Source organism: Arachis hypogaea, chromosome 6 (genome assembly GCF_003086295.3).
Source record: "Arachis hypogaea cultivar Tifrunner chromosome 6, arahy.Tifrunner.gnm2.J5K5, whole genome shotgun sequence".
NCBI lineage: Eukaryota > Viridiplantae > Streptophyta > Magnoliopsida > Fabales > Fabaceae > Arachis > Arachis hypogaea.
The window spans coordinates 107,752,866-107,824,954 of record NC_092041.1 but is presented as its reverse complement, the minus strand read 5'-3'; the positions used below and the strand labels follow the sequence as shown (position 1 = coordinate 107,824,954).

General features: G+C 30.9%; 4 protein-coding genes and 1 pseudogene across 4 annotated transcripts; 3 read left to right on the top strand and 2 right to left on the bottom strand.

Annotated features, from left to right (window-relative positions):
- The first annotated feature begins 32,211 nt into the window (after positions 1-32,211).
- LOC112697446 (bidirectional sugar transporter SWEET3-like) lies at positions 32,212-35,563 on the top strand (annotated as a pseudogene).
- Positions 35,564-39,179: 3,616 nt separating this feature from the next.
- On the bottom strand, positions 39,180-46,039 carry LOC112697443 (endoplasmic reticulum oxidoreductin-2). Its single transcript, XM_025750623.3, has 10 exons — positions 44,591-46,039; positions 44,244-44,375; positions 42,952-43,204; positions 42,275-42,385; positions 41,298-41,416; positions 40,882-40,986; positions 40,571-40,773; positions 39,885-40,008; positions 39,482-39,652; positions 39,180-39,395 (listed from the first exon to the last, which is right to left on the bottom strand). Exons 1-9 carry the CDS (start codon positions 44,744-44,746, stop codon positions 39,482-39,484), a joined length of 1,374 nt encoding a protein of 457 aa, XP_025606408.1. The 5' UTR covers positions 44,747-46,039; the 3' UTR covers positions 39,180-39,395.
- A 74-nt stretch (positions 46,040-46,113) lies between these two features.
- On the top strand, positions 46,114-56,214 carry LOC112697442 (ATP-dependent zinc metalloprotease FTSH 11, chloroplastic/mitochondrial). The gene is made up of 17 exons (XM_025750622.3): positions 46,114-46,920; positions 47,359-47,512; positions 49,224-49,316; positions 49,748-49,833; positions 49,935-50,058; positions 50,715-50,834; positions 51,404-51,454; positions 51,657-51,718; positions 52,332-52,389; positions 52,495-52,620; positions 52,696-52,776; positions 53,107-53,236; positions 53,350-53,498; positions 54,480-54,761; positions 55,059-55,148; positions 55,261-55,314; positions 55,609-56,214. Exons 1-17 carry the CDS (start codon positions 46,292-46,294, stop codon positions 55,762-55,764), a joined length of 2,445 nt encoding a protein of 814 aa, XP_025606407.1. The 5' UTR covers positions 46,114-46,291; the 3' UTR covers positions 55,765-56,214.
- Positions 56,215-58,024: 1,810 nt separating this feature from the next.
- On the top strand, positions 58,025-61,519 carry LOC112697441 (abscisic acid receptor PYL8). Its single transcript, XM_025750621.3, has 3 exons — positions 58,025-58,545; positions 60,004-60,219; positions 60,887-61,519. The coding sequence occupies exons 1-3, from the start codon at positions 58,420-58,422 to the stop codon at positions 61,106-61,108; spliced, it is 564 nt and encodes a 187-aa protein (XP_025606406.1). The 5' UTR covers positions 58,025-58,419; the 3' UTR covers positions 61,109-61,519.
- Positions 61,520-63,876: 2,357 nt separating this feature from the next.
- Positions 63,877-69,326, bottom strand: LOC112697440 (serine carboxypeptidase-like 42). The gene is made up of 10 exons (XM_025750620.3): positions 68,670-69,326; positions 67,906-68,013; positions 67,717-67,809; positions 67,283-67,375; positions 66,752-66,837; positions 66,376-66,654; positions 66,038-66,171; positions 65,572-65,664; positions 65,078-65,195; positions 63,877-64,200 (listed from the first exon to the last, which is right to left on the bottom strand). The coding sequence occupies exons 1-10, from the start codon at positions 68,971-68,973 to the stop codon at positions 64,033-64,035; spliced, it is 1,476 nt and encodes a 491-aa protein (XP_025606405.1). The 5' UTR covers positions 68,974-69,326; the 3' UTR covers positions 63,877-64,032.
- Between the last annotated feature and the right edge of the window lie 2,763 nt (positions 69,327-72,089).

Sequence of the window (72,089 nt, the reverse complement as noted above, 5' to 3'; positions counted from 1 at the left end):
CTCTAAGTTGACCATCCGTTTCTAGTAGCCCATATTCAAGTGGGAAGGTAAGGATTAAGGGTAGGAATTTTACCCACTTGAATGTTGTATTGGATGGTAATGGCTTTGGGAGAGGTCTTGCAAGTTTTACTTCCTTGTGTTCTTCCTTGAATTCTTCTACCTCTTTGCAAGCTTCCTCAATTTCAACCTCTTCCTCTTGGTGGCTTTCTTTTTTAACTAACTCTTCATTGACCTTGGTCTCAGAGTCAGCTACTTTACCACTGCTCAACTGAATAACCGTGCAGTCTTCTTTTGGGTTCACCACTATATCACTTGAAAATGTACTTGCAGACCTCTCAAGTAATTGCTTGCTCATTTTGCCCATTTGTACTTCCAAGTTTCTAATAGAGGCTCTGGTTTCCCGCATAAAACTCATCATCATCTCCCAATTAGGATCTTCTTGGGATTTAGAGTTTGCCTCTTGAAGAAGATTTTGGGTGTTGATAGCTGGGACTTGCATGCCACTCATCTGTTGAGTAAGTAGATTTAATTGTTGAGTCATAAGCTTGTTTTGGGTAAGAATAGCATTCAGAGTTTCTACTTCCATAACACCCTCCTTCTGAGAAGGCTCAATATCTGATGGTGGCTCTTGATATGGGTAGAAAGATGATGGTTCTTGGTAGTTAGAACATGGAGCATTGAAGTTTCTTTGGTTCTGGCTTTGCCAACCAAAATTTTGATAGTTCCTCCATCCACCATAATATGAATCACTACTTGGGTGTGAGTAGTAACCCACGTGATTTTTCTCTATTATTTTTCCTCAGCACAAAATACCAAACAGGATTAAATGCACCATGTGGTTAACAAGCAAGTAAAGAAGAAAGAGCATAAAAAAGATTTAAACTCAATAGCCAAGGGAACACCAAACTTAATTTCAGCAATAAAAAAAATATTAGTCTTATTTATTTAATTTTTTTTTTAAAATTTAAAATTTAATTATTTTTTTTTTCAAAAATCAAGTAATAAATTTTTTTTAAACAAAATAAAAAAGGAAACGAGAAAGAAAGAACAGGGGAGGGGGGTAAACGAAAAGGAAAAGAAAAAGATTACGTAAAGGGAAAAAAATACCGTAAATATATTTTTTTTTTGAAAATTCAAAGCAATTTTTTTTAATAAAATTAAAACTAAAACGCTTAATTTAAGCAATCAAACAATTAACAGTTGTTAATCACAATCAATCGCCGGCAACGGCGTCAAAAAATTGATGTGGTAATTTACAACCATAATACTAACCGGCAAGTGCACCGGGTCGTACCAAGTAATACCTTACGTGAGTAAGGGTCGATCCCACGAGGATTGATGGATTAAGCAATAATGATTGATTGATTGACTTAGTTAGGCAAGCAGAAATTGGTTTTGAGATGTTTAAAAGGTTTAAGTTTGAATTCAAAATATCAAAAGTATAGACAATTAAATAAATTGGGAATAAAATATGGATAAACAGTTAAGGCTTTAGAGTTATCTATTTTTCCGAATTAACTTTTCTTACTAACTATTTTAATTATGTAGGATTTAATTTATGGCAAACTATATGTGACTAGACCCTAATTCCTTAGACCTTTCTAGTCTCCTCTAAAATTCATTAACTGCCAATTCATTGGTCAATTAATTCCAATTAAAGGGTACATGATCAAATTCCAGTTTGCATGCCACAAAAACTCTAATTACCCAAAGAATAAAAGGATTATATGTCACGTATCCCGTTAAATCTAGATAATTAGAATTTAGGAGAATATATTTTCAAGCTGTTGTTCAAGTATAGAGCTTTTCCAAGTTATACAAGAACTCAAATAGAAAGAGGGTCATACTTCCGTTCCACCCAAATTCGTAAGATAAAGAACGAAAACAATTCTTAAATATAAATCCAAAACATAAATTAAAATAGAAAAAGTAATAAAATCAATCCATACAAATAGACAGAGCTCCTACCTTAACAATGGAAAATTAGTTGCCCATGGAATGTGAGATGTAAATTTTTATAGAATTCCCTAATGGAATCCCCCTAATGTAATCTATTCCCTAAAAGAAGAGAAGTCTCCCCTTTTTATAACTAATCCTAATTAATTTAAAATCTAATTATCTAAAAATAAAAATGATATCTTTTCCTAAAAGATAAGATTTAAATTTAAATTTGAATTAATTAATAGATTTTCAGTTGATGGGTGGGGACCACTTGATTTGTCCATTCTGCAGCTTTTAATCTATGTTTTCTGGGCTGGAAAGTGGGTTAAAATAGCCCAGAATTTGCCTCCAGCGTCATTTGTATTTTTGCAGATCGCGCATGTGACGTGTCCGCGTCGTCCACGCGTTCACGTCATTTGTGCATATTCCAGTCCACGCGTTCGCGTCAGGCACGCGATCGCGTCAGGCACGCGATCGCGTCATTGCGATTTCTCCATTCCGCGCGGTCGTGTGAGTCATGAGTCCGCGTCGGTCTTCGCTGGTCATCTCTTTGGTTTCTTCTTTTTCTCTGCAGAAACTTCATCAAATCCCTCCGAATACTACCTAAAATAAATAAAATTGCACAAAACTCAAAATAGCATCCATAGTGGCTAAAATATAATTAATTCTTAATTAAACTCAATAAATTAGATGCAAATTCACTAGGAAAAGATATATAAGATGCTCACGCATCAGTAATCTTATATATTTCGAATGTTAAGGGGTAAGATAAAAAAGTGTATATTTTGATGTCTAAGACACTATTTTGTGATCGGACGATACCATGACATATTCTAAGTGCATTCAATATATGTTTTATATAGAAGATTGGACACTGAGCACCCAAGATGCGCTTAAATTTTGAAGAGGGTCTTAGTATCCGAAATACATGCAACATGTCTAATTTGGGTCTCAACATTTGATATAGGTAATGTAAATACTGGAAATAGACCGCAGTCGCATGTACACGCGTTATGACGAACCTGGTATGAAATCTGGGACCATCCATCCACCGGCAACGGATGCCCTACAATCATAGTGGGTGACTCGCATCATCGGCAGGTTCTCTCTGTTCTTCTCTATAGCTGCCAATAGCCGCTGAGTATATCTATCCACCCTGTAATTGAGCATGTGCATCATGACCTTTGCGCATAAATAGTTGTTGTAACCTCTCATACGTGGCCCTAACAATCGCAGCTGCTAGAAGGTTCCTTGTTCCCTTCAACACCACATTTATATATTCCGAAAGGTTCGTCGTCATGTGACCATACCAACGACCTTAATCACAATGTTGAAGTCATAAATCTTTCCTAAAACGAAGAGCCCAATCCAAAATCTCACAGGATAATGTACCCAAAACATTCAAGTACTAATCACAACCCTCCTTACTTAGACTATATGCTGCATTTATAAGATACCTCTTATCCTGAGCCGATTTGAAACGTGAATTGAAGTTTGAATCCATGTGCCGGATGTAGTATGCATAATATGCCGAAGGAAGATGCCATCCACGGTAAGGTGTATTTAAGGCAGTGCGAATGACTTGCAATCTATCTGATATGATAAGAATTTCAAGCTGCATAGTAACATGTTGTCTCAGATTCAAAAAGAAAAAAAATCATGACTCGGTTGTCTCAGACTCAACTAATGTAAAAGCAATGGGCATAATGTTATGATTACCATCTAGAGTCATAGCAATTAACAGCACGCTCCCATATTTTCTGTACAAGTGTCCCGTCTGCAGATACAAAAGGCTTGCAATGCTTAAACACCTCAATGCATGAAGGGAATGCCCAAAAGATCTTATCAAACTAGCTCCACTCTCCATCAACCATGTCCTTGTTGTAATAAGGATCGAACAACAACGTAATCGTGAATCATAGCTGGGAGGCATTCCTACAAAGCTTGTTAGAGGATGGGTATCTTGTTGTACGACTCTTCCCAATCACTGTAAATTTGAGCAATCGCTTTCTGCTTCGCCATCCACACCTTTCGATACGATGGCTTGAAATGATAATTCTGATGCACCGCACTTTGCAACACTAGGATAGATATCGATGAGTTAGTCTTTATTATGGGTAACACGACCTTGTAAATCAAACTACTATCCATCTAAGCATGATCCTGAGACATGGTTGGTGCCAAACAGCTGTGTGCTCTCCACCAAATATACGCACCTCCCAACAAATTACTCGTGGATGTTAACGTTCAGTATAATACATAATTAACATAATAGACTTTAATTCATCCAAAATAAACCGTAAAATATACCAGTAATTCAAGGTCTGGCGTAGTACCACACAAAGACTCCAAGGGCAACTGTTGGAGAATTTCTTGCAACGACAGTGGTATTTAAACTTATCCGAATCCAAAATCTATACTCCCCATTCCTTCGAATACTGTAGTTCTTCGTCACCATCAGAACTGCATCATGGTTCCTGAACCTATGGCCAACTCAGAATTGACCCCACCATCCGTATTATAATCATCCCCTTCACCGACATTGAAAAGATCGTCCGGCTGCACTGCTCCAAATTCAAAGTGTGATAATGACTAGAAACTTCTGATAATCGAGAAATGGACAAAAGGGAGAGGCAGAAGAAGATGTTTCTTTTTTACCATTAGATGATGAATTGTAAGGTCTGATTTTGATATATATAAAAATATTTTATTTTTTTTAAAATGTGGTTAAATAAACAAAATACACTTTTTGCACAAAAATCTTCATAAGAAGATGTTTTAGCATCTTCATTTGAGTAGGTGCCATAAAATATTCTACTCGCATGTTCATATTAACCAACACAAACACATAAATACAAGCGATGGATCGGAAGAGTGAAAAAAAAAAAAATCATGCATTGATGATGTGAATTAGGTATCAAGGCATCTCTATGAACCCTTTTTGAATCCTTGAGCTAGCGCAATTTTTTACCCTTCCATGTTCAACATTTCAACGTTCATAAAATTAAAACGTAATGGAACAAGCATAATAATGGACATTCCAAACTTCCATTGGGTGTCTTTCTGATTCGTCCTTCGGTTGACTACAATAGAAAGCATCAACAAAAAGATTTCATTTTAGTCAATTTACATTGCCGATTTCAATTTATGCACGCTCCATTACAACCTTTTGTTGCTCTCCATCTCAAAATGCTTGTTACTATTTCTGTGTGCGAGTTGGTGAAGACCCGGCGATTCAAAATTAGCAATTTTGGACTTACGTGCAAGATTTTTTTTTTTTTTAGAAAATAAAAACATACATGATGATTTGCTTAGCTTTACCTAAATATAAAAAATAATATAATATATGCAATAATGAGAAGGTGAATGAAAATGACATAACACATTATTGGATTACTAGTATCTTGCTGGCCACGTAGTATCCCATATCATTTTAATATATTTTAAAATAATTTTATATTGACTAATTAATTATAATTTTTTTTATTAATTATTTATTACTCTAGCTATTTTTCAGATATATAATATACTATTATATTGGAACAATGTTAGAGGATCAGCGTTTTTATTGTCTTTAATTTAGTCAGTAATTAACTAATAATATTTAGAAATATTGAATAAAAATATTATACTTTGAATTTTTTTCTTTTACGAAGTTCTATATTATGATCAAAGTTTACAATTTAAGGATAATAATTTTGACTTTTGAGGCTTATATATCACTGTTTATTATTAATCCGTTGTTATTAGTCCACTATTCAGTATCTTAATTATTACATGTTTACTATATTACACACTACATAATTCATAAAATATGGAAATTTATGCATGAGAATTAAGGGGAGGGGGGAAATTAATTTTTATTATTACTGCTTTTGTCATTACTTTAGGGAACAAGAAAAGAACTACGTAGTAGCAGCCAATGATACGTTCAAAGTATAGAGCTAGATATATAGGTTAATGTAGAAATTAAACTTTAAAACGTGTATCATGACATATCTAGAAACTATATGGCACGACACTTAAATATCTTGAAAAAAAAAAAAAAGACTTGGTCCAATATATATTGAAATAGGAAACCTGATAGCGACTAAACTAAAATCATAAAGTTGACCACCCAAAGAAACGAAGATATTTAAAATCTAAGAAAAATACTTGTATATTTCAAAAAAAATATTTAATATATATTTTTAAAAAATAATTGCCATCACTCCACATTTTAATTTATAAGAATATAAATATATATATATATTAAAATTAATTATTAATATATATTAGAATATAAAATATATATTAAAAATAAATTAAATAATATATATATATATATATATATATATATATATTGGTTTTAGCGTATAAATAATAATTTTGATATTTTTTAATCTAAAAATGAAGCTTGTTGGGTTGCATGTTTGACAAATGGGTTGTTATGAATATGATTATATGAGAGGATTATATTCCTGTAGATGCTCCAAAGGTGGATGCATGTAGGTATAGGTTTGGTGTGTAGGCACTTTGGTTGGAGTTACTAGCATCCTAGTCACCATTTGCTTGGCACTGACACAGATCCAACTTTGTTATTACTTATTAATTACCATACAAATTTATTATTTTAGACCCAAATGCATCCACCACCCGGTTTATGACAACTGTTACTGAAACCGTACATGCATGATGTATGTGCCCTTAATAAAAGATTTAGATGGTTAAAGTTTGAATTTATTTTAAAGAATAAAATATAATTTTTTATTATTAATTTTATAAGTAAAATAAAAAATAAATATAAAAAAATTATTTAAAAGTAAAAGATTATATTTTATTTTTTAAAATAAAATTCAAATTTTAAAAAATTCAAATTTTTTAATAAAAATGTATGTCTAGTAGATAAGTAGCTTAATAGGAGTGCTAAGTCTAAAACAAGTGTGTATAATTTTTGAAAAATTTTTTAAATATATCTGTTCCTAATTTTAACCGTTAATTTTAATTAATATTATTATATATTTTTTATAATTAAAATTAATAATTAAAATTATTAAAATATTAGTATGTCTGATATGCTTAAAATTTTTCAATTTTTATATATTTATATATATGCTAAATTTAAAAGATATAAAATAGAAGTATAAAATGTATATGATGATAATAAAATAAAAGTTTTTTATAATGATGATAAAAGTGAATATTATTTTTTTAATGATGAAGTTGATATATAATTTTTAAATTTCACAATATTGTGTATAAATCTTCTGTTCTATATATGTATTATGCAAAAAAATAATTTAACAAAAAGAAAAAATTATATTTTAATAGATATAGTTTATTTTATCTTAAACAAAAATATTTTAATAATTTATAGAATAAAATTTCATAGGCCATTGAAAAATAAAATAATTACAAAAACTTTTATTTTATTATCATCATATACATTTTATACTTCTATTTTATATCTTTTAAATATTTCAAAAACTTTATCTTTATTTTTAAATAAATATAGATAAATAAATACAGAACAATCATCATCAATAAATATTATAAAATATTTTTTTTCTCTATTAATATTATCATTTACTTCACACACACACATATATATATATATAGAGAGAGAGAGAGGGAGAGAGAGAGAGAGTATTGGTATCACTCTAGTCTCTAGTTAGCTAATTTGGGTTTTTTGGGATAATTTATAGTGTGAACTGAAGGTCTTTTGAGATTTTTAATAAGAGAGTTAAGAAGATAGAGTTAAAAGCATTTTATTGTCTTTTTTTTTTTTGAAATATTATGTTGATTAAACAGTCTCAACTAAATGATGATCATCTATGTAGAATAAGTATAGGTTATATATGTTATATAACTAATGTTATACGTAAGTATTTTTTATTATTCTTGGATGTAAAAATTTACAGAAGGATCTAATAGAAAAAAATAATAGAGAACAAATTATCACTTTTCTATCATTAGGAAACAAATTGTAAAATAAAAAAGGACAAGAGTAAAAAAAAAGTGTAGTGTGTTCTCAATATAAAATTATTGGGGAAACTAATTTAAAACATGGCTAAAAATTTGATTCTGTGAAACTTGAAGTACTATTGTATGGTACTTAGTCGAGTGAGGGCATGTGAAATCTGATGAAAAGGCAGTGAACACAAACTCTTCATATCCTCTTTAATCTCATTCCATGCCTATTTTACAATCCAATATTCTTAATAAGTTATAACTCGCTCGATTTGACGCCAAATGAGTGCTGAAACCAGCTTGTTCCCAAAATGGATAAGATTTTATATTAGCCGCTCTTCCTCTTATTGTACCCTATCTTGACAGCTATTTGGGATTTCCTTCCGAATGTTGGGTCAACCAAAAAATGAAAACATGATTCAAGAGGCATATGGCACATATTTCGTTCACTGTTAGTGGCGGACTCGGGGAATATATGTAACAGGAGAAAAAATAATATATAAATATAATAAACTATTATTATTATTAAACCAAATTCAATAAGAGTATGTTTAGATGTGATATTTTTAGATTTTAGTGTATTTTAAGCATAAGAAACTTCATCACAAGAAACACTATTAAGATAATCCACAGTACAGCAGTCGATAATATTAAAAATTGTTGGCAAAATCGACGACTATTGCTATCACTTTTAAGTGTATCGATTTTTTAAAAATCTAATAAAATCGATAACTTATCACACTGTTGATAAATTTTCAATAATAAAATTGACAATAATTATATCGATAATATAAATTTAAGAATTTTTATAATTTAATAAAAATGACAGTTTGACGGTAGATAATATTATCTAGCTAAAATTGATACATTAGCTGTCGATTTAATTATTAAAATACTGACAACAATGTCTATTTTTATTTTTTTGTGCATTTTAAATAAAAAAGCGACAACAATGTTGTTGATTTTAATAGTCATATTTTTTATTAGTTTTTTCATTTAAAAATAATAGACAATTAATATAAATAAACTTTTAAATATAGAAATAAATTTTATATTAAATAACTAAACTTAGTTTTATATTCGTCTAAATCGCAGTCTACTAATAATACAAAATATCTAAACCAAAATAAATAACCCTATTAATGAAACGGGAAGAGAGAGAGAGAGGTGCTAATATAACAAAGCGACGACAAAACGATAACATCAAAGAGGGAAGGGTTAGTGAAATAGCAATGTTGAAATGGAGGAGTGAATTGAGGTTAATTTCTGAGGTAAAATTTAAGTGGTAAATTGGGGTGAAATGAGGGAGGTGTGAAGCAAGTGCGGTGTGATTTTTTATTGATATAATAACTTGACGGTAATATACGTCAATCTTAGTTACAAAAAAATCAACGCTCTAACCGTCTATTTTATATAATAATACATATCATTCATTTAATTTTGAAAAGGGATATCCATCCTCCAAATTTATTGATGGCAAAAGATGTTCATATTATAAATATTAAAATAGACGACATATTCGTCGATTTAAAGAAAAAATATTCTCAACGTACTATTTTATCAGCTGTGTAACAATAGTATTAAAATATTTTAAAGTTATCAAAATAAGAGACGACTTGATCATCAATTTTAATATTTTATTTTTAATCATATTTTTTTACCGTATCAATCACAAGCTGTCAAAAAATTTAATTGTCAATATTTAGCATAGATGATTATACTGTTTATTGTAATACTTTAAATTATATAATTTTCAATTTTAGAATATTTTGTTTTGTCGAAGTAATTGTATTACTTATATTTTTAAATTATTTTGTTTGGAAAGATAGTTAGATAATCTTTTTATTCATATACTACGTAATCCACTTTATCATTTATTATTTTCAAATATTAATTAATAGAGAAATATAGGGTACCGAGCAAATTTTAAAGATGTGCTTACATGACAAAATTCAAACCACACATTCTAAAGCCACATTTTTTACTTAAAACCGTAACTCTTCACAAAGAAAAGTGTCACCTAATGGAAAAAAGTAAATTAGAAGATTTAAGAGAAGAAATAATTAAGTTATCAAAATTAATGATTTTAACTGGTGTTAACTGTAATGACACCGAATTCTTAAAATCAATACAAAATGATTTTTTTCAAAATCTTTATTTTACTATAAATTTTATTGAAGGACTTCAAAAACCCGAAAAAACTTATTTTTCACACGGAATTTCTAAAAAATGTTACCATGGAAATGATTCACCACATCTTTATCATACCTTTAACCCACAATTAAATTCTATAGTAGACATGCTTGAAGAAATATTAGTATCCATAAAATTTCAAAGAAATAAGGAAAAAGAGAATCCCAAAGAAGAAAAATTTCAAAATATAATCAACATAACAGATTTAAAAGTAAAACCACCACTAAAATTATGAATATTGAAGAAAAATTAGAAGAAATTACAATGCTTTTTAAACAATTAAAAATGGCTCAAGAAAATAATATTATGGAACAGGGATTTCAAATAGAAGAAGAATTAGTAAATTCTGAAAATATAGAAAATGAAGAACACATCCTAGATTATTCTAGTGACGAAAAACCAGCAATTCCAATACAAGTAAAAAATGAAGCTGGAACATCTAAGGATAATCAATCTCAATTTAAATGGAAAACAAGTTTTGATAATTATGCTTTTAAAAAAGGGTTTATAAATAAAGATTCAAAATATACAAAAATACCATCAAAATATGTTCCTAAAATCCAGGAAATGGAAGGAGATAGAATGCTCGATCTAGACTGTAAAAAGAATGAAAAAGAAATTTTCGAAAACTGGTTAAATTCCTTCTTATTAGAAGCCTTTACCAATCCAAAACTTAGTGAATTATCTGGAAGAGACTTTGGAATTACATAGGGTTTCATACTAAAGGAACTATAAGAGATTATATGACATCAATAGAAAATCAAATAATAGAAGAATTAGCAGTAAAAACAACAGCTTATGATAATATATTATATATAATGATGATTCTATATAAAAAAAATTTTAGAAAAAATATTATAGATCATAGACAAGAAGTCTATAATAAAGAATATCAAGAAGCAAAAAACCATTTAGCTAATATTCAGATATATGATTTATGTAATGTGGAATCTTATATATGTGAATATAGAATACATTATTACAAATTAAAAGAAGAAGATAAAAATCATTATCTTAGTATGTATATAACAAAACTTCCATATCCTGCTAATGAATTTATAATGGGAAGATTTATAAGAGAAATAAATAGAGGGACAATTGAAAATAATTTTGGTGGAGCAACCTCTGCAATAAGAGAGGAAATAAAAGAACGTTGTATGCAAGAAGCGACTCAAAAAAGATTTGCAAATATAATTAGAATTTGCTATCAGGATAATGAAGAGATACCTCAAAAATATGGTCTTAATAAAAACCTTCAAAGAAAAAGAAAATATCAATTTAGAAAAAGAAAATATTATCCAAACTGGAGAAAAAAGAGGTATTTTAGGAAGAAAAATAACAATAAAAACAAAAGACAAAAAAATAACTATTGCCTAAATAAAAAAGAAAATTGTAAGTGTTGGTATTGCCAAGAATAAGGACACTATGCAAATGAATGTCCAAAAAAAAGGATAAAAAGGATCTTACTAAACAAATAGAAATTGCTAAGTCTTGTTTCATGGAACCATTAGAGGAATCTGATGATAACTTAGACTATATTTTTGAATATGTCTCAGAAACAGACTCAGAGATTGAGTAATAATGCCACATTTATTACTATAAAAATAACAGAAAAGTTTATAAATGCTTTCATAGATTCTGGAGCAACACAATGCTTTGCTAGTTCAAATATAAAACTTGATTGGAAAAAATTAAAGAAACCATTAAGAGTTAGAATAGCTGACAAATCAATACATAAAATTGACCAAAAAGCAGAGATGGCTAAAATTTTTATTCAAAATTATAGGTTCATTGTTCCATCTATATATATGTTAGATTCTGGAATGGATTTTATCATAGGAAATAACTTTTTAAGGCTATATCATCCATTCATTCAAGAATTAACATATATAGTTTTAAAAGCTCCACACGATTCTTCAATAAATCAAAAATCAAAACGTATAAAAATACCAACTACTACTATAGATAAGATTCTAAAATTTAAAATATTTTCTATACTAGAGACATGTTATTTAAATTTATACTTTCAGATAAAAATTCCAAAAAATAATCTTGAAATAAAGATAGAAGAACTTTTGGATGAAATTTGTGCTGAAAATCCTTTAGATATTAAAAATACAAATAACGAATTAGTAAGCATTAAATTAAAAGATCCTACAAAAGAGATCAATGTTCCAAATAAAATTCCTTATTCCGCAAGAGATAGAGAAGAGTTCTCATTAGAATGTAGAGATCTTTTAGAAAAAGGAATTATAAGATTAAGTAAAAGTCCTCATGCGGCTCCAGCCTTTTATGTCGAAAACAATAATGAAATTAAACGGGGAAAACGAAGAATGGTTATTAACTATAAGAAGATGAATGAAGCAACTATTGGTGATGCTCATAAACTTCCAAGAAAATATTCTATTTTAGAAAAAATCAAAGGAGCAACTTGGTTTTCATCTCTTGATGCAAAATCAGGATATTGGCAACTTCGTTTAGACGAAGAAACAAAGAAATTAACTGCTTTTACTTGCCCAACAAAAGAATCAACAAGTGTGTTGCTCTATGAATGGAATGTATTACCATTCGGATTAAAACAATCCCCATGTATTTATCAAAGATTTATGAAAGAAAATCTAAAAGAGTTAAATGAATTTGTTTTAATGTACATTGATGATATACTAGTTTTTACAAAACAGGATAAAGAAGATCATCTTCAAAAATTATTAATAGTTTTAGAAAGATGTAAAGAAAAAGGATTAGTTCTTAGCAAAAAGAAAGCAAGAATAGCAAAACAAGAAATAGAGTTTCTTGGATTAATTCTATCCACCCAAGGAAAGCTAAAACTTCAACCAAATGTTCTAGAAAAGGTAAATTTATTTCCTAATAAAATAGAATGGAAATGGGATGAAAAAGATAGTATGCAAATTCAAAGAATTAAAGAATTATGCGAAAAACTTCCAGAACTTTATATTCCAGAAGAAAATGACTATTTAATAGTAGAAACAAATGCTTCAGACATAACCTGGTCAGGTTGTCTAAAAGCTAAGAAAGCTATAAAAAGTTTGGAACAAGAAAAAGAATCACTAGATTCTAAATATTTCCTAAAGGAATTACTTTGCAGGTATATTTCAGGGACTTTTACTCCAACAGAACAGAGATATACCACTCATGAAAAGGAAACTCTAGCAGCAATTAAATCTCTTAAGAAATGGAAAATTGATTTACTACCCAGAGAATTTACATTAAGGACAGATTCAAGTTACCTAACAGGTTTCATACGATATAATTTAAAAGTTGATTATAATCATGGGCGATTGGTAAAATGGCAATTATTTTTGTTACAATATCCAATAAAAATTGAATATATTAAGGGTGACAAAAATATTATTGTAGATACATTAACAAGAGAATGGAGTTCGTTTACAACGCATTAGATCAAGAAATTCAAAAATATGAGCAAGAACTCGAAAAATGCAGGCATTGCCAGCAAATAAGGACACAGATCCAATCTCTCAAGAAGGCCATTGAGACAATGAAATCAACACAACAAGCAAAACCATCAGAGTTCAGCCAGCTAAGCATGGTGGACAAATCAGGTGAAGAAAAAATTTCAGAAAATAAAACAATTGCTGAAATTATTAAAAAATCTACCCAAGATAAAAAATATTATGAAATTTATAATGGCCCCATGAAAGGAGTATATGATGCCTGGGAAAAAGCAGCACCATTCACACATCAATCAAGGATAATTCATAAAGGAGGGTTTCTAACACTGGAAGAGGCAAAGGAATCCTTCAGGGAATATGAAGCTCTCCATCCAGAGCAAACCCTAAAAAGAGCAGATAAAGCTCCAATTCAAACCCAGAAAACAGGGATAATAAGAAACATTCCTACAAGGGCTGAAATCAAGGAAAAAAAAAAGGGTCTGTAGAACAAATCTTAGAGAAACCCTTAACATAGTCCTGAATTGGACTGAAGAAAAAAGGGCAATTTTGGGATATTATCTTATTGCCAAAGAACAGCTAACAAAGCTGGTTATATTTCCAGATGCTTCCCCGTCTGACACCTATCAGTTTTTTCAGTATGGATTAATTGATACAATTTTAATTTTTAATGATCTAAAATTATTAGTGAGTTTCCTGCAGGATTCGTTGATGCAGTAAAGAGATTTAAAAATATGATTGACAATGTAAATCCAAGGGATATATCCCTAAAATTTATAAACAGTCAACCTATTTTTAATGAAGAAGAAGAATGCTTGGTTCTAGCACACCAAGTAATATTCATGTCCGTCTTCCCAGGAAATTTTCAACCAATTGATCAGATTCAAGATTTAACAATTTACAGTCATGAAGGAAGGCTAGCCAGCACATTAGCAAGGGTCTTTGAAAGAACTCAAAAAATAACGAAGAAATCTCACACAAGGATTAATTATAAAAGTAGAAATACTCTGGTTGTGTCCAGTAAAAGAAATGAAATTGAAGAAAGAGAGATGAGACTCTTGGTGGAATTTGAATCAGCATTCTACAACTTATCTGGACTTTTAGAAAAGCTTCCTGAAGGGATAAAGAAGAATCTCTGCTATTTGATAAAAGACAGAGAAGACCCCAAGTGCCAGCTATGTGCCTCAGAGATATTTGAAGAAAGCAATAATGAAACGGAATCAACTCACATGATGAAGGAAGAAGACAATGCATCTGAGGGTCACATGATAAAAGAGGAGGACAGTGCATCTGAAGCATCTCTTAACATTATTGCATAGTGACGTAAGCACTTAGGTCATAGAGCACCAACAATGTAGCTGGTGCAAGAAAACAAACAACGACGTAAGCAATGACGTCATAAGAAGGGTAAGGATGGGAATTGTCCATCAAACCCAACTATTATAAATAGGATGCTTAGGCAATTGTAGAAATCATCAGAAAACAGAAAGCAGAAGGCTAAGAGTACTCATATGCTAGGAGAGCAAGGAGGAAGCGGTCGAGGCGATTCTGTAGTCTGAAAAAAGAATTTCCTTAGGAAAAAATAGTTTTAAACTCCCCTCTGGAGTTAATATCTATAATCTCCCCTCGGGAGATAAAAACATCTTATGTAAAATATACTAAATAAAGGAAGTTTTTCTCCAGAAAGGTACGCCTTTATCCTAATCTCTTAGTTATGAATTATTTAGAAAGCTTAGAATTAACGGAAGAATCTGATTATTATAGATTATCTGCCTTATTAGATAATGAAAAGCAGGCTGTTCTAAAAACAGAATTAAATCTCAAATCAAATGAAAATTTTAATAAACAAAATATTTTTAAAGAAGTTTTTAATAGAAAAAATATAATATATTATGGAAAAATTCAACTTGAAGCCCCTATAAAGATAAAATCCGCCAATTGAGAACTTGAAATAGCTTTGATAAATGATGAAGAATTGAGTAAACAGATTGAGAAAATTAAGGATCAACAAAAAAGATCTAAAATTGGATGGATTCATATTAGTACTATACAAGTCTTAATCAAATCTACATATATGAAAGGAATTAATTCACCAATAAGCTTACCAATCTGTGACAAAAGAATTACTGATGACCCAATAGATCAAATAATTGGAATTGTTCATGGAAACTTGGCAAACGTAAATGTTAAATTCAATGCCCATCTTAGATACGCTATACCTTTATCAACTGAAAATCTTGGAAGATCTATAAGTTTGGCTTATAAATTTCACAGAAAGAATCTAATGGAACAAGATGACGAACCATTTTCAATTACATATGAATAAATTATGCTTTAACAAATAGCCATCATAGTATAATATTTAAAAACAGAGAAAGAATTTATGTTGACGAATTATTTCAGAAAATTGTAAAAACAGAAATACCAAAATATAAAGCTATTGAAAACCCAGTTCTATTATTAAAAGAACCATCAGGAAAATTAGTTTCATCGAATTTTCAAATAAGAGAATCTAAAATTAATAGCCCTTTTTAAGTTTATCTAAGTTAAAAATTAAAGAAGAAAATTCTGAAATAAAAGAACTAACAAAAAAGGTCGAAAAATTAAATGAAACCCTAAACATTAAATTATGGCAATAAATAAAGAAGAAATATATGTAATTTATCAAGACAAGAAACAAGAGCTCTTTGAAAGAGAAAATCATTTGAATTATTCTGAAATAAATCAAAGAGCATTTGAAGCCCTAAAAATAATCTATGACAAGTTGAAAAGAGAAGTTGAAGAACTAGAAAAATTAATAGAATCTCTAGAAAATAGTGATAAATCGATGATAGAGTTTGCAGAAATTTTAAAATAAATAATGAAGCATAAAAAGATTGAAAAATTAGAAAATAAAATAAAAAGAAAAAGGACGACAAAATTAAAAAATAAAATAAAGGAGTGTAAAAGGGAATTAAATAATCTTCAGATTGAAATTAATGATCTTATAATAAAAATGATAGAAATAAGAATAAATATAAACAAGTTGGAATTAAACTTAAAAATTTTTATAAATGCCTGAAAAACCATATTATGACTTAAAAGAATTAAAGCTGTCAAAAGAAAAAATGGAGAATGAAATTGAAAAATTAAACAGATATTTAGAAACAAGAGAAAGTGTAGAAATAAAAGAAGTTATTGAGGATTTAAGAAATTATATTAAAGAAAAAGACAAACAGATAAAAGATTTTATATACAATAGTCCATGCAAAAAAGAATATTATAAACTAAAATAAGATTGAAAAGTTATAAATGAAAATTATAAATATACAACAAGGACTAGAAATAAATGCAAGAGAAATAATAGAAATGGTCAATACTTTAAATAAAGCACCACCAATTGAATCTATACAAATTATAAACTTATTCAAAATAAAATACGAAGAGTTAATAAAAATTTTGAAAAAGTCGACGAAAAAAAATTGGTATCAGAACCAAGTTAACGATTAAGGGTAACACTTTCTCTTTAAGCAATACTTTTTAGTGATACGCTTTTAAATCAATAAAACAAAAATCTGTAAATTTGTACAGATTTACATCTTTACAGTAAATGGACCCTAATTAATGCATATAAATACATTCTGGCGCTACAAAAAAGTGTTAAATTACGGAGTTTTTTTTTTTTTTTTGAATATGCAACGGTTTTTTACTTACAAAATATGTTACAAACTTACAATGGTTCAAAAAACTGATGACACAATTATATGTCTTGTTATTTGATTTTGGAGGTTTTTAAAAAATTGTCGTTACTTGAAATATATTGTGGTGGTTTTTGACTGCTGTAATATTACGGTATTTTTTAATTTTGTGGCGATTTAAATCCCAACATTTAAAAGCTAAAATAAAAAAAAATTGTGAGAATTTGAAATTCCTAATTAATTTGCAACCCAGTATTAAAGAAAGAAGAGTGCTACACATACAAGTCATTTGGTTTACAAGTCATACAAGTTGGGAGAAACTTAACAAAAAGTACGCTGGCCCATATACGATTTCTATGGCATGCTTCGCGTTCCTCCTTCTTCTCCTCCTCTTCCTTCTTCTTCTCCTACTCTTCTTCTTCTTCCTCCATGAAAACGAGTTTCTTTTCAAATTTGTTTGATCTCCTTCATGCGTTCTCGCTTTGCCTTTTCATTCGTTGTTTTATCTGCGTTTATCATTGGTATTCTTGTTTTGTTTTTTTCGATTTTCATGATTTCTGAAATCAAGCTTTGAAATCGTTTTCAAGATAATAGAACTTCAGAAATACACCCAAACGATTACAGAAATACACCAAATCGATTACAGAAATACACTCAAATGGTTACAAAAATTCACCCAAACGATTATAGAAATATACCCAAAGGATTAAAGAAATACACCCAAAAGATTACAAAAATACACCCAAAGAATTTTAAAAATACACCCAAAATTCGTTGAAGTAGACCTTATGCATAATTCAGAACTCTTCTTCTTTCTCCTCCTCATCTTCTGCTGCTGCTACTTCTTCATTTTCTTATTTCATATTCTCATAATTCTTTTTGGGAGGAAAAAATCAAACAAAGAAGAAAAAAAATACATAATGTTACAAAATCAAAAGAAGAACGAGGAGAAATACAACCATGAAGATGAAACACTTCAAAAATGAAGAAGAAGAAAAAGAAGAAGAAGAGGCACGGGAAAAGAAAAAGAAGGAGAAGAAAAAGAGGAGGCATGAAAAAAGAAAAAAAAAAAATAACTTGTATAACTTGTATAAAAAAAGCTTGTATGTGAAGAATTCCTCTTATACAAAAAGCCACAATAACCAATTCAGACCTAATTATATCTAACAAGCTAAACCAATATATCTATTTCAAAACATTGCCATGCATGACTATATTATATTATTGCTTCTTGGTTATGAATCCTTTAAGAGATGCAAAGTGGCACAAGTTAATAACATGAGTGCATGCGGGTGGATAAAGAGACGTACAAATAACAAGCTAAGACTCTTATCATTTTAAGATTTTCCATGATCATGACTCTTTTTAACATTGACATTTTTTATAAATTAAAGAGATTACTTAAATTTGAAACTATTAATAGTAAGGATGGAAAATTTTGCTTGTTATTGGAGCAATTTTTATGCATGCTTCAAGAATAATTATGTAAATTTACAGTTTAGTATCCGAGTTTATCCTAAAACAATCACAAATAAAAAATGTCTCTTTTGAAAATGCATTAGTCTAACAAAAATACAATCTAAAATATATTTACATAAAATCCCATACAAATTTTTTAGATTTATCTTTTCTCCCAAATTCTCTTTAAAATATTAGAGTGCACGATATCTGTTTAAGATGTTCAATTAAACTCTAATTCTTATATTTCTTGAATTCAGATTAGATTGATCGTTGAAGTCTCTTACTAATTCATTGGACGATTGTTATTGATTAGAAGCTAGTCGTCCTCTTTCATTGACTAGCTAACCTAGCATAGGTTAGCTTTTTCGTAACTATCACAGAAATTGAAGTTATAGAAATTAAAGAATTTATTATGATACTTATAAATATTTGTTTGATAGTGATGGATTTGATAAGTGTATATATAGAATTATGAATGTGAATCGGGCAGTATGGTGATGTTAGAAATGGTATGTAATTGGGGAAATAAAGAAGAATTATTGTTCATTGAGGATTTGAAGAAGAAACACGAGGGAATATTTTCATTAACATTTAACTTAACTTCTATTTCAATTCTTACCCTAGCTATTATTTATTATTTCGAGTTCTAATAATATTTAGAATAAAAGATAAATAGGTCCTGAACTTTTTAAAACACAGACATTTTCGTATTGAAAAATACATTTTGGAATTCTGTGATAATTATGTCCTTTCGAAAAATTGGTGTTCGAAACAGTAACGGTGATTATTGAGATAGAGGGGTGGAGAGTGATGTGTCCATTACGGTGGCGGAAATGAATAGAGAACAAATTGTTGGAGGACAAATTGGTCCTTAATAACCAAAACGACACCGTATTTATCCCCCACTTTCATGCCCATCATCCCAGACATCTTCTTCTTCTTCTTCTTCCATGGCAGTTTCATCGCGCCCTTTCTTCCTCTCTCGTCTCACAAACCTCTCCGAAAATTCATCGGTGGATCAGTACTAGAAGTAGCATATATCCAAAAATCTTAGTACATAATTTTTCGTTACCGTTTCGAGCATCAATTCCACGGAAGGACATAATTGTCACAAAATTTATACGGTGAGGAATCGAAATGTATTTTCTAATTTTGAGCGACAAAAATATTCACGTTTTAAAAAGTTAGGGACCTATTTGTCTTTTATTCTAATATTTAATATATATCTAAACCTTTTATAAGTATACTTTTGTTAATTGGAATCAATCCAATTATACTACTTATAAGTTATAATCACTTTTTTTTATATAATTATAATTGTTTAAATAAGAGAAATTTGTGTTATATGTATCATTATTATATGTATCCTAAGAATGATATTTTTTTGTAGTTAGTATTACTTAAATTATTTTTTTTTATAAATAATAGAAGTAGACTTATTTGTTATAATTTTTTTAGTAGGAGTACATAAAGAGTACATATATAATATATAAAATCTAATAACTTAATAAATATTTTGAAGGAAATTTTTCATTTTCTTCGACCATAAAAATAATTTATTTTTCTTCCTCTATCAATCCCTCTCTATTATCGCACTATGCTGGAGCCTGGTTCATTCACCTACGACACAATCACTGCTTTTTCCTCATGATCACTTTGTGTTATATGAACCTGCTGAGAGCATTGTAACCAGGAGTAACAATAAAGACATCACCATCAAGTGGCATTTTCACAACCTTCTCTTCATTCCTAACAAAGGTGCCTGTTGATCCTCCATTACAGCCACGTCTATACAAAATATTTTCATTAACATTTGACTTAACTTCTGTTTCAATTCTCACCCTAGCTATTATTTAGTATTTCTAATTCTAATGATATTTAATATACATCTAAACCTTTCGTAAGTATACTTTTGTTAATTGGAATCAATCCAATTATACTACTTATAAGTTATAATCACCTTTTTTATGTAATTATAATTGTTTAGATAAGAGAGATTTATTTTATATGTATCATTATTATATGTACTCTAAGTGATATATTTTTTTTTGTAATTAGTGTTACTTAGATTATTTTTTTTATGAATAATAGATGTAGACTTATTTATTATAATTTTTTTTAATAAAAGTACATAAGAAGTACATATATAATATATAAAATATAATAACTCAACAGAAAAAAATATCATTTTCTTCAACAATAAAAATAATTTATTTTTCTCTTTTAATCCCTCTCTAGTATCGCACTATGCTGAAGACTGATTCATCCACTGTCACCCTCACCTATGACACAATCACTGCTTTTTCCTCATGATTACCTTGTGTTACATGAACCTGCTGGGGAGCATTATAACCAGGAGAAATAACAAAGACATCACTACCAAGTGGCATATCACAGCCTTCTCTTCGTTCCTAAGGAAGGTGCTTGTTGATCCTCCATTACACAACATTGCCACATCCATAAAAATCAATCCAAAAGCTAAAACTTTGAAACCTATTGAACCTATTTTTGCAAAGTGTGGGAAAGATTCGTAATGAAGTGCTAGTGGAATGTGAAAATTGAAAATGAGTCTTGTAGAAAGTTATATTTGTAGATATGAAAATTTTCTTTAATTTTAAATTAATAAATTCAAAATTCTTTGTTCCTAATTTAAAATTGAGAAAAGCTGTTTTTTTGGCTCTTGAGAGTCTAATTCTGTTCTTGAATTTGTTAATGTGGAGGCATATGCAAAAGAACCAAATACTCTTAAATATGAAAGGTCACGTAAATTAACATACAAAAACTTATAAGGACTAACATTATCCAATTTAGTGTTGGACAGCCTATTAATTAGGTGAATAGTGTGAGCAACTACGTATAGTGTATTGACAAAAACAATGTGGAATTCTTAATTGAAATAACAGTGCTTTAACAATACCTAAAATGTACTGGTATTTTCGCTCTACAATTTCGTTTTGCTCTAGTGTTTCTACACAAGAGGTTTGGTGTAAAATGCCAATTGATGCAAAAAAGAATTTTAGAGTGAATTCTGTCCCATTGTCAGTTCTTATACACTTAATTTTCAAATTGTACTCCGACAAAATTTACAAAATTAATAACCAATTGTGATGCCTCATATTTGGTTTTTATAAAAAAATCCAATTAAATCTGCTCTTGTCATCTACCACAGTCAAAAAATACTTATATCCTTCATTAGAAGGAATAGAAATAGGACCCCAAATATCTATATGAACTGAGTCAAAACAGTCTTTTATTTCAGTGGTACTAAGATCAAAATATCATTTCTTTTGTTTTGCAAAATGACATGAGTCAAAGAAAGTTTTGAAACAATACAATCTATAAAAAGATAATACTTCTTCAGTAAAATCAATTTATGCATGGTATTTGTCCTAATCTAAGATGTCAAATATTGTTGTGCTCACCGTGTGAAGATGTTGTGGGATGAGTAATAGTCGTAGTTGCCGCCAATGAAGCTTGCTTTGTTGGAGGAGACAAAATTAAAAGTGAGAGAATTATGGTTCTCTACTCACTGTATATAACCCTTCTATACACTTAGCAATGTCAATCATCTTTGATGTGAATCGATCTTGTATCTCACAACACTTATCATTGAGGTTAATTTTGACACAAAGATCGGTTTAAAATCAAAAGAAGGAATGTATAAAACATTGTTGAGAAAACAATTTTTAGAGAATGTGATTATGCCAATGATAGTGCTAACAGTATTGGTCCTATCTGGCAATATCACATTAATTGGAGCAATATTTTGAAAGCTTGAAAAATCTTTGAAGTCAAAAGTCACATGATCTGTTGCATCAGAATCAATGACCAAAGTGTGAATTTTGGAGTGATAATACTCATAATTCTTACATTAAAATGTAATGCAATGGTTTTACCTGGAGTGTCATTGGCAAAATCAATACCATCAAGTAAGTTTTGGATAACAAATTCAAAATAAAGGATCTTGATGATCTCAAGTACTTCTTGGGAAAGGAAGTGGCACGCTCTAACTCTGGAATTCACATTATTTATGAGTGAAAGTACGTTATAGACCTTTTCAATGATTTTGGTTATCTAGATTGCAAGCCTCTCTCTACTCTTTTTTATTATAGTCCGAAACTCTCGAAAGAATCCGGCACCATTTTAACGGACAACACTACTTACAGACAGCTCATAGGCCGACTCTTTTACCTCACAAACACTAGACCCGATATCTCTTATGATGTGGGACGTTTGAGCCAGTTTTTGGACTGTGCAACCACTTCTCACCTACAGGCTACTTTTTGCATACTCCGATATTTAAAGGGTAGACCTGCAACTGGTCTATTCTTCTCCTCTACTTCTAATCTGCATCTCACCGGATTTGCCGATGCTGTCTGGGCTACTTGTGCTGATACTCGTCATTTCATTCTAGTTATTGCTTCATGCTTGGGAACTCTCTCGTTAGCTGGAAGAGTAAGAAGCAAACCACAGTTATCAAATCCTCTGCCGAAGCTGAATATAAGCCTCTTACTGTTACCACTTGTGAAGCTAGTTGGTTATCAAAAGTCTATCACTCTATTCTGTGACAATAATCCATCTTTCATGAAAGAACCAAACACATTCAAGTAGATTGCTACATTATTCGTGAAAAACATTTGTCTGTTCTTATTCATCGGATGTCAGTTCGTCCCAAATACCAACTTACTGATTTTCTTACTAAAACTCTGGTATCGGGTCCTTTTCTTACTAATGTTTCCAAGCTAGAATTGTTAGATTTATACAATTCTAGCTTGTGAAAGGGTGTACTTAGATTATTTTTTTATCAATAGTAGATGTATGCTAATTTGTTATATTTTTTTAGTGAGAGTACATAATATATAAAATGTAATAACTTAACAGACATTTTGAAAGAAATTTTTCATTCTTTTCAACAATAAGAATAACTTATTTTTCTTCCTCTCTTAATTTTTTTGGTTCATCAAACCATCAATATCACATCTTGAATAGTTTAGGACATGAAATTTTCTTCACCTAAAAAATTTGAGTAATAAAGAAGAAAAGAAATACACAAAAATATTAAAAGTTTTGACATGAATATATTTATAGACATCTAAAATAGAATGATATATATTAATTATTTTTTAATAATTTAATCAACACATAAAAAATATATTAATGTAAGCTATAAAATATTAATGAATAGTATTTTCTATACATATATATATATATATATATATATATATATATATATCGTAAAGCTGCATACTATATTTATGATTAATATAAAATATATATAAATTATTCAATGATTCTTCTTTGCCTTTTTGTAAAGTTGTTGATATAAAATATTTATTGTAGAATTATTTAACAAAAAAAAAAACTATTACATGCAAGACCAAAACTAAGTTAAATAAAAAAATACAAATATATAAATATTATACTTTCTTATCTCAACTAATTTTTTAGAAAGATTAATAATAGTCTCCTTTTATATTTGAGAAATTTGGCTTCATTTTAGTAATTAACTAATTAGCTAATGTTACAAATTTATTATTGTTATTTATGTATTTGTTTTCATTTTATTTGAGTTGATTTGATTTTTTATCTAATTGTTAGATTAAAATTTAATAAAATAACTCTTTTATATTTAATAACATAATTTTTCCTAACATAAAACTTAATTAATTAACTAATAAGATAATTTTTCTTTAAATATAAAGACAAATCCATCCTTACACAATAGAAATAATATATATATCTTATTATTTTTTCTCCAAGGATCAATGGGGCAAATGCCAGCACACCTAAATGAGTGATGAACAAATTAACATTAAAAAAGAAATTAAATACCAAAACAAAAAAGATATATATGCCATTTTTAATGTACACAAATCAAAAGTGATACTTGTATTATTTCTCCCCTTCAAATTTATTCCCTCCCTACAACTTCATCTTTTTATCTCTTGTTGATCCATATCACTTGTAAAACGGAGATTTAATTTGGTGAATCTTGAGGGAAAAATGAGAGAAAAAAAATTAGCCACAATATATTAAAAAGGAGAATATAATTCATTAAAACAAATGATAAGATAGATTGCAATTGAATAGGCTTGAGACACAGGTTTCCAGCTTGATGGTGACTAATCAAATATGTCATAAGCTTTTATCTATCATAAGAAAAATTAAAATGCTTATAGAAGTTATTCGGTGAATAAAATATCTGACTTCCTTTTTTATTATTATTATTATTATTATTTGCATATACCATGTGAGAATTAAGAGTGCATTTGGCATCAACGTCAATGTGGATTTTGTGCTTCACATAATGACATATATATAAATAAATATAATAAAAAGCAAACAGTGCGCGTTTGAAACGTTTCTTCTGATTAGATTAAGAATATGTTCTATATTCTTAATTTTTAATGGCGTTCAGTTTGTCACAAACAGTGTGCTTGTGTGTGTTGCTGTAGCTATATCTATCCATATAGCATTACATACACAGAATATGTTAATTATAATTTGAACATTATATTATATGCATTATGCAATGAATGAATCGTGTCAATTAATAAGCTAAGTGGACAATGTATCAATCGTTTGGTCAATTTTGAACTAGTTTTGTTTCTTTAATTTTCCCAATTTATTTACTTTTGCATTAACCTAATTATGTATTATATAATTAGTCTAGTTTCTAAGTTTCAAATATCTTAATTAATATTATTTTTCCGTCACTAATCTAGTTAACAGAATGCCTATGTATGTAGTTAGTTGTGAATATAAGGGTGTTGAACTTAATTTTGTCTCACATTAAGACACTACTTAACTCTTAATTCTTCGATAGACTAAATTTTATAGAGTTGAATAGTTTAATTTAGTCTATCCAGGAGTCAAGTTTCGTTTCATATCGTTAGTGTAATGTTAACTAGCCATTAAGCTGCCACAATGCTAATTAACTACCTGTATCACACTACAAAGTGATCAAGATATAGTTGTGGTTTTATAGGAACCGCCACAAAACAGATTTCTAGCTTTAAATGACCACCACTTTTTAATGCGCGGAGATTAAGATTCGCAACAATTTTTAATAATCAATGACATAACTGTTGCTATATCAGAATATTACGTTAGTTTGTCTTACGGCGATTTGAAATAATCTTAGAATTCACATCAATCTTAGTTTATTAGTTTGAAACCGCCGCAATATTTTTGATAGTTTCATTAGACAATTAGAAAAATGTATACAAATATATACATATATAAAAGGTTGAGTTAGTTCTATAAAACGATAAAAAAAAGTCATTAACCTATTATTTTGTAGATATCGAATTAATTTTATTTTTCACAGTTAAAATTATTAAAGCTTCAATTTTTCATAATAAAAAATGATAATTTAGTCTAATGATTATAATAATGTCAACTCAATTTTTTATTTTTTATTTTTGGTTTATCATCAGCACAAGAATGTTAAGTATCAATGTTTTACTAAGAGTGTGGGTTTTATATAGAGAGGGAATAGGTTAGAGAGTGTGTGTAAGTTAGACTGTGAGAGAGAGAAATTGAGTTTGAGAAATGAGGGAAAAACAAGAGTATATTGTTCATTTTGCCTTAGCAATGGTCAAAGTGTTAGTAAATATATGTCGAATAAAGTATAATTTTTTTTTGAAATTCGATAAAAATTTTAAAAATATTTTTAAATTTTATTTTGTTATAATTTTATTCTAAAATTTTTTTATTTGCATTAAATATATCGGTTAAATTTTTCAAAAATTTAAGACAAATACAATAATAATGCATGAAAATTATCCTTAATTTGTTTGTGTTGAGAGTTGTTTTTATGAAATTGTTGTTAAATTGGTTTTAATTTTTTTTTTTAAAATTAGCCGTTACAAATATATTTAATACAAATAAAAATTTTTTATGACAAAATTAAAACAAAATAAAACTTAAAAATATTTTTAAAACTTTTATTAAACTTTAAAAGCAAAAAGTATACTTTATCCATATATGTATCATCCAGCCTCAACAAAGCATTTTATTAATCAAGTTTTACTTACCGCTAGCCTATCGGTAAGTTAATTAAGCACCAAGCCATCATTAAGTGTATTTGATATTAAAAAAAAATAAAAACGAAATTAACTACTTTATCGATGACCATGCATTTGTAATATATTTTCAAAATTTAAAATTAAATTTGATTAGTTAATTATTTGTTTTTATTACCAATACATAAATCGTCGTAAAGTTTATTTTACATTAAATAAATAAAAAGTAAATTAAATATTTTATTGAGGACCAAAGCCTTAGCTTGGTAACGTATTTTCAAATTTATTTAAAAAATAAATTTGATTTATTAATTATTATCTAACCATGATTTATTTTAGATTTAATTATTTTATTGATGGTCATTATAATAATTTTATTAAATTTATAATTAAGTCTCTTTTTTTTAATTAGATCTCCATATTGTTTTTAATTTTGTAATTAGGTCATTATAAGCATAAAAAATATAGAATTAACAGAATATTTTTTCACAAATTAAAAGTATCCACAATTAAAAATCTAATTAGATCTTTATAATAACATATTTTTTAGAAAATGTATTCTATTAATTTTAGCACTCTGCATTTACACAAAAATGACATAATTACAAAATTAAAAATCGTGTAAAGACACAATTATAAAAAATATATAAAAATTTAATTATAAATTTAATAAAATTATAAGAACCAACAATAATTAAATTTTTATTTTATATTAAAACTAAAAAATAAATTAAATACGTTACCGACTATCATGACATTAATGACCTATTTTTAAAATTAAAAATTAAATTTGATTAAATTAGTTACAATGATAGTATGACGCGATCAATCGATTTAATGATAGTCAAGTTATTTTGTGTCCATCGACAATATTATTAGTGTGTAAAATTTTATCAACGACTAACCTATACTGTTGATGGTAAAATTAATACAAAAATGTTATTTATATATTAAAATTAGTCACTAAAATAAGTCACTAAAATATTTGTGTATAAATATATGTTTGATTTAATTTATTTTTAATATGTATTTATATTCCAACATATATTTAATACTGGTAACTAATTTTAGTAACTGATTTTAATGTACATGTAGTATAATCTAAATTAATAAATTTGGTTTATCCATAAAAAATTGTCCAAATTACCCACAATTTTGTATTTTACCGACAGTTTAACCGTCGTTATTAAGGAGCTACATTTCGTTCTACGCCAAAAGAATTAGCTATAACTGTTAAATGAATACTTTTAGAGTTTAGATTAAAAAAGTTATGAAGAAAATTTTGTATGAACAGCAACAGCGGCTATGAAATCACCGTTCTTTATTATTGATGCAATAATAATATTCTTTATGCCTACTTGAATCAAACATTATAAGAAAACAGAATCAGAAACCCATTGCTGGGTTCTGGGTTTCTAACATTGAATAATTTCCAGTCTGTTACGTTTTGAGGCGTTTACAAAAAATTCCTCTCAAGACAGCATATTGACAATACCCATAAAATACGGATTATTAACATCACAATCTCACAAAAATAAAATATTTCTTTTATATATATATATATATATGTGGCTGTAATTTGCATTTAATCTGAGTACTAGGGTTGGAAGTGAGTCAAGCCAGTTCATAAGCTAACTCGAATTCGACTCATTAATAGCTCGATAAGCTCGTGAGTTGATGAACCGAGTTTGAGTCTGAAATTGACCTTATAAATTAAATGAGTCAAACTTTAGTAGCTCGATTATATATATATATATATATATATATATTATTAATACACATATTTTATATATATTTAATTTATACTTTTAATATTATATATATACATGTAAAATAGTAATGTATAATTTTACATATATCAATGTTATTATTTAAAATTTTATAATGATTTTTTTATATGATTTTGATGTACATTATAAATAAAAAAATTCATAATTAATAGATATGTAATATATAAAATTAATATTTTTTAATATATATAAGTTATAATTTATTGATATAAAATTATAGATTATGTTTCTGTTATTTAAGTCAATTCGTGAGTTCGAGTCGGCTCATGAGCTTTCGGTGAGTCAAGTTTGAGCTTAAGAAATAGATTCGATTGTTAATGAGTTGAGCCGTGAGCCAAGTTCAATTTTCGTGAGTCGAGCTTGAACTTGGTCTAGTACGACTCCCTTCCAACCCTAGTGAATACTATAATATTTAAAATTAGTGTCTAACTTATTAAAAATTATTATTTAATTTCAAAAATATAAAAATAATTTATTTTTAAATATTTAATATTATTTTAAAAGATAAATTTGACACACTCGATGTCAAATCTAAAAGAATGGACCATTTTAGTTTTTTTTTTCTTACTTTGAACCGAAAGGACAAAGTTCCACCTGTTTAATTAATTTGTGGTGGGTATTTTTTTACTTTGTTATTCTTAAGGCATATAATTGGAATTGTATTCGGCTAATGTATGTTATTTTTAATTTGTTGCTTGCTTGCTTGCATGCACCAGTTTTAACCCTTTCATTTAGATGAATTTTAATCCACATACATGAAATATGATTCACGAAATTGAAATTGTTCGTTCTTTTTTGAGGATTTCAAAAAGAATTCTCGATGATTCGTGAATTAGAATATAATGTATAATAAAATTCTATATTCTGGATGACTTTGTCCTGTTACTCCTTAAGTGTAATTGATGTCATGTAGTTTCTTTTAATTGGATTATTGGATCTTTTCAATTCCATTTAATTTGGTAATTGATTTAATTAGCTGGTAAACAAATTTAGTATGCATGATATGATGATAGGATAAGGGTAGATAAGATAAAACCTGTCGGATAGTGTAAGATTTGTTATGTTTTTAATGCACGTAATTAATAAATAAAGTATTTATTACTGTGCCTCTGTATAAAATATTAAATTTAAATTTTACAATATTATATTATGTTTTTAATTATTATCATGATTTATAAATGTAAAATTGACATTAAATAAAAAGCAATAAAATAAGAAACTTATTTTTTATTTAAATGTAATTTTAAAAATATTATTATTTAATATTTATTAATGGAATTTTAATCTTATTTTACATTTTAAGATTATATATTTATTATATCATTAAATTAGAAATTAATTAATGATTCTTTTATTTATTTATTTTAGACTATTAACCTATTATCAAATAGTTATTATTTAATAATTTATTAGTATATATTATTTTAAGATTTGCGTACATATTTATAGTTGACTTTAAAAAAAGTATTGATATATCTAATTTGCTTTAATATTAAATTGACAATTCATTTACTATGATTTTAGATTAATTAGTTATATCATTATGTTTAAATTATACTTTTGGCTAACATATAACTTAATCTTTTTTATTTTTTTAAAAAAATTAATAGTAATAAGTTATTAAATATTATTTAATTTTTTTAAAAATTTATTTAATATTTAGTCTAATATAAATAAAAGTTCAGACTAATCTAAATATTAATAATTTTTAATATCTAAAAAGTAAGTAACAATATTAAAAAAATTTTAAAAATTATGATTACTAATATTTTTTAATTAAATAAAATTTTTAAATTCCATAAAGTGGATTTCTTTTTCTTTTTGTGAGCGTCTTTCTTGATTTATTTAGTATTAATTCTCTCTGTTTCAACTACAACAACTGAGAGTTTTGTTTTTAGTTATGAATATTATGAAGAATAACTCAAAAACAAAATGAAATATAAATTTTTTGCTAATTGTCTTTTAATTATATTAAAAAGAAAATTGCTAAAAAATTTGACACAAATTTTATTATCGATGAATTTTATGAAACGGAGAATCGACTACTTCATTAGTAAAAAGTACATAATATTTTTTGTACTTTAAAATATATTTTCTATTAATACATTTTATATTATATAATTTTTCACTTAATTTTTTAATATTCTATATATTATTAGTCCCTCCATGATAATATTTCTGAATTCGTGCCTGAATATATAACCATATAGTTTTAATAGTACAGACATCAAATTCTAACCATTTAATTTGTATCAAAATTTGAATTAAAAAACTTCATATATAAGATAAATAGTTAATATCTACTCTAGTGTCTATATATTCTAGTAATACTAAATCTATGGATTTGCCAAATATTTTCGTAAATGTTACCATCAATTAAACTATAAGAATAATAATAATGGGATGTCACACAACTCCATAATGCAAGAAATGTCATGCTATGATCTAAGAATTAGAATTATATTTTATTTTATATAGATGCCATGGTGCATTGGAAGAAATTAAAGTAGTTAAAAAAAATGTGAAACATTCTAAAGATGGGAGTGCAAGAAACACTAGTCAATAACAATGAACTTGCTCTGTGGCTTCCCAAATATATTCCCAAAATCTGAATGGGAGCCACATCATCAATAACAGAGCATGCACTCCATTTAGTAATGTTTTTTTTTTTAACTCATTATTATTGCTCTCTAAATTGCTTTTTACAAAACTCCAAAAGCACAAGTCACTTCCCAATTTGCATTCTACACCCTTAAAATTAAAATCAAAGTATCAAACAACATACATTTGTGAAACCTATTTTTTCTTTCTATTTTCTTTTTCTTTTTACTTAATAGTTATTTATATTGAATATAAGAATTTAGAATTTATATTAGTACGAAAATTTGTAACTGTTTTTCTATATGTAAGTTTTACTTTTAATTTTAAAAAAATTGAAATCACTAAAAAAAATTTATTTAAAATTTAATTTTAATACACTATTAATATAAAAAATTTTACACCGTTATTGAATCAAATTCATACATTTAAATGACTTTTTAAATAATAAATTTAAAAATTAATTATTTTTATTAATATAATAATACACAATTAAATATATATAACTCTTTTATATTAACAGTACATGACAATTAAATTCACTTACTTATCACTAAATCGATTAAATATTAAGAATAAATAAACAAAAGTACATGTAAAAGAGTTTAAGATAGAAAAAATACACATCAAAATGTGTAAATATCAAAATATACCTTAAAAGTTATTTTTAATAAATAAAAATACACAAAAAGATTTCGTAAATATAAAACTTTACAAACGACATGACACTTTGCAGAGACAGAGCCTTAAAATAAATTTTTTGGGGGCAAATTTTTTTTTTTTTTGTCAAATCCAATTTCAAGATGTTATATTTGAATTAAAAAGAGAATTCATACAAAAAAAAAAACTAATTATTATTTTTTCAACTCTTATTTTGTCTAAGATTTGGCCAATTAAACTAATTTCACTCTTTAAAAAAACTAGTACTAAGTGTATTTTTATTCACTTACTCAAATATTAGTATAAACAATATATTCTAAAGATGACATAAAAAAAAATGTTAATGTGACACGTTGGAAATTGTCAAAAACGGATGGTCCAAATCTAGTGCCATCTAGCACTAACATAAGATTCAATAGAAAAATATCTTTTCTCTAAGCTACTAGCTATAACTATAACTATTACTATTAGTGTCCAGAACTAGCATATATTATAGTAGAATTTTTGCATATTAGCCTCTAGTATTTAGCAAGTTGAGCCAAAAGCTTCTTAATTTGAACAGAATATTTTGTGTCCACAATTTATTTTTCTTCTTTAAATTTTTTATTTTTTTCTTCTTCTACAGTATTTTCAACAAGTTATAAATAGAGCATCATCAAGGGTCTTCTAAGTGCAAAATCAAGTATCTTCATTCAATCTAACTTTATAGAGAGAGAGAGAGAAGAGGAAATTAAATTAAAGAACCAAACATGGCAGAGAGCTTTCGCATGACTGTTGCTGTTATTGGTACTATTTAATTTCTTTGCATCATTAGCATTATTCATCCTCGCCAATTACTTATTACATGACAGTTTAATCAAACATATTAAATTATTTGAGAATTCTCAAAGAAGTGTGTTAACGGCAGTAATTTTTGTGTTTTGTAATCATTAATTGATTATTAATAGTATTTTTAATGGTGTGAGATTTAATCTAATTGTAAAAGATCACTCACTTTTTTTTAATAGTTAAGTGCTGACCTTAAAACACAAAAATTATTGGTCTTCTAGACTTTTCTATTCTAAAATACTATTTTTCACATAAAAACGACTGCACGTACGTTCGTATATATTTTAATTATTTTTATTATTATGTCCATCAACAACCCAAAAAAAAAAATGAACCATTTCTTGGTATTTTTGTTCTTGCAGGGAATGTTGCTTCAGTGGCCCTTTATGCTGCACCAACGTATGTCATTTCATTTCAGCGCTATAATTTTACTACTTTTATTTATTTATTTTTGAATGCAGTTAATTTAATGTGAAATTAATAGCCGAAAGTCATTAGATGATAATTAAGTCAAATCTGTCAAATTATTTAATGACTCTCACCTGCCAATTTCACATGAAGTTAACTGCATATGAGTTTTCACTTTTTTTTTTCTCCACCCGAAAAAAGGAAATGATGTTAATTAATGACGTGTTTGTTGTTGATGATGAATAGGGTGACATTTAAGAGAGTGATAAGGAAGAAAAGCACAGAGGAGTTTTCATGCATACCATACATAGTGGCACTGCTGAATTGTCTGTTATTCACATGGTATGGATTGCCAGTGGTGAGTTACAAATGGGAAAACTTTCCTCTGGTCACTGTTAATGGAGTTGGGATTGCTTTTGAGCTCTCCTATGTTCTCATTTATTTCTTCTTTGCTTCCCCAAAAGGAAAGGTAAGTCGTATTATCAACAGCTTCTTCTTGATCAACAGTAGTCATGATTATAGTTGAAAAATGTTTTATGGTGATTTAATTAATTTGTTTTTTAAGGTGATGGTTTAATCAAGAATGTGAAAAATTGTCGGATTTAATAATGTTAGTCATAAAATGTTTTATATAGTTATTTAATGTTTAAAGGCGGACAGAATTGATTGTTTTTAACCAATATTTTTAGTCATCAACTCAATTTTTTAGTCCATATTATTAAATGTTGTTGATTAACTGCTAACAAAAATAATAAATTTTGCTATCTTCTAGCATTTCTCATATTTAATTAAAAGTGGTTATTTATATGAAAATGTCTTTATATAAAAATAATATATAAAATATTAACACATTATATCAAACAATTTAGCGAAACACTCATTTTTAATTATTATCTTCACACAAAAATATTTTTATGTAAGTAATCATTTTAATCAATTATAAAAGTAATGTTTTTATTAAATGTTGATGTAAAACTTGTTTACGCAAAGGTGTATATCAAATTTTTTTTTTTTTCATGCTAACCATCTCTATATGTTCTGCATCACATATTCTGTAAACAAGAATAACAAAATTTACCTGCATGCATGCAAGCATGGACAAAAATTAGAACACGTTTTCTAAAACTCTTAACAATTTTCAGGTGAAGGTAGCCATGACAACAATACCAGTTCTTATAGTGTTCTGCGCCATCGCAATCGCATCGGCTTTCGCCTTTCCTGGTGACCATGGTCACCGGAAGCTCCTCGTGGGCAGCATAGGCCTCGGAGTTTCTGTAGCAATGTATGGATCTCCTTTGGTCGTAATGGTAAGTTAATTGTTTCCCACTAAACAATAATAATAAAATAATAACTTAAATGGAAACAGAGCAAAGCAAGAAAAGACTAGAGAGTAGGTTTAAATCAGTGACGGATCTAGATGAAATATTAGAGGGAAACAAAAATTATTTACACAATAAAATAAGACTAAAATAAAAATTTTAAAAAAATTAAATTAAAATTTACATGTAAAATATTAAAATTAGGGAGGGTCGTTAACCCCCTTTCTTTCTACCTGGCTCCGCCCCTGATTCAAATAATAAACAAAATAGCGAAAATCCACTTTAATTTATTAACTGGTTTTGAAAGTGCTCTTGATATGTTTTGTCCACTACTTAGAGTTTTGTTTTGATGTGAATAGTTACGCGTGACCAAATTAAATTGAGCATATTATAATTTTGATTTTGATTTTTCAGAAGAAAGTGATACAAACAAAGAGTGTGGAATTCATGCCACTACCTTTATCTTTGTGCTCATTCTTGGCGAGTTCACTGTGGCTAACATATGGAATCCTCATTCGGGATATATTCGTTGCGGTATGTATTCATTAATCATCATATATAGTATTCACCATTTTTTCAGTAAACTCCAAAAATTCCATTGCTATTTAAAATATTCAAAAAATAATAAATTCTACTAAAATAAAATTTTCAAAAAAAAATCATTTTTCTACAAAATAGTTTCTAAATTCCTCTAATATATGTTTTAAAAATGCTAATATTCCAGTGGTTTTAGTAATTACTAATATTCTTAGAATAGATTCTTAGAATACTTGATACGACACTTGTTATAGTTACTTATGTTTGTGATGACAGGGACCAAGTGTGGTTGGAACACCCTTAGGCATTCTCCAACTTGTTCTCCACTGCAGATACTGGAAAAGGAAAGACAATGTGGAACAGCAAAAAGGGGACACAATAGAAAAGTTGGACTTAGAAAAGGGTACTCTTGCAAATAATTATAATGGGGACTTAGTAGGAAAGGGAAATTTGGATAATATTATTAATAATGTGACAAACCATAGCAACTGCAATTCTTCATGATCCATGAGACAATTAGCTATGATGATTTTGTTAACAACACCATAGGTTGAACGTTTGAAGGTTCTCAACAATCAAGTTATTTTAAGATTCGGGGTTTATTACTACTATTATTATGTTCATGTTAATTTTCTTGTTTCTTTAGACAACTAAGTTACCCGTGTAATCATCAAAGCTAGTGTTGTGCTAACGAGTGTATTCATCATCACATAAATTTTATTATATATAGTTCTAATTTTTGTTGCACTTTCTCTTTTACTACATTATTATTGACTTTGATTTGTAACATTTTGGAGGCTTGGTTTGATACTGGGTTTGGTTCACACATTAGCTAGTAAATAAAAACAGAACCCATGTGTGTGTAAAGAGGATAGTGTGGGTGTGTTATCAAAAATAAATATATATGAAAAATTTAACGAAATGCTTTTAAGTTAATAAGTGGCAAGGAAAATATTGTTACATGAACCCATTTTTAATATGGACACTATACAAAAGAAAGATAAAAAAGGAATGGAAAAACAAAAGTTCAAGATAGACGAAAATAAAAATATTGTAGGGCACTAACTCTTTTCTTGTATTAATTTTCTAAATAACGAAGATTATGTTATACTTGTTTTTATATTTTGGGTGGAGATCCTCTCTTATGTGGTTTGGAATTTCTTTTTCTTTTTTTTTTTAAATCTAACATTGAATTAAAAGTTTAATTGACCATAAACAATTTGTATAAAGTTTCATAAATTTGAAATGAGGAATATTATAGGCTAAACAAATTTGGATATAGCCGGTATTTAGCATGAAATGCCTAAGAATGGGCACTATATAGGTGATTTGCAATAATAATAGACCCAAAAAAAAAAGTTAAGGCATTGTCTGAAAAATAGAGTTCTCCAGGGACAAATTTGCTTTTGTATTTAAATTAATAATTAATTGTGTATTTAAATTATTTTTAATTAATAAAACTAAAAATGCGTGTTTGGATCAAAATAGTATTTATTATTAAAGGTATAAACATAGCGAAATTAAAGAAGAAATTAGGAAAATAGATCCTCTCCATTTTTTTTTGTCACTGAAGAGGATAAAGTATAATCTCCCACCTTTAATTCTACAAGTGGAACCAGAAATAAATGAGAGAGAGAATGCAATGAAGAATGAGATCTTCCACTGATAACATCCAGTTTTTTTTTTCACTGGAGAAGATCCACTCCCAAGAAATTAGTGGTGAGACCAAAAACATGAGGGGTAGTGTTAGGACTTAGGAATATACCATAATCCTCGTATTATATCACAAACACTTGAAAGTTTGAGATTTGTATATGAAAAGTCAAGTATTTTCGTTGTTCCTTTTACAATATAATTTGAGAAATTTAAACGCACATTTTGTCAAAAGTATAGATGCTCATGTTTTGAAGAGATCCTGGATAAATATTTGGCAAGATCATACAATTCTAAACAATATATGTCATTGATAAAGTCACTATGCAAGATATGTTTTCAACCTATTACCAAACACAAACATAAACGTCAATCATCGACCTATTTATCATTTTATTGAGTTCGAACAGTTGCCGTTTAGATGTAAAAAACATGACCCAAACATCGGTTGGGAAGACTATATATAATAGGGAAAGTGGGGAAGGATTTGAAGACAACTACAAAATCGTACAAGCTCTAATAGGGTAGACTATAATAGGAGTAAATACCCATAGTTGTCCCTGAGATTCACGCAAATACCCATAATAATCCCTAAGATTCCGATTTCCCTATTGTAATCCTCCAGATAGAGCTCCGAGTACTCAAAGTGATCCCTGGGTATATTTCTGGTGATGAGTCATCACTGGAGTGCTGACGTGGACTCGGTTTGCCACGCTGGAGGGCTCCCAACGGCTAGCTGAGCTGGCGAGTTTCCAATTTGTACCCAGATTAGTCCCTCCTATTATATTTAACCCTAAATCCCCAAATTCTCATACACTTCATCTCTTCCTCTTGTTCATCTCTTCTTCTTCTTCTTTCAAGCATATCTCAAAGGTTTTGCTTGTAGAGTTTGTAAATTTCAGGTTAACTTTTATTTATTTATTTATTTTTCTTTTCTCTTTGGTTTGCAGGTAAATTTTATGAGAAGGTCTGTGAGGCATGTCATATTACTTTGAATAAGATTGCTATTCTTGGTGACAATGGAGTTATTATTCCCGGAGGTGTAAGAATAGGTAAGTGATGGTTCATTACATCTCAATCTTGAATGTTTTGTTTGCTTGGCATACTTGATCTGATATACTTACCCTGCGGACGAATTTTATTTTCTATTACTCAGGTACCCCTGCCATGACTTCAAGAGGATGTTTAGAAGCTGATTTTGAGACAATGGCTGAATTTCTGTTTAGAGCCGCGCAACTTGCAAACGTATTGCAGAGGGAGCATGGGAAAATGCAGAAGACAGTTTTGAAGGGGCTTGATAGCAGTAGGGAGGTTGTTGATCTCCGGGCTCGGGTTGAAGCTTTTGCAACTCAATTCGCAATGCCTGGTTTTGACATTTGAAGATGATATGGCTGGTGGTTTGCCATTATTAATTGTTCATAATATATGCTATAGGAGTGGGTCGCCCTGCCTGATTGCTGCAAAAGCGACTCATCTTGGACTGCAATATATTTTGTTGTAAAAGCTCTGGATCTTCTTCAGAATCAAATTTGGATGGAGCTTACACAGCGCTACAGGCATGGAAATCTGCAATCACTGATGACCCAAAGAAAAATCTAGGAACATGGGTTGGTCCAAATGTGTGTTCTTACAAAGGGGTTTTTTGTGATTTTACTGAAGATGAAATGGGTGCATCTGCATCAGCATTCCCTGTAGTTGCAAGCATAGATCTCAACCATGCAAATCTCCAAGGAACCCTTATCAAAGAGTTATCTTTACTCACTGACATGTCCCTTTTCCACCTTAACAGTAACAGTTACTTCTCCGGGACAATCCCTCAAGAACTCTTCTACAAGAATCTTGATGCATTGTTTCTCAACAACAATCAATTTGAAGATGAAATTCCTCAGAATCTTGAAAATTCTCCTGCATCAGTGATAAATTTAGCCAACAACAAGTTGAGTGGAAACATCCCAGCAAGTTTTGGATTCATGGGTTATAGAAAGACAACACCTGATGCTTGATGGTATATACAAGCCAGACAATTTATGTTTCACGTGACATGCTTGAAAGAAGAAGAAGAGATGAACAAGAAGAAGAGATGAAGTGTCTGAGAATTTGGGGATTTAGGGTTAAATATAATAGGAGGGACTAATCTGAGTAGAAATTGAAAACTCGCCAGCTCAACCGTTGGGAGCCCTCCAGCGTGGCAAACAGAGTCCACATCAGCACTCCAATGATGACTCATAACTAGAAATATACACAGGGACCACTTTGAGTACTCGAAGCTCTATCTGGAGGACTACAATAGGGAAATAAGGATCTTAGGGATTACTATGGGTATTTACGTGAATCTGAGGGACGACTATGGGTATTTACTCCTATAATAGGGAAGACTATGTTTTCATGCATGTTCTAAATCTTGAGACAATCCATGCACTCGAGTTTCATGAATACGTGATGTTCTAGTTGAAAATAAAATAGTATTCTCGAAAATGCTATGCACAGGTACAAAAATTTAATCTGCAAACGATACGCACCGTATAAGCTAAATCCAATCTAGACTGCTATATAATCCATGCAACAGATTGGATCTTCTGATTCAATTCTACCTTCTTTCGTTTGGTAAAGAAAGCATCCCGGGGTAAGAGTTGCATTTGAGACATTCCCATTTTTAAAATAAAGGTGAATGGTGGAAGAAAATGTAAAAAATGTCTTTTAATACTAAAAATGAAAGTGAAAGATGGGCTCACGTCCCAAGTATAATATCTTCTATTAATTTCTATTTTTTTTTTCCATTCTATATTCAAATATTTATTGTCAATGTTTGAGATATTTCACATAGCTTTCACATCCTCGCAAAATTTTGAAACCATGACTATGGTTTCCTTACTACTAAAGCCTGATCATGTGAAAAGTTAACAACAGAACTGTCACCAATTACATCCTGCATATACCACAAGCAATGCTTTCTGTGTTAGCTTAGAACAACACCAGAAAAAGAGAATGCAAATTAAAAAGAGAGAACGTTACCTATGATTTAAGCAGTTTGGACCAAACTTTTTTCAATGAGCTAATTAATGTTGGAGATCCTTCCACGATTCTTTCAGCTGCAGGTCCCATTTCATTGGCAATTTTCACAGATTCTGAAAGTCGGTTAAGAAGATTCATCAATGCAATTACTTCATTCCTTTGCAACTGTAGCTGAAGAACATCAAATTAAATTGTATTGGTCACTCAGTCATATTATGCTGGATTTCTTTAAATGAAAAATATGCAAGTGATACTTGAGTGTTGTTAACACCATGAATGCTCCTCAACTATCAAATGATGCGCTTATGAGAATTATAACAAGGTCAACATAGAAGCATTGATTTCAGGCTACGTGCAAAAAGGGCAAGAACAAGAACTCAAAAGGTCCAGCAAATGTACTTACCGTTCGACCAAGGTTTTCTTGACCATCATCCGAGAAGAGAATCTTTAATGCAGTCCCCAGACCAAGAACCTGAAGCTTTCCCCATAATCGACACTTCTCGCATCCTACACAATCCATCAGTGCACTGCATTCCACAAATTGATTATTAAATTGATGGCAAGATATATCAACGGAAGCAAAGAGTAAATAAAATTAAATAAGTAAAATCATAATAAAAGGAATATAAGAAGTCTGACTGCTTTATAAGTAAAATCATAATAAAAGGAATATAAGAAGAGTCTGACTGCTTTCGGACCCTGAAAAGTTAAATTCAGCACTTGAGAAGTCCAGACAAACCCCCTCCCATCCATCAGGAGGTGGAAATTTGGAAAACGATGCTTCAGAAACGAGAAATCAAGATTCCAAAACACAAAATATGTTGAAAGGTAGAAACATATTACTGGCTTAAAACAGAGATGGGGTAAATTTGAACTAAAATACAACTATATATCCTTTCCCCATAAACTTTTGCAAACCTAATATAAAATATTTGAAAATAGAGAAAATTCTAAAATTGCTAACCATTCATTCAAAATAATTTGGCTACATAAAGCTGTTCGGAATGGAGTAAATCACACCAAAGCACTAAGTTATCAATGGATAATGGTAAGGCGTGCAATATGTCCAGCAGTTGTTATACGCAGTACCTGATGTTTCTGAATTGATGTTGAATTTTCTGTTTTAACTCAGGTCCACGTTGGCCTTTCCACAGCTTAGCCTCATCAAATGGAACTGGACATGCAGCTTGAAGTTCAGGGTTGTAAAGTAGCTGTTTTATCAAGGATTGTGTCTTAAGATCCTCAATAGGGTTACCAGTATCATACTCGGCCTGTTCCAGATAATCTGCAGCCTGAAGTGGTATTCAGTTGAAAGTTAAATCCAGTATTTCTAAATGATGAAATATTATGATTGATCATGTGAATTACTATAATTTTGAAGCTGGAGAATTTCCACTCACTTTTGTTACTGCTCGAAGGACAAAGAGAAATGTGAAGTACAGATTTCTGACCCGATCAGGGTATTTATGGACTCGGTCATACAACAAGCTAAGATTTTGTCCCCACTGAATAATTAGAGAGAGAGAAGTAAGTTAGACACTCTTATTGAGTAGTATTAGATTACAGAGTACTGTATTTAACATAGACGAAGTTTAGTGCATTAAAAGATCACTAACTTCAGTGTGCAAGCCACAAGGTCCATTTTTATCAAAAGAAAATTAATGAAACTTCACAGCAGCATAACATAAACCAAATAGCAGCCTATTTGAAATATTAAATAGGCAATGAAGTGCATAAATGATAAATCCTCAAAACTATAAATGTTTAATTCCAACAGAAATTAAACTACTGCTGAGAAGAGGAGCCTGAGATTTACCAAATTCATAGCTTCATCAAGTAGATAATCAGCAGCTATGTGTACTGAAATGGAGGAGTGAAGGCCTGATATCAATTTATACAAAATCTTTTCTTCCTGGCATAATTCTTCAGATGGATCTGCAGAAGAAAATTTTCTCAATAACAAGGGATGCAAATTAAGATAGCCAAGTCTGAGCAGCTCCATATAAACAGATAAACTTCAATGTGCCATAGGTCGTAGAGAAAACATGTCAACAATTTTCATTATCAGATTAAAGATATCTTTTTGTGAAAAGAAATGGAAGATATAGCATGACTAATCATAGTCTAATGCACATTATCCACTCTTAAAGTTACAAACAAGATAGATGATTGCTGGAAAAAAAAGATAAAAAATAAAAAAGTACAACATAAGAAGAAGTAGAGATTAAAAAAACAGAGTGGTAATTTTTACGGTCATTAGTCTGTGATACATTATATGATAAGAGGAAGAAAAGGTATTATCAAACTAACTAAACCTTAAAGGATTCTTATATTACTAGACAGGTTTAACCCTACATTATAAAAGTTCGCTGGTTCTGAGAATTTATGCCTCATTAAAGTAAGAGCTACAGTAACCCAACTACCACAATTCACTGCTTAAGGGATTGGGACAAGCATTACGGGCCCAAATGGTAAAAGCAAATATGAATAAGGGAAGTGTGCAGGAGGGGTGAGGTATATATGTGTTGTGTGCTTCATCATAACAGAATCATTGTGAGAGGAGTGGGGTATAAAATGGGAAACGGACTTGAAGTTAGTGAGGAAAATATTAATATTGGGAGACACTGAGTTGCTACAGTGCTCAGAACTTGTATCTCTGTTTCTGTTATATGCACTTTCATATTTTTCCTGGTTTATAATATGTGTGTTCCTATCAACCTCACAGTATTTGAAAAACAAAAGATGAAAAGAAAACTAGAGTTTAACTACATAAGCTTTTAGAAGATGACTTACATTTGGGGCAGTTTTCGGAGTAGACAGCATCCCATATCCTTCTCGCAGATGGACCAGTGTAACCAGTGTACCTTTCGGGATTCAATTGGAGATTCACATATGTCATCTCATCTACAAATATAAACATATTTCAGTGAGATGCTTGTTTTCCAGAAAGAAGTTCAGAATAAAATTATTGAACTCTGATATGCTAACAACATAGAAAGTACTATGCAGTATGCAGGAATTCTATGTTGCCACATATCATACAATATTAAAAGACTTAATTTGAAGTGAATAATTATTACTACAATGACGTGGCACCTTGCTTTCTGATCGATCATTAAATTGAAAATTAAACATTAAGGGTGCGTTTAGTTTGCATTTTTATTTTTTGTTTTCATTTTCAGTGTTTTCTGTTTTCTGGATTTTGTGAAGGAAAAAGTGAAAATAGGACAAAATCCAGAAAACAGAAAACACTGAAAATGAAAAGAGAAAAAGAAAACGCAAACCAAACGCACTCTAAATATTTTGGGCCATGAGGTAGGTCAAACACAAACTATCAGCAAATTGGATCTCACCCAATTTGTTTATCAATACTACTCCAATGTTTCAGTATTGATATCTGATTTCATAGGAGCACCTAAAACTATGTCTGAAAAGAATTTACATGTAAATTAATATCTACAGTGGCTCACCATTGTCAGTCTCATCATCATTTGTCCAGGGATTGTCTATTTCAGTCCATCCTCTGAAAGCTTTACTATCTAATGTACGGTCAACAGCTGCCTCAGGTTTTCCTTCTTGACAAACAAGGTCATTTAGTGAAAGGCGACCAGGCTTCTTGAATGACTCGGGGAACTCATTTTCCGGACATTCACAAACACTACAATCTCGCAACCTACACATGCCATCATCGGGCCAAAATGGACAGTCACACCATAACTTGACCTGCAACAAATACCATCAAACAGTCTTTAGCACAGGAAAAACATAAAGGTTGATAACACAATATAACATGCGACGAAGTGGTTAGCATCAATAGCATGCCCACACTATGTGTATCATTAGAGGTATCTTTTAACTATTTGAGTACAATAGTTGCATAATATCATGAGTACCTCCTTGTTCTCAATAATAATCTTCCCAAACCAACATCACCCAATAACATGAATATTGTTTTCAAACTTGAGGATAGTAAATTCAATATTTTAGAATCCATTATGCAGGTAGCATAGTTTCAACTGAAGGCCAACAATAATGTAGAAGGATTTGCATGTGCTGCACATAGAATCAGAAGTTTCATGTCTCCCTAACAAGAGTTTCATGCCATTTCTTGAGTCATCTGGTTTCTTCAGCTCTGTTCAGCTGTATATCTTATTTTTAATTCCTAGCTCATACCTCAACACAACCTTTCCACTTGAAAAACCTACATGTAAGCCTAAAGCACTCTATAAAGTCAAATCATTTATTTGGAAAACTTAGATCAATAGAATTAAAACCAATGACTTCTTGCAGGTTCAAAGGCCAAGTAAGGTTATTGCCCTTGATGTATTTGTTATGTGTCGGACAAATTCAAAATCAATTAGACAAATGTTTATGCATCGTCCTATGGGTGCTTTCTGATGGAATTCCTTGTTTCTCATCTTTGGTGAGTGTTGGGTGTGCCTTGCAAGTTTAAAACCTTAGCTCAGTTTCTTTTTTTTTTAAATATTTGTTTTGTTTGCATCACACTAATCTTACGGTCCTGGCTACAGTATTTCGACCATGATAAAATTACAGCAGTTTTTATAGATGTGGTTCTCTCTGATTTCTACAAGAATTTGCACACAAAAAATACATAGTAAGACTAGAAGTTCCTCTTCCAACCTAAAGGTTTTGGATTTTATCATATTTTAATGTAACCAAGAGAATCAACACATCGAGGATTCGGATCTTAGTCAATAGGAAATTCAAGAAAAATGTATACAAGAAGTAACAACAAGCAAACCTTAAAATATCGAAAAAATGGAGTTTTCACAAGCTCTTGAAGGGATGGGTGTAACACTCCCTCATTAAGACGATTCACAGTTTCATAGTCACAACAACAATCCTCCACCATGCCACTATACTTTGGTTCACCCTGCGATGAAGAAAAAACAAAAATTAACCAATGACACTACTGAAACAAAATCAACTATAAGAAAGTTATCAAGTCACACAGCAGAGAAAAGCAATGTATGAAGAACATTTCTTCTATTAGGGGTTAGTGCAGGATTGAGAGTCTATCTAACAATGGAAATCAAAACAAGAATTTCGAAAGAAACTTCAAATGTGGGTTTAGAAAAGTGAAATTACCGGGGAACAGGGACATGCACTGAAGAGAGGAATTCTTGAAGAAGTTTTGGAAGACATGGTCACGGCAACAAAGACGCCGACAAGAGCAACCGCCACACAAACCCATCGCAAACCGCTATCCTTCTTCTTCTTCTTCTCAATTTCCTTCTTCACCATCACCCCCCTCGACCTACCTCAATGCACCCAGAAAAACAACCAGTGAGAGAATCGCGGGGTTTCTGGTGGAAATCAGAAACAATTTCCACCTGTTACAATGTGAGTTGGTCCAATAGAAAGAATGGCAATCGATCCGTTGAAAGTAAGAACCCTAAGATACCAAATTCAAAGCTTGTTTTTGCTTTACTACTAGTGTCTGTTTGTGTTGTGTGTGCATTTATTATGACGAAGAGTCGAAGAGGTAAGAAAACGGAGGTGTTAGTTGTGACGTGCGAATGTGATGGCAAGAATTGAAAACTGGGGCGCTGTTAATGGTGCCAAACGGTGGGCAGGAACATTCCAAGAAACACTGCAATTTACAAGTCAATTTCTTACACCGTTGGAAGTTGAAACACTGTGGGCCCCATGCGAGGCAAACTTGTTTGGGTCAAGGCTTTCTTGTTGGGGTAGAAACAGGCCCACAGGCCCAGAGACAATTCTATGAGAAGGAGACTACCTGTCTGCCCTCTCGTCCATAGCAATTAGATATTTTTTATTTACACAAAATATTGCACTATACTTTTCAAAGAGTTTAAGGGATTTGTTAAAAAAAGATTTTTTTTAATGAAAAAAAGATTTTTTTTTATTTTTTAATGTGTTTGGAAAATATTTAATAGTAAAAGTAAAAATACTAAAAAAATAAAAAATATCTTTTTGAGAAGCTGTAATTTACATCTTTTTTTAAAGATCTCTTTTCTTTAAAAAAAGATATTTTTCATGTAATAAATAAAAAAAGTATTTTTATATTGTTATACCTAAACATAATTGATAAATAAAAAGATCTTTTTGTATAAGATATCCAAATATAAAATTACTTTTACTTTTACATAAAATCTTTTAAAAAAAATAATTCGAAAAAAGATCTTTTCTTAAAAACTACCCAAACAAGTCATAATTTTAATATTTTGATAGTGTAATTTTACACTATTTTATAATTATATTTGTTTTCTAATAATTATTTATTTAATTAATAAAAAAATTATTTTTATTGATATAATATTATATAATTTAGTGACGTGTAAAATAATTTTACATTGAGAGTACACAAAAAAAATAACATAATTAACTTATAAATATTAGACTCTCATTTTTCATTTTTTGCAATATAATTATTTTGTATTAAAGTAGAACATTTCAGTTAATAGATGTATATTGTTATTGCATATTTAAATAATTTAAAAATATTTTTGTTAATAATGAAATTAAAAAATATTTTTATGAACAACAATGCATTTTTGCTGCCTAATAATGCCTTTCACTAAAAATTTTCATTTCCACTAAGAAAAAACAAAAAAGCAATAAAATAAAAAATCTATCGAGAGACACATACACTAAAAATCCGAAGCCGGCGCCAAGTTCACTCCCTGGAAATGGCTGGATAAGGTTGCTTCCGTCTTCTTCTTCTTCCTCCAATCTTCTTTCTCTTTCTCTCACAACGTGCACGGATAATAAGAGAGAGGAAGAGACACATTCACTGATAATTCACAAACCCTAACACGGTCCCAAATGGCCACGCTTCAAGCTTCTCTTCTCTCTAAACCTTCCCTCCCATTCCCATTCTCATCTTCATACCCTTCACTTCGCCGCAACACAATTCTCTCTTTCCACTCCCTCACCTCATCCCATCCCCACCTCACGCGCCTCCGCTCCCGCCTCCCCTGCACATTCCGCCCCGACAACAGCATTACCTCCTCTTCCGAACCCCAACCTCAATCCCAATTAACTAACTCCGAACCAGATTCCGCCGAACCTGATGCCGTTGACGCCGGCGAGGTTCCAAATTCAAATTCAACGGAGGAAAAGATTGCAGTTTCGGATTGGAATGAGTCAAGTTTGGAACTTAGTTCCGAGAGTGTAGTGTCTGGCAGCGAGAGTGAGGGGAAGGGTACGAATCTGAAGAAGAAGAAAGATGAGGAGGGTGTTGGTGTTGGTTCCAGGTTGCCATTTTTGGTGTTTCTTCTTGGAATATGGGTGAAAGTGAGAGAAGCGGTGAGAAGGGCATTTTCGGAATTTTTTGATTGGTGGCCGTTTTGGCGTCAGGAGAAGCGGCTGGCGAAGTTGATCGCCGAGGCCGAGGCGAACCCGCAGGATGCCGAGAAGCAGAGTGCTCTGTTTGTTGAGCTCAACAAGCACAGGTGTGTGACAGTGAAGTGTTGGAACCAAAAAAGAAAAAAGAATTGTTTACTGATTAATGAATAATGAATGAAAGAATGAATGCTTGGGGTTTGCATGCTGAATTTGTGCACTTTCTTGAGCCAAGCTTGTTTAGTTTTGACATTCCTGGGATCTTGGTGTTTATCTTTTATTTACTTGCTTGTTCAATTGATGATGATGTATATCATAATTTTACAGATAATATTGGAAAAAAGTGATAAAGAAAAGAATATATATATATATATATATATATATATATATGGGGAAGTTAAGTTGGGTATAGTGCCTAGTTCTTTGACTTGGAAGTTTTGTGTTTAAATTCATATATGGTTTCTTTATTTCCTTTTTTTGTTAGTTCAAATGCAGATATTTATAAGATTTTCATCTCTTTTTGTTTTTTGTTTTTTTTGTTTTCCTAGTCCTGAGTCTGTCATCAAGCGATTCGAACAAAGGGATTGTGCTGTAGACAGTAGAGGAGTCGCAGAATATCTTCGAGCTCTTGTAATGACTAATGCTATCACCGAATATCTTCCAGATGAGGAAATTGGAAAGCCTTCTAGTCTTCCTACTCTGGTAATTGCTTTCAGTAATTTATATTCTTGTTCTTTCTCTTTTTCTGTCTGTGTTTAATTCATGATGCCTCAATTTTTGTTAGTGGGTTTGGAAGAGTGCATGGCATCTAGTTTAGGGTCCATTAGTTAATATTAGTCTGTCTAGAGGAATTGTTCTCTTTTTCATGCTTGCAATTATCATTTAACATATTGAGATTGTGTCGGGTCATTCAAATTTCATCTGTGACTATTTTGATCATAATGCTCAAATGACGTTTGTTTCATGGTCCTGGCAAACTGCATTATCAGAAGGAAATTTCTTTCTTATTAAGTTGCAAGTTTCATGAAGGACTGCTTTTATCTTGTTTTTGTCTTTTGCATTGATTCATATGGTTCAAATTGATCTTTTTATTAACCAATCTGGTATTTTTCTGATTTGTTACCTTGTATGATCCTATTCTTATATGATGTACTTGATGACATTACTGATTATGTAAATTTGGATACTCCTATTATTAGTACTAGTGAAAGTGCCTATAAATTCATAATTTTAAAGAACAATACTAATTATTTTATTTAGAGTTAATTGTTTTATCACGTATATACCTCTCAATGACTCAATGTTAGTAAAAGGGGTATAACTGAACAAAAGTAACTATGATAAAAGTTTGTCTTAACACCTTCAATTGGTATTAGAGAAGTTAGCCCTTAATGTTAGTGAATATAATTGGGTAAAAGTATTGTGAACAATTTTTTCCCCCGACCCAGTTATTAGTATTGGAGATTATTTTCATTATGGACATGAAAATTTGGATTACTTAGTGATGAAATTATATGCTGGACAAGATAGAATAAGGAATAAATGCAGCAAGGAGAAAGTTGAGATAGAAATTATTGTGGAAAAACGATGGCAAAAACTTGCCTTAGATTGTTTGATCATGTGGTAGAAGGCATATTAAAACTCTCTTAATGAGAGTAGTTCAACTAGAGGATGTTCCAACAGCTACAAGTAGAGGGAGGCTAAGAAAAACTACAATGGCTTTACCTTAGGAAATCGTCATGTCGTTTGATCCATGGAACCAAGTAGTAGAACAGGGTCGTCTTGTCAATGTCTAAAATGAAATCTTCAAGTTGTATTTATTTCTTTATTTTTTTTATTTCTTATTTATGATAGGACAAAGAAATTTTATTGGAAAAGAAGATAATATACAGAAGAGGATGAGGCATCCTCACATATGCAAAAAATATAGCTAACCCATAATTCCATAAAGGGATAACCTGTGTAACAAAAGCATGACCAGTCCCTTTGAATATAAGTTAGAGAAACTCTGTGATACATACCATGTGTTAAGCGCCAAACGAATGCCAAAATAGTAATCCTACCTCAAATGAAATCACTAGTTGAAAGGAATAGTTAAAAACCTCCAAAATATCTACCAAGCCTTTTCTGGTCTGAAATGGTCTGAAATATGTCCTTTTCCTTTTTCTCATTAAATTCATGATGGGTTTTATAATGGATCCTAAAAGATAATTCTTACAGTGCTATTCTTTTTAATCTCTTCTTATTTAATGTGACCCTTGTGCTCCTGGCGCTCTTGTTATTTGAAAATAATATTTTGAATTTTGAAAATTTCCCTGTGCCAAGATGAACTTTAAGGTGATTATAATAACAGCCTCATAGTTTACTTGTATTATAGTGTGGGCAACTAAATGGTCAACATTTTTCTTTTCAGTTGCAAGAGTTAAAGCAGCGTGCATCAGGCAATGTAGATGAGACTTTTCTTAGCCCTGGAATATCTGAGAAGCAGCCATTACATGTGATAATGGTAAAGTTTATTGCAAAAGATGTTATTGTATGCTTTGCACATTTAGTGATTAACGTCTTAGTATTATTGAAATAGGTGTGCTTTGTTTTACATCTTAATAAATTTAATTTTCTTAGTATTATTCTATTTTAGCCTTAGAACAACGGTTGAGTTGTCTTTGTATGACTTCAAAGTCACGGTTTCATGTCGTGGAATCAGCCACCGATGCTTGGGCACAAGGCTGCCTTATTCTATGTTTTTCTAATAAGTCATAATTTCAGATTCTATAAAATAGTCAAAAACTGCTTTTAGTATATTATGTTCCTAATCTATCTTCTTGAGGAAAAATCCTTAAAAAATGCATTATTCACTCATAGTTAATCACTCTCCTTACTGACTTTGATTCTTTGTTCATTCTTGGAATCTCTCATAGTTGTTTTATTTTTTTTTAGGTTGATCCAAAAACTTCAAACAAATCACGTTTTGCTCAAGAGCTCATTTCGACTATTTTGTTTACTGTTGCAGTGGGATTGGTCTGGTATGAGCCTTTACTTTCTTTCTCTCCATCTATGTGCGTGTGTAGCATATAGCATGAACTCTCGTGTAGATTACTTATATTACGGCTTTATTTCTCTTCAGGTTTATGGGTGCTGCTGCACTTCAAAAATACATAGGAAGCTTGGGTGGCATTGGAACATCAGGTGTTGGGTCAAGTTCTTCCTATGCCCCAAAGGAGCTAAACAAAGAAGTTACGCCTGAAAAGGTTAACTTGTTAATCTTTTCTAACTAAAATAGATTTCTATTGAATTTTTTAAAATAGCTAATTTGCTTAATTCTATATATAAGGGCCTGGCATCTGAGATAGAACAAATTCACACACACAACAGAATTGAAGCAAACAGTGGGTGAATCCAGGTGATTGCACCCCTGAAGTAGTATTATTGAATGAGAAAAAGTGCAGAAATACAAGAACAGTAAGATAGATTGGCTGAGAGTTGGACAGCCAGCCTCTCTCCTAAGCCTAGCCTGATCTATTCCTTTCTTTTTCCATTCCCTCTCACTGCTTCCCACAACCCTTTATAGTTCCTACCTCCCTCTCATAACAGAATGCTCACTCTCTCACTCACTTTGCAGCTAGACAAGTTAGTTACAGCTAAACAATTGTGCTGTTATTGAGTATTTTGGATGAGACCATTGTAAATGCAATATATATATATAAGTAGGATGATGTGTTTTGCACTGGTAATGAGGAGGGAGGTCTACTGTTGCAGTTTTTTAATACGAACAAATGATTCATTTTGAATTTCCTTATTTGTTGCATAGGTAATGTCTATTGCATGCTGAAAATATCACTAAATCAGAAATTTGGTGGTACTCATGATCTTTTGGTTTAATCCCCCCCTAAAATTAATCTTCCAGAATGTCAAGACATTCAAGGATGTGAAAGGTTGTGATGATGCAAAGCAAGAACTTGAGGAGGTTGTGGAGTACTTAAAAAATCCCACCAAGTTTACACGCCTTGGAGGAAAGCTGCCTAAGGTCTGAGGATTCTTTTTAATCTTTTCACGTGATAGCTTTTGATTACAATTCAGTTTCTAGTTCAAACTTATTTGATTGTTGTTTCTTAGTCAGCACACCTACGTATCCACCCTTGTTTTCTAGTTGATAGGACCCTATGTAAATTGTTCTGTTCCTCAGATGCCTTGGAAGGAAAGCTTCCTTGGTCTGGAGAATTTCTTTCTATTATTTTGTGTCTTTATATTGGTTTCTACCTGAGGCCTTTTCTTCGTATTTCATCTTGTAGTTTAAATTCACATGATTCTTGTTTCTTAATCAGCAGAACTATGTTTCCAGTTCCACCCATGCTTTTTGGTTAACAGGGTATTTAATCCCTCTTTTTATACAATTTGTGTTTCACACAATAACATGCATATATTTGTTTGGTCATCATAATATTATTGAATTCTTCTTATTTGTTTTCATGTCATCTTATGCCGAGTAATATGCTTGTCTGATGGTAAAATCATGTTTTCTAGAGTTCATTATTTGTTATTTGCATATCTCTAGTTTATCAAGTGCCAGAGCCTCAGCTTTCCTTTTTTTTTCAGGGTATTCTCTTGACAGGGGCACCAGGAACCGGAAAAACTCTTCTTGCCAAGGTTATTTACTTTCTGTTGACATATTTTATTATAGCTTTTAATCCATGTGCTTCTGGTATTTATTTTTAATTCTTGATGTGCCATGTTGTTATTGTTATGTGTTTAGGAAGTTCTTGGCAGGATATATCTGGACATTGGTTCTTGTATCTCAATTTGATAATTCTTACTTCTGATAGTGTTTGCTTTATCTGGGACCTTGAAGGCTATAGCTGGAGAAGCCGGTGTGCCGTTTTTCTATCGGGCAGGGTCTGAATTTGAGGAGATGTAAGTCTTCTTTTGTTTCTATAATCTATATTTATGTCTTAAGTTTGAGCATTTAACACATTATATATTGTCTTGAGATTGGAGACATGATACTGGAATATAATGAGCTAACATTATATATTCGTCTAGTATATGATGCCTAAACAATATCGCCGTTGAGAGATTGGAAAGACTATGCTACATAGATAGCTTTACTTTTGATTGGTATTTGCTCTTGCAAGGGGATCTATTGCCCTCCGTCTTGTATTATTCTTCTTTCCTCGTAAGTCTATTCTGCTTTTATTCAAATAAATTAAAAGGCTGGGAGAGTAGACAGATGTAACTGTAGGAATAGTAAAAAGCTAAAACTGCATGGTGATTCATCTATTGTTATATGAAAAACATTTAGTATGTATGATTTTCTGCTGGTTGTGATGAAATTAGTTTAAATGTCAGAAATGTCCTCTATTTTTCATGTGTTATCTTAATAACAATACAAAGTGTAATCTTTATTCCTTTTGACAATTGCAATTTGTAATAGTACGTCTGGAGATATATTACAGCCATATGTTATCACATTAAGGCATGTTGTGAAATGATAGCTAGGCTTGATAATTTTGGTATCACTTCTCAGGTTTGTTGGAGTTGGTGCTCGACGTGTAAGATCTTTGTTTCAAGCAGCTAAGAAAAAGGTTTGTTATGATCAACATTCTCGTAGAATTTTATGTTGCTTTGGTTTACTTTGTAGCAGGTCCTTTTGTTCTGAATGTGGAATACTTGGTCTTATATTTATGTAGGCTCCTTGTATCATTTTCATTGATGAAATTGATGCTGTTGGATCAACAAGGAAACAGTGGGAGGGTCATACTAAGAAGACATTGCATCAGTTACTTGTTGAAATGGATGGGTTTGAGCAGAATGAGGTATCCGGGAACAATTTCAAGTGTAAATGTTCCTCGTTGGTTTTGGCAAATTTATTAATAATTTTTATCTTCCAGGGAATAATATTAATGGCAGCAACAAACTTGCCTGATATTCTTGATCCAGCTTTAACAAGACCCGGTAGATTTGATCGCCATGTAAGTACTGTTATACCTTTTTACCACTTTTATTTCTCTCTTCACTAATAGTATTCTTTATCCAAACTAAAACTTCAAAAAATAAATTTCCAAAGAAACCTTACAATATACCACTACGAACTTGCTAGAGTTGCTCAATTATCATTGTTGTGTATTTGATGGATCCTAAACATAAGTTTCCTTCTGCAATGTGAACCTGTTCAATCCTTTTATCTAAGCCTGATCATGTTATAGGAACTTGTTGAACTATATCGAATTAGTGTGCTGGAGGTTTACATTACCTAACTGAATACATAAGGTAAGATGACTAACATATATTTCCAAATCCAGATTGTTGTACCAAATCCAGATGTACGTGGTCGGCAAGAAATATTGGAGCTCTACCTACAAGATAAACCTCTGGCTGATGATGTAGATGTTAAAGCGATAGCCCGTGGTACCCCAGGATTCAATGGGGCAGGTGAACTGTTATGAATTTTGTTTGACATATTTATTTCAAAATATCTTGAATCTTATCCCTCTTCAAGATCCTGTCAATGATGATCTCTGTTGTTATTTATTCCTTTAAATTAGATCTTGCAAACCTGGTAAACATTGCTGCCATTAAAGCTGCGGTTGAAGGTGCAGAGAAACTAACAGCTGGACAATTGGAATTTGCAAAAGACAGAATAATCATGGGTACAGAGAGGAAAACAATGTTTATATCAGATGAGTCTAAAAAGGTATGTGTATATGCTTGGAATATGATTTACCACATCAAATTATGTATTTATGATCATAGTGAACAACAGCTTTTGAAGCCAATCTCCTTAAGTATTGATGTACAGTTCCAGTTCATATCTAACTTTTGCCATTGGATGATATTCAGATTCACAAGTGAAGGAAACACTTCTCTTGTACTTCTTGTAGGTGGTTTTTTTTTTTATTTTTTTGTGGGATAGAGAGAAAGTATATTAGGAGTGAAGAAAATAAGCACAATACATCCTCACATACAGTAGACAGAGCTAAGACTTGTAATGATACACCATGTAACAAACTAACAATGCATGCTGATCCCTTTGAAATTTGAATAGCAGCTAATGGACCACCATCAGACAGACTACCGGCCATGCCATCCTAGCTTGCTTTCCATAGTGTTGCAGTTCAAGAAAGTACTGCAGAATAGTATGGAGGAACTTGGATGTGATATGTTACAAGTTACAAGTAAATGTGGAAATTATGATCCTGTGTTTGAAGTGTGGATCTGGTGGGACTTGCTTTTAGTTCTAGTAGTTGGAATGTCTGCCAATTATCACGACTGAAGATTTCTATAATTGATAGTGGGCATAATGATTCGAGATAAAAACATAGCTACAGGTCTAAACTTGCTTTGACAAGTAGCACTCTGCAAACGGCACACAATGCCATTGATATTCACAGGAAAATAGATGCGACTATTTATGAGGCAATAATAATGTGTTTGAGCCGTTTTGTTAGACACTCCCATGATATATGAACCTGATGTACCAAGTCACGTTGCTTTCCAATTTTCATAAGAGTCTAATATTGTGTATAATAATATTTCACCTCTTATAGAAAATTTTCAAATAATGTAAAAAACATTGTTTATAGAATAATAGCTTTAGTTTACAGTTATTCAGTTAATCAAATATTAATATTATAGTTGTTTGCTTATGTATGGCACTGTTATTCCTGAATTTCAGCTCACTGCTTATCATGAGAGTGGCCATGCAATCGTCGCCCTTAACACTGATGGTGCACATCCTATCCACAAGGCAACAATCATGCCCCGCGGCTCTGCTTTAGGGATGGTTACACAGCTTCCATCAAGTGATGAGACATCAATTAGCAAGAAACAGTTGCTAGCTCGCCTTGATGTATGTATGGGAGGAAGAGTTGCAGAAGAGCTTATATTTGGTCATGATTATGTCACAACTGGAGCAAGTAGTGATCTTCACACAGCTACTGAACTTGCCCAATATATGGTAATTTTCAGCTTCCCATTCAAGTGATGTCTCTGGCTATATGTCTCTGTTTCATAGGCTGGTATATATTGGTTACAGAGGGACTTTAGAGTTGTGTCCTTTTAACTGCTTGTACATTCCTTTCAGTGATGGTCAATTGTTACTTTGGAAGTTGGATAACTACTTGTAACACAAAGAAAGACCTTTCCTCTCACTAAAAATGAGTGATTGGATGCTTCTGTTTCTTTTGTTTGTTGTTTTAACTAAATCCAAATCAAATGTGCTTATTATCCATTTTTACATCCTTCTCTGCAACAGGTTTCAAATTGTGGGATGAGTGATGCAATTGGACCAATTCATATAAAAGAGCGGCCAAGTTCTGAAATGCAGTCGCGTATAGATGCAGAGGCAAGTGTTATGAATCTACTATCTATCTATCGTCTAAACCATTTTGACTTTGAAATATTGTTTCATTTCTTAAATGAAAAAACCACAATGCTTAAATTTACTTGTTCTGCAGGTTGTAAAACTTCTTAGAGAAGCATATGATCGTGTGAAAGCCCTTTTGCGGAAGGTTTGTCAAGTTGATTTTGTTGTATCTTTTATATGTTAAGATGATGAAGGAAAGAAATTACGAAGTTTAGCAGATCAAGAATCCTCTTCAATGTAAGAGTAAAAGTGTATAACACAAGGCCACAGGGCCAAAGGAAGACATCAATAAAACTTCATGGAATTAGATTTATATACTAATAAAATGTCTGGCTGTATGAGCATGGCTATATGTTGATGAATAAAAAAATGTGGTCAACCTTATACAGCATATGGTATATGCTGGTCGCTGGTGCTAATAACTTTGTTATTTCTTCAGCATGAGAAGGCGTTGCATGCGCTGGCAAATGCATTACTCGAGTACGAGACACTGACTTCAGAAGAAATCCGGCGAATACTTCTACCATACCAGGAAGGAAGACTATCAGAACAACAGGAACAAGAAGCAGCAGAAGGGGACCTTGTACTGGTGTAATCTTTCTCTCCACTTCCTGTCTGTTACTTCTAACAACAATAGGGGAAGTTCTGTACAGTATACCTAGAATCCATACAGGTATTTTTTATAATCCAATTTCTGCAGTGTCCCCCTTCATTGTGCATGTTATGATTATCATAAGATGCTTATAGGAAGTAATTTATACATCTTTGGTTATCTCTGAAGCAACTAGTCGTCCGTCCTGCTCACAATGACAATTTCCTTCTGTTGCTGAGAGCAATATTTTTTAGAGAGAACTATGTATTTGTAGAAATATGTTTATTGAACATATTAAGATTTGTGTTAATTAGTCTGCACATTCATTTCCTTATCTAATTGTTTATTATGAGACCCAAAGTGTAATTTTGGCAAGGTTAATTTGTCAATTAAATGGATATGATAGACAAATAAAATCAAGTGATCTATGCATTTTCTGAATTGAATTAAAAATGTTTCAGATGTTCAATTGTTGTTCTCTAATTCAATTTGCTACATGCTCAATACTGTGTCCAGAGCTGGAAGCGAGTTAAGCCAGCTCGAGTTCAACTCGTTAATAGTTCGATAAACTGAGCTCGAGCCTGGAATTGAGTTCATAAATTAAATGAGTCGAGTTTGAGCTTGAATAAGCTCAACTTATTAACTCGTAAGCTGACTAGATTATATATATATATATATATATATATATATATAGGACATAAATTAAAAATTTATAATTAATAGAGACACAATATATAAGTTAGAATTTAATGATATAGAATTATAGATTATGTTCCTGTTATTTAAGCCAACTCGATGAGGTTACGGTGAGCCAAGTTTGAGTTTAAGAAATAGGCTCGATTGTTAATGAGTTGAGTCATGAGCCAAGCTCAATTTTTGTGAGCCAAGTTTGAGTTTGGTCTAGCTTGGCTTACTTCCAGCCTTAACTGCGTCAGGGGAAAACTAATTGATAATTAACGGATTGTTTGTCAATTGGGATTTTAGAGGAGATAAAGAATGATTTGTGATACAAAAATTCAAAATTTAATTCTAAACCTTCTTTCGTCTTTATTTTCTTCCAAAACCCAAACTCAAAAATTCTAAAGTGGCTTCGGAATATACCATCTTGAAAATTTTATCATATTGGTCAAGTGGTGATGGAGTTTAGATTTGCGATTGATTATTCGTTGGCCTGTCAAATTGGGAGATATCATGGCCAACCAAAAAGAAAAAGTATAGTATATATTTTGATCAAATTATATTTAGAAATTTTATAATTTTTTATACCATTGTTGATTATAATGGCATACTTAAGAGAGACACAAAAATAGTTTATGGTAATTTTCTTCCAATACGACAGAACAAAATATTAATATATATACTAGTGTTAATGTATAAGTTTACAGTTTAATTTGATATGATAAATTAAAAATAATATTTTATAATCATAAAATTTTTTAGTTTAGTATAACACTATCATTGTAATCATGTATCTCAAGTCTAAATCGAAAATGATATATGAAAATAAATAGTTGCTAGAATTGGAGTGACAATATTTAGTTACTTTTAATTAATTAAGCTAAATAAATGGGAAATAACGTTAGGCTAATGTTAATTAAGCTTGTAAATCAAATTTTAATTTTATATATAATAAAAATAGATAATATATGTAAAAAATTAATCATCCATACAAAAATACAAATAGCTTTATATTTATATAATTATATTCAAATTTTATGTTCAATATAATTAATTTAGAATTACATTTATAATCAAATACTATAAAAAATATAGTCGAACCCATTCATTTTTATAATAAAACTTAACATTATTGAAAACAATATTATTTTATTCTCCAACAGCCTAAAATAAAAATCCTCAACTTATTTTATTTTCCTTGTTTTACTTTACTTTCTAGTTTCTACTTCCTTTTTATTATGTATCTTACTATCTTTCATTCTTTCCCTTTCGTCCAAACAAAGTCTATACCTTTTGTCATGGGAAAGACATTTCCGCAAACGGACAAACAGAAGGTTAGTTTGTAATAAACAGCACCAAGCGGGGGCCATTTATTGATACAACCATTTATTTTTTAAAAAACAAATTGATACATTTAAGAATTTAATTTTAATATAGTATAAAATATTTTATATAATTATATCGTTTTTTAGATAATTATTTAGTCAATATAAAAAATAATTATTTTAATTAATATAATATTACGTAATTAGGTAAAACTATTTATAACCACCATGCATCATATTAAATTCTACATTTAATACCAATAAACATTTAAATTTGTTTACTCTATTTAATGTTTACAAAATACGAAAAAGCGAGTCGGCACGCAGCACTGCAGCAGGCACTAATCAGAAATGATATTAAACAAAGAATTTTATTACATATTTTTTTAGTTTGGGATAATATAAAAGGGTTCGTCATCCATGGCGGTGACTCTGATTCTCACACGCATCTTATTTCTCTGCTAAAATCAAACCCCCCTGAAAAAACAAAATTCCTCGAAGCACCCTCGCCGGACGTCGACCACAACTTGGCGGCGCAGATTCAAACCGGAACCGCGGGCTGATGGCGTTGGCGGTTGAGATTAGAAGCTGAAGAAACGGTGCGTTTTGGTGTTGGCGGCGTATTCGTAGAAAGGGTTTAGGAAGTGAAAAAAAAATGAACGGGAATAGAGGATTGAGCAGTTTGGAGATGGAATACATTCGAAGGCACCATAACCATGAGCCTGGAGAGAATCAGTGCAGCTCCGTTCTCGTTAAGCATATCAAAGCACCGCTTCATCAGGTCTTTACTTTTTTCTTTTCTTTTCTTTTTGTGTTTTTATTATTCTGTGTGTATGTGGTTGAGTTTATTTGACGAGGTTAGATTTTGGATGGTCTTTTAACTGTTTATGGCTTAAATTTTTGCATGCATCATTGTGGTCGAATTAGAAGATACTTTTTAGTTAAAACCACGAGGACTTGGTATAGTGGTTATCTCATTTGGTCCCTTGATTAGTGGTGGGGTGTTCGATCCCCCCACTCTTGTGAATCGAGATCATTCCATGCCGAGGGGATTAGTTGATTTGCGCAGCCGGGGGTTGTGAGAAATAAGTAGAGAAAACCGAGATTAAATACATAAAACATGAAATTGTAGCAAGATTTAAATCGTAAAGTCAGTCGGTTTAGTAAAAATTTTGTAAAATCGATTAACTCATTTAAAATCGTAATATTGTATTAAATTGAGATTCTAGCTACTATGGTTCTTTGATGCTTAGGTGGTTTGGTTAACAGCAGTTGAAATTGAACTTCTTTGGGGTGTTTTTCGGTTATGGACTTATGGTTGACTTACTTCTCATTAACATTTGATCTGCCACATAAATGTTGGATAAATATGCCATTCTTTTCAAGTGTTTTTTTAACTAATTTTCTACATTGAGATGTATCTGGAGTTCTGGACATGGTTCCGTCTGGATACAATGATTTGTCGATGTAGCATCTTAGTAAAAGCGACATTTAGTTGACACAGAAACAGTGAAAGAAAGAAAACAGAGTAGCTATTTGAGATCTTCTTCGTCATCGTGGTAGAGTAGCTATGGTTTGAATTAATTCATGTGCTTCTTTCTTTATTTCAAGTACCAACAGGAGTACGGATTCCTAGTTGTTCCAACACATTGCGATTCAAACTTTTGTGTATTGAGTGGAATGTATGATTTTTTGTTTTTTATCTTTTATGGGATAACCAGTGACACACCCCTTAGGTTGAAGCCCCATTTGGAATTAGTTAGCTATTAGGGGTTGCTAGGAGTTAGTTACTTGATTTATACTATGAATTAGCTCTTTTTTTATCTCTTGTATTTGATAAGATTAGAATTGAACAATCAAATTATCAACTCATTTGAATTCCTACTAGAGTTAGCAACCGACTAGAAAAGGTTCTATAAAGCCAAAGAGGCGAGGGGTGGTGGTTGGGGTGTAGGGAGTGGAGACACGGGTCCAGGGCTGGGGTTGTTTCATTATCTAACCTTATTGTGAGGTTACAAATTGAAACCTTTTTTCCCTCCTCTTCTATTTTGTCTTCTTTGCTAGTATGCAGTTTTATCGTGTTCCAATGATTCTTACAAATTGGTGCATCTTGACTATACTTTCATTTTTGGCAAAAGCTACTGTGATTGAGACTGTTCCAATGATTCTGCCCTGATGGCACTCATTTTGTCGTCATGAAATTTTGTTTATTTGTTATGCATAGACTTGCTTTCTCTAGGTATGGTCATTGGTGAGGAGGTTTGATCAGCCACAGAAGTACAAGCCATTCATCAGCAGATGTGTTGTAAGAGGAAACCTTGAGATTGGAAGTGTGAGGGAAGTTAATGTTAAGTCAGGACTTCCTGCCACTACAAGCACAGAAAGATTAGAGCTTCTTGATGACAATGAGCATGTCCTCAGCATCAGGATTCTTGGTGGTGATCATAGACTTAGGGTATGAATATATCATTATAAGAAATTGGCATTTTCTTGTTTCCTTTTTCCTTAAGATTTTGCACTTTTGTGTGTATTACTATGTGAGCTTATTCTACTGAGAAACTGTTTGTCTCCCTTAAAATTTTTTTCTTTCGCTGCAATTCGATTTATATTTTATGTTCAATATCTAGGTAGATTTGCAAATGTGTGTATATTTGCGAGGTTGTCATAGGAAGGGATGACGTTGGGGGGAGGAGGAGGGGAAAGGGGGGGGGGGTTGAGTAAAATATTGTTTCTTTGTAAATTTGTCTTGATTGCCTATGGCCATTTTCTTCAATGGAGTTTTCTGTGATGGTGATTTTTCACCTCAAAACATGTTGGAATAACCAGGCTTCTTTTGAATCAATTTATATTTCAAGTGATGCTTTCATGAATAAACAACAGAGAATGGCTGTTGTGGTTCTTTGAAATCGCAGTTTTACTGTAAATTTTGGTTAGGACAATGAAGTTCTTAGTAAATTCCTTGGTTGCTGGTTCGAGCTTCTATCCTACATTTAATAATGTATATAGTATGCATGTTTCTACTGCTGTTGCTTAGGAAGTTAGCCAATTAGGTTTCTTGACAAACTAGAGTCGCGTGTGTTTCTTATTGATCATTCTAAGATGTTCTGCTTTATATCTTCCAGAACTACTCATCCATCATGTCGCTTCACCCAGAAGTTATTGATGGAAGGCCAGGTACACTAGTTATTGAATCTTTTGTGGTGGATGTACCCGAGGGAAATACCAAGGATGACACATGCTACTTTGTTGAAGCCTTAATTAAGTGCAATCTCAAATCACTTGCTGATGTATCGGAAGGGCTTGCTGTGCAAGACTGCACTGAACCGATTGATCGATCGAGATGATGAGTAGGAAGTTATGGAGAACTTGGCTGCCATGAATGAAGCTTCATGGGCTATCCTATACCGGAGGCTTAGGAGACAGACTGGCGATGATGTTGTTGCTTCCGATTTGTTATAGTGTAGCTGGGTTTGCTTGTTTGTTTTTCTTTTTTCTTTTTGTTTGGGCTTTTTTTTGTTTGCACCATTGGTTATGCTCCTTATATATATATGCTGGTTCTATGTTTATTAGTTAAAGAACAGAATGTTGGGGTGACTGAATACTGTGCTTTAACAGGTTCAAATGCTGGTGATTCTTGGAGAATGTTCTTTTTCTGTATATAGGTGGTGGTGAAAAATGGTTTGTAAAATTGTTTTGATTGGTCGGTTGTAGTTTCTAGCTGCAATAAAAATTAAGAATATAGAGTTAATATTCAATTTGACCCTGAAATTTGAGGTCGGGACTCAAATTGACCCCCTAAAATTATACTTGATTAATTCAGCTCCCAAAATTTATAATAGTAACTTGCGCTAGTTCTTGGGCTGATTTTTGTAAGTGGCATCTTGATTTTGCACGTAACTTGTTAAAATTCGGACTTCTTACTTAGATTCTGTGTGATTAAAATTTATTAGACCTCCAATAGATTTCACAACATTCTTGTGAAGACGATAATAATAAATTTAATAAAGTAACAACCAAGGTTTTGGAATTAGTAAATTTTGATCACATAGAATTTTGGTGAGAAATTTAAATTAATACGTTATTAATGGAGATTAGTTCAAGAGTTAATGTGAGTTATGACTGTTATTAATGGAGATTAGTTCAAGAGTTAATATGAGTTATGACTATAAATTTTAGGGTCTAATTTGAGTTTATTAAAATTTTAAGAGTTAAATTGAATTCAAGTTCAAATTTTAGGGTCAATTTGGGTATTATTTCAAAAATTTTATATATGGATCATAAATTTGTCATAGATACCTCTGCTCTTCAATGGTACAGCCGTATTGAGGGCTATCCCAGTAAAATTATTTTTTAACAGAGTATAGAAATGTTTATAATGAACTCCTGAGAAGGATGAGGAATATTGACAAAAATGTGAACGATTTTTAATGTCTATCATAAAACAAGCATGCTAGATAGAGTTTATGGACTTTAAAGAATCAGTCGTCAATTAACCATCTGTATAATGATTACATTCACATATTGTCTATATTAGAGTTTATTTTATAAATAATTTAATCATGATTTATAATTTATAATTACATTAGATTTACATTTGTAATTAAAATATGAATAGAAACTAAAAATGCAATTGTACTTGAATTTAGTATTCATGATAGTTTGATTATTCTGTTTAAAAAAATTGATTTAGTTTAAAAAGTTTGATTATTTAGCATATTAGAGTCTCAAATCATTATTTTGAAAAATGATTACTGAAAATTTGGCAGATAAAAGTTAATTTTGGCAACAGCTAGTCGGCCACAGTCATGATGTAGCTATTATGCAGAGTTGCATGAAATAGTTTGCCATCCTTGTTATCTTTTAAACTACGTTTTAAAGGAAATTCAAACTGAAAAGATAGAGACCAAATTAAGTCTATTTATTATATTTGGTATAAAATGTATTGAATTAAATTATATTCAAATATTATATTTTGTTTAAAATAAATTTAAAAATTGAGAGATATATTTAAAAATAAAAAAGTAAATAAGAATATTTTTAAAAAAAATATTAATAAAATTTTAGTCTTTAGTCCTAAAAGCAAATACTACATTAAAATTTAGAAGGTTGTAAAATAACGGTAGAAGAATTGTCAAAAAGAAAAGAAATAAAGTCAATTTTATAGTGTTTTTTTATTTTGATACCTAAATTATCTAAATTATTTTCTAAAGTAAAAAAATTAATATTTAAAATTCATTAAATAATAACTAATTATCTTTCTTGGCAAATTAGGCACTATGTTTAAGACATCTTAACAATTACCAAGAAATAAACTTTAGAGTATATGCCTAATACATCCATTGTCTTATATTAACTCTTTTTACTGTTAACAAAATATAAAAGTTTAAGTTGAATATTATATTATATTTAAAGGTATTCAGGCCTAATGTGGTTAAAATATCCTTCCAAGTTAAGACTGCATGCGAGACTCGAACCAAAATAAGTACATACTTGTTTAAAAGAAAGATCGATGAGTTTTGTGCAAAATCTGAAATTAGCACCAACCAGTCAATTGTCTTAAAAGGATTTTTTTTTTTTTTTAATTGGTCTCTCAATATGCGAAAATTAAGTTGGGTCATATATGCGTGCATCTATATTCTGCATTACGCCACCTATCATCCCATTTAAAAAATAGCAGATAATTTTATAAAGACACCTTTTGTATAAAGATGATATTATAAATAGTTAGATAATTTGATATATTTAACTGAACTTTTTAATAATTTACAGTATCATCTTCATATAAAATTATTTTCATAGAAATAACCACCTTAAAAAATAAATTGTCACCAATTCTAACATATATTTTTTTCCCCTCGTCTAGGTAAACATGAGATGAAAATTTAGGAATAAACAACTAAAAAGTACACCTGAAAAAGTTTCAAATGCGGATAAAAATAACAAGAAAGTTTTGAAATACAATTAGTCCTATAAAAACGATCAAATATGGGATATATAATACGAAAAAGGCCAAATAAAATTTTGATACAATTTTCATTAAACATGTTTAAAAAATAAAATTTTGTAATTTTATTTTTATGTAAATGGCCGACATAAAAAAATGGAACAAGGATTAAAATATTTTTTTTTCATTTGCATTTAAATTAAAAAGAATTATAAGAACCAACTAGTTATGAGGGTGGTTCAACTTAAGAGTAATATATTTTGTCTTGTAATTTATGGGCAAATTTGAGGCCCCAAAGAAGAAGAAATTAGTAATTTGATGTCCTTAATGATGAATGGAAGGACCCGTGGTATTTGGCAACCTGGTAGCACGCAGAAATGAAGTGAATAAAAGCAATGCTCTTGAAGGTTGTGAGTAAGGAACCATGTGAGCAGCTCCTCTTACAGTTGCAAAAGTCAACAAATTCCCATATTCTGTCACCCAACCTCCAACCTATATTCAACCCAACACCATCACAACAATCAAATCTTCTTTCATGCCCAAATACAAAACGTTTTTTCTACTCACTTTTTTTCCATAGCAAATGGACTGAGTCGAGTCAATATATGAGAAAGAGTAGATATGTTGTGAAAAGAGATGAGCGAAAAACAAGTGTGTGTTTTTTTGGTGACTGAAAAACAAGTGTGTTTAGTTTGCGTTTTTATTTTTAATATTTTCTGTTTTTGGGTTTTAGTGAAAGAAAAAGAAAAAATAGTTAAAAAAATAAAAATCATGTTTTCTCTTTTTTTTATCAAAATTCTAAAAACTAAAAACATAACAGAAAATGAAAATGCAAATTAAATGTACAGAGTTTTGGATTGCATTTGGTTAATGTCCCAAGGCAATAGGAGAAGGGGATACGGAGATAAATGACGCTTGATACTTTGATTGACAGGAATTTGACTTGTTACTTAAAGAGAAAGTATAAGAAATCAACTTTTAGTTAGTTAAAATTAACCAACTTTTCTTTAGGGTTTATAATTTATTGTTTAGAATTAAAGATTTAAAATTTAGAATTTAAAATAAACAAGACAATTTAAAAAAAATGTAACTGATATTAGCTGAAAAAAGTTAGTTCCTTGGCATTACTAATAAAATTACATTCCCAAAATGTCACTTTTTTCTTCTAATATTCCCATTTGACCTTTTTAAAATATTCTTATTTTAATTTCTGTCTAATATAATGAAACACAATATTTGTTTTGAGAAGGAGAGATTTGAATGCTAATAGAATAACATAGCTAACACTTAACTTCCACTAACTAACTTTGGCGCCATATGCATATGGCTTATGAAAAGCTTGAAACTGAAAAGGAAACAGCTTACATACCTGGCCTTTGTGGAACCAAGCTCCATAAGGAACTGTAACCTTCATGTGTAATTCGTGAGCTAGCTCACGAATTAGCGTTCGAGATCCCAACAACGGCACAACCGAATCTTGGTCGCCACTGTCATCATTTGACCATCAACAATTAGACCACAATTTTTTTTTTAACTAAAGATAGGAAGATTCAAACTCGCAATCTTTAAATGAGTATCAAGAGACTATGCCATTTGAGTTATAGCTCATTGGCGAACAATTAAACCACAATTAAAAAACAATAATCTCTACAATTTATAATAACAGTCAGAAAATTACATATTTATATATGTATAAGCATGTTTTTATTTTTCCAATAGAGAAATCAACTACCAAAACAATCAAACATTGCACATCAAAGTAATCAAACAGTTTTATAGTAGAATAATCAAACTTTTCACGAACACAAAAAATCAACCACCAAAAAATGCATGCATAACAAGAGCATTTTGAATTAAATCTACCTGAAAATCCATATTGGGATATGGTTTTGAACTATCCTTTTGAGAATTGGAAGGATGTTGATGTTACCATCAGTTTCGCTATAGTTTAGAACTCTGCACACATACACACACATCAAAAAGTGACTAGTGTTATATGTACATATGATAGAAGCACAAATACACAACTACTAGATAGATATAAAGATTGTTCTCTCATAAATAAGAATCATAGGCATATTCTATTGCTAGTACTAAATAATATTACTTCTCTTTCAAAAATACTATGTACGCACAAAAAATCAGTCACCAAATCAGCTACCATGTATTTGTATATAAATACATATGTTGTTTAATTTATTTTCAATATATATTTTGTATTTTTTGTGACTGATTTTTGGTGAATACAGAACACGTAGATAGTTGCTTTTCTCTTCTATTTGAGACAAGGAAATAAAGTTGTAGTTATGGTGAAGTATGTGTTACTCACTGACTACACATGGACCAGCTATAAGGAAGTTTGGTGCGATTTGCATGGAGGGCCTTCTGAACCTCAGGAAGGTTGAAGTAAAATCGCCTTTCGAAACTCATACAGACATCAACACCTACACTTATTTTCGTAGCCTGCGTTTGTGCACAGCCACGATTAGTTTAATATTAGAGATAAAATCATTCATATTTCTATCCAATAGTTTGCGCTTTCGAGAGAGAAAGTTCATAACATGCCTAAGAAAACTCTTTAGACCAAAAAGATGCACATTCAAGAAGATTATTCTATGAACTCATCAAAAATTAGACTATTATGATAGAGGCAGAAGAGAAGCATACCATTTTCTTCAATCTCAACTCTTGTTCCACAATGGATGGATAACAAACATCAAGAATCACATCATAGTTATTTATATAATCTCCCACTATACTATTCGCTTCGCGTATGGCGTTGGTGCATGAATGAGAAATATTGTGAGGATTTTCGTACACATAATCATCGAAGTCGCAGTCATTCATAATAGCAAGTCCAACTTCATCTGAAATCATTCCATGGGACCAAAAGTATTCGTATGTTGCTGGTATATCGCGATCAAGTCTTAGAAGTGGGTTTCCAATCTAACAAGCAAAAACCAATGCAAAAGTAAGATGAACAAAAACTTGTCCTGAAATTATGCCTAAAGAGTAAAGATGTATCAAATGAATTGAATCTTACAGCAACCCCTTTAATGTTGAATTTGAAACCAGTCGAACGAGCATTATGATCCAGTAGAGCATTAGTTAACTGTGGTATGTAGTGTCCTGTGGAAGATTATCAGATTTATCATGAGACTAAGGCAACAGGAAACCAGAAACAATATAAGAACACGAAAACTTGGAGGCATTAAAGTAATGCACATAGCCATCCTTTATCTCTAAGTTCTTATGAATACAATTATCTCATTTGTTAGACATATAACGATTCGTGTACCTTTGTTCGGGAGAGATGGTTTTACAATATGTATCAGAGCTTTTACGACCAAAAATTCTAGAACTCAATCCTTGTTACTCTATTTTTCTCAATAAAAATAAAATTTCAGCACAGGGCAAAAAATGAACTAGTGTATAATCCATGCTTCAAGCCGAAAGAGAGTCTCTTGCATTGCATGAGGGAATTGTATCCCTCTACCTAATAGCTTAAACTTTTAAAGAACTGCAAAGAAAATTTTAAGTGCTTTTATCAATTGAATAAAACAATATCCAGAACCTGCATAGCTTTCTCCTGTGAGGAACAGCTCTCTTGATCTGTATGATGGGAACTTCTCGTACCATTTCAGCATGAACAAATACATATCATTGGCTGCAAAATCAAGAAAACATGTGTACAAATGTATAATCAAAAACTAAACTTTTCAGCAAGTCCATTTGGATCAAGGACTTTAAAATTGTTAATCTCATACAATTTTTATCTTTTTCTAGCTTGTTATCATAAGGAGTACAAACACTCCATTGAGAAGCTAACACTAACACTGACACTCGACGAAATTCATCCACCACACGTGTCTCTCGTGTTCAGAACCTCTTTAGAAACGCCACAACACATATGACACAGTTCTAATCTTTAAATTAAAAATTTATTTCAAACAAGAGTATTAAGAATGTTAGACGAAATCGAAGAATTTGAAACAGGCAACTCCTTACCGGTGGACGCATCCCCAGCATTATAATCTGAAGTTGTATTTGAGTATGACCAACCAACTCCAGCAGGAGACTCCACAAACAGAAGGTTGGATGCTATGATTATCAAAAATTTAATATCACCAATCAATGTAGACAGAAAATCTCCATTATCATAAACTATGACACTACTTTTGTTCCTTATGTTGATACCTTTGTTCCATGACTTGGAATTTCTTCTTAGACCACGTCCATCTCCTTTAGGGAAAAAGGGTCCCAATTCAGTAAATGCACCTCCTCCAATGGAAGAACACCCTGGACCTGAACCCAAAAGGATGATGAAAACTTAGCTGAAATGGTTTCATGTATTATGCATAGTGTAAGAACACTCCTTAAGACATAATATACATAATTGCAAATACAATACTACAAGTATAACAACAATCAATTATGCTACGTGTACGCAAAAAATCAGCTACCAAATCAGTTACGCAACAATCTTTGGTTTTTTATATGTGGGGACTTGAAATCTAAGAAATGAATTAATGTAAAGTATTTGATATTCCAATCGACCATACCAAAAAAGAAAATCAAATTTTAATAATTAAAAAAGATAATACAAATGAATACATAAAACATTTCAACAAAAAATATTTATATGAATATATCTGTGTATAAGTTTTATGATGGAATAAGTTGGGACATGTTTGAATAAAGAAATAAAGAAATAATAAAAACTGTGTTTGGAGAAAGCTTTTGTCCTCAAGTGATTAACCAACGGGATCCGTGAAAGGTGCACAGAATGGAATCAAACAAGATATTTTATTCAACTCACAAGATAGATGGTTAGATACCACAAAACTAACTTAAACATATAGACAAATAAAATAAAATAAAATAAAAGAAAGTGAAGCAAAGAACACAGAAGAACATAAGACAAAAATAAGAAAAGAAAAAGAGAGGAGTAGCAATGCAACCTCCATTGAGCCAAAGAGTGAGGGGCTTATTGTGAGGATGAAAAGCAGCTTCAACAAAATAGTAGAAGAGGCTTCTTCCATGGTTGGAATCAATATCAACATAGCCAGCATATTGGTTGAAGTCAACTTTGGGTTGTCCAGGAAGGTTGACCACCAGATCCTCAGATGGGTACCCATTTCCTCCCAACACTCTCACTACCAAAATCAAGATCCCAACTAACCAACACCTGCTTCTGCTTCTACTTCTACTCATCTTCCAACAACCACCAATACTACCCTTACTTGAAACCTGCCCTTTATCCATTTCCCTCTCACTTTTTTATACTTGCTCTTCTTGCTGCTTCTTTCTCAAAATGAATATTTTTTCTTTTTTAGGTTGATTCCAAAATTAATATCTTTTGCTATGTTGATTCATCTAAAGAACTTGTCTAAATACATTAAGTTCTTGATAAGCTTAGAAAATAAAAAATACTTATTTCAAAAGAAAATATCAATATATATTAATGACTGAATTGTTATTTTGGCCTGTTAAAAAAAATAATTTTGATAAAATTATCCTTTTAAAAAATTACTTTTGCCTCTTCAGATATGATTTCAATTTGAAAAAATAATTTTTTTTTACAAGGACAAACTTATCTATGTATTATCTATTATATTATATTAAAATCAAATTTTTACGCTTAATAATATAGCTAAGGTAGTATATTTCACGGAGTATTTATTTATTTATTTTTAATTTATTAAATTCAAATAATTAAAATAAATTAATTATATAAATTAATTAATTTGATAAATTATTTTTTATTTATTTTTTTTAATTTAATACATTAAATTAATTATACTAATTATTTGTATCAACTAATAAATTTAATTAATTTTTTTAAAAATATTTTTATTTAAATTACTTTATTTATTAAAATGTATTAATTATAATTAATTAATTATTTAATTTTATTAGAATAAATATTAAATTTTATTTCTAATATAAAAATATAAAATTCTATTTGTTCTATTCTTATTTTATCATTATAAAAAATTATATATATTAAAAAAATTTATTTTTTACTAATTATTTTTTCATTAGATAGCTTTTCAGTAATACATTTTATTTTTTTTCTTTTTATAATGTAATATTTCTACTCTTTAATTTTTTGATAAACGATAAACCATAATTAAATGTTATTGTAATCTATTTTTTCTATTTTTTATTTTATTCTTATTTATTTAAATTTTTTATTATAAATTTTATTATTTTTATCTTTTATACGTTAATTTATTATAAATCTTTACAAGTCACATGTTGAGTCTTCTCAATATTAAAATTACGTTCCTTATGTACTTAATTTCATTGATTTATTAATCACGTGACAACAAATTTAGGACAATTTACCCAAATAAATAAATTGGGTGAAAGCTTTACTCAAAACACAAAATAGATATTTCTTACGTGATTGTATATTTTTACACTTCTATGTAAACCGTGGGAAGCTACCACGGTTTCTGATTTTAACATAAACCGTGGCAGCTAGCAACGGATTATGGGGTTTGTGGTTTGTTTGTAAACCGTGGCAAGCTCCAACGGTTTACAAAGAGAGAAAGCTAAGCATAAACCATGGCAAGCTCCCACGGTTTATGAAGGAGGAATTTTGATCATAAACCATTTATTTTTAGATGTTTGATTGCATCAATGTGGTATCATTTAGACTGCGCATGATAATTGTGACAGAATACATGTATATAATAGAAGCTCAAACCGCTTAAACTATCAAATACATAGCAGATAACATATTAGACAATTCTCAAACCTTTTTAACTATCAAATACGTGGCAAATAATAAATTACAGAAGTCTGAAATACATAAGGCTAAATAGCATGCGAAGAACAAAAACTAACATAGTTCCTACCGGACATGACAATATGACATAACTAATCAGAATTCTCAATGGTGTCACTGTCATCATCGTCGAACTGACCGAGCAGGTGACCTCCGGTGCCACACAATGGAGGATGCCTCACCCTCCTAGGTCTCTACTCTGCCGCTGGTCCTGATGGCTATGCGGGAACGGCGCTGAATGCTGAGGCTAGGGTCCCTCCTAATGGGATCCATGGGTCAATCGGAGATGCTGTAGGCTCGTTGAGGTCAACGGCCAACTGAGGAAGAACATCGTCAGTCTGTGGCTGGGGATCAGCAAACTGGGACTGGTCGTCAGGCATCTGTGGCCTATAATGGGTCCCATCATCATCCATGAGCATGTCTGCTATATCCCTATAGAACTCTGACTCAGTAACAGGATCATCGATGTCCATCCCAACAGCCACGGTGGTATACCCAGCAAACACATGTGGGGCGACATTCCCAAAGAGCTGAGAACTACTACCCACATCGTAGGTTGGCTGATCCATAGCTGAGGCTGAACCAACTACATCCTCACCAACACCATGCTGAGTGCTCTGATCATCAACGGAAGGTACTCTACCTCCAGCCCCTCCACGGCCGTCCCGCCCTGCCTGTCGTCTGTCTCTACGTCGAGGAACACGATAATCCACCGCATCTCCATGATCAGCTCTAGGGATGTCCTCCTCCAAACGGTCAGCCAGCTCTCGCCACTCTCGATCCGTGGTACGGGTGCCTATACGCCGACGCCGATCTACTCGCCTGTTATCTGGTCTGTCGTAAACGTGCAGTCTAGGAGGTGCCTGCGAGGACCCTCTATGACGAGCCTCCTCAGTCAACACAATCGGCCTAGGATCCTGAAATGCAACATCTGTGGATAGGAATCTGTGCGCCACACGGCACCACCACTCCAGGTAGTCTGATGATGGACCGGGATCAAGGACTCGATCGACCCAAATGACTGAATGAAGCCGGTTCTCCCAATACTGATGCCACTCCCGATAATACGTGGGGAACCACCTGTCCCCACCCCTACCATCATTCGCATGTAGTCAATCTATGTTCAGAGCTGGCTGAGGGAGATGCTGAAGATCGTCAAACTGCGGTAGAACCCGGTCGACCTGATGCTGGAGGTTGTGGTAGGCTTAGAGAAGGGGGGTTGAATCTATGCCTTCCTCTTAGGTTGCTGTTATTACCCTTTTAAAATAAATTTGCAATTCTGATTCTGTTTGAACTTAGCAGCGGAAATTTATGAGACAATTTATTTTTGTCTCATGAATATCAGAAAACAGAACACAGCAGAGAAGAGAAAAGCTAACACCAGCAAGTATCCTGGTTCGGTTGCCTTGTGCTATGAAACCTACATCCAGTCTCCTCCACAACTATGGAATAATTTCACTATAGTTAACAGTATTGCATACACCAATAACACAGGATTGACTCAATCCTTTCACACTCAAGTTCTAACCTAACTTGATATTGGCTATGCTAATACCTAACTATACCTCTTAGTGCTAACCCAACT

Excerpts from the sequence above, each read along its gene's own strand:
- LOC112697442 (XM_025750622.3), top strand. The coding sequence starts at position 46,292 with ATGGCCACGCTTCAAGCTTCTCTTCTCTCTAAACCTTCCCTCCCATTC. Across the intron at positions 49,834-49,934 it reads GTTGCAGTGGGATTGGTCTG|GTTTATGGGTGCTGCTGCAC; the intron begins GTATGAGCCTTT and ends ATTTCTCTTCAG. Across the intron at positions 52,621-52,695 it reads ATGGGTTTGAGCAGAATGAG|GGAATAATATTAATGGCAGC; the intron begins GTATCCGGGAAC and ends TTTATCTTCCAG.
- LOC112697440 (XM_025750620.3), bottom strand. The coding sequence starts at position 68,973 with ATGGATAAAGGGCAGGTTTCAAGTAAGGGTAGTATTGGTGGTTGTTGG. Across the intron at positions 68,014-68,669 it reads CACTCTTTGGCTCAATGGAG|GTCCAGGGTGTTCTTCCATT; the intron begins GTTGCATTGCTA and ends TTTTGGGTTCAG. Across the intron at positions 66,172-66,375 it reads AGTTGAGATTGAAGAAAATG|GCTACGAAAATAAGTGTAGG; the intron begins GTATGCTTCTCT and ends GCACAAACGCAG.
- LOC112697441 (XM_025750621.3), top strand. The coding sequence starts at position 58,420 with ATGAACGGGAATAGAGGATTGAGCAGTTTGGAGATGGAATACATTCGA. Across the intron at positions 58,546-60,003 it reads TCAAAGCACCGCTTCATCAG|GTATGGTCATTGGTGAGGAG; the intron begins GTCTTTACTTTT and ends TGCTTTCTCTAG. Across the intron at positions 60,220-60,886 it reads GTGGTGATCATAGACTTAGG|AACTACTCATCCATCATGTC; the intron begins GTATGAATATAT and ends TATATCTTCCAG.
- LOC112697443 (XM_025750623.3), bottom strand. The coding sequence starts at position 44,746 with ATGGTGAAGAAGGAAATTGAGAAGAAGAAGAAGAAGGATAGCGGTTTG. Across the intron at positions 40,987-41,297 it reads TTGATGAAGCTATGAATTTG|TGGGGACAAAATCTTAGCTT; the intron begins GTAAATCTCAGG and ends CTAATTATTCAG. Across the intron at positions 40,009-40,570 it reads CATCAATTCAGAAACATCAG|TGCACTGATGGATTGTGTAG; the intron begins GTACTGCGTATA and ends TGTGGAATGCAG.